The sequence below is a fragment of the Sphaerodactylus townsendi genome, linkage group LG02, assembly GCF_021028975.2.
Source record: "Sphaerodactylus townsendi isolate TG3544 linkage group LG02, MPM_Stown_v2.3, whole genome shotgun sequence".
Lineage (NCBI taxonomy): Eukaryota > Metazoa > Chordata > Lepidosauria > Squamata > Sphaerodactylidae > Sphaerodactylus > Sphaerodactylus townsendi.
This window is the reverse complement of record NC_059426.1, coordinates 138888477-138960565: the sequence shown is the minus strand read 5'-3', so window position 1 is coordinate 138960565 and position 72089 is coordinate 138888477. Positions and strand designations below refer to the sequence as shown.

The following is a 72089-nucleotide window of genomic DNA, read 5'->3' as shown; positions in this document are numbered from 1 at the left end:
GTCATGGGTGGAGTAATTCTGCATGCTTGAAAATATTTTAAATTAATTTTAGTATAGACCTGTTACAAACATTTCTATAGAATCCCAATTACATTTTATTCATGTGTTAGATTTTTTTGTTACATGAATACTTTAATGTAGAATCAAAATTGCATGTACAAATGCAGCCATGGATATTCATAACCCTGATGGCTAGGTCACTATGTCATACGTATGCAAACTGCAGCACAGAGCTGAATGGGGGCTAGAAACATTTCATTTCAATCAAATTTTTACACTTCCTGAATCTTGTACCCAGCTTTTGACACTCGGAAGCACCTCAAAAAGGAACAGGAATGCTCTCATCCTTTCTCTTTCCAACCCACTTCATTTTGAGCACAGGTGGAAACACTCTCACACTGTCATCCCGAGAACACTTTCCAAGCTTCGTAAGATAAAATTGGTTTTACTTCTGAGAAGACTTCTTTGGGATTGCTCCCTAAAGCAAGTCTCTTGGGATGCAATTGGCCACTGAGTCAATTCCTCTAAAATTCCCCACAGTGCAGTAATGGCTAATCACATAGTTTGCAGGTTCAGAAAGATTATTTAAAAGGAGAAAGTGTGCTGATTCAGCAGTTGATTAAAGCTAAGAACAAGCAGAAACGTGTTTTAATGGGTTGCTTCTATCCTGAAGATTGTTATATATATATTGTATATATATATATGCGCGTGCACACACACACACACACACACACATTATTGTATCACTTTTGCTTTGTGAGCTACCTCAAGCAGATTTGTAGAAATATGGCAAAGAGTTTTCTAAATAAATACATTCTCAGTAGAACAGTGATACTTTAAATTGGCTTGTGCTTCAAGGAAGGTTTATCTGATTCAGCCTATTTCTAAAGTTTAGACAGACAATATTTGGAAAATAGCAATTAGATGTCCTGGTTTAACCAAAATGTCAATTAGGATATCTTTGTTTAACCAAAATATCAAATAGATTGATCCCTATGTTTGAAGGTGACTTTTCTATTTTTTTAGTTTGGAATTACAATACTTAATAGCAAACAATACAGTATAAACTCAGAGATACACATGCAGATGCTTCAGAAGGGTAAGTCTATCATAGCAAAACAAAACAGAAGTCCAGCAATGAGTTAAAGAGGAACGTTTATCCCAGCTTGAGCTTTTGTAAGTCAGCACTCACTTCAGAAGAAGAGAGCTCTGGCTCATCAAAGCTTACACTGGAATAAATGTTTTTTGTCTCTATGTTGCCACTGGACCTCTGATTTATATTGAACAAGTAGTGACCCATCATAGTCACAAGGGAGAAATATTTCTCCCCATCTTAATTTCAACCATTGCAGGAAAATCTTAGTATCACTGTGGCCCCAATTCACACATTTAGATCTCCACAGATGGGGATCACATTGCTGGCAATACGTTCTTAAGCAGATTTGTACCTTTCTAAACTAACTAACCTTCAGTCGACTTAGAAGGGTGTCCTTATACTTAGGAATTTTCTGTAACATACATGCATTCCATGTGCGAACAGTTTATGATTAACACCATTTTTCCTCTGGTGACGATTAACTTTTAAAGAACTGCACCAGAACTAACCATGGGTTCTGTCTGATGGGGTGGGGGAGGGGTGACAGAAACCTTGAAGGTTCATTCCACAATCAAACGTTATCTCATTAAAGTTGATATAAATGTTCCTCCCATTCAGTGGTGGTTATTTACATTTGTAAATAAAGGATTATGGTCCCTTCTGGAACCTTCCTTTGCCTGCTTTCAATAAGTTCCACCATTATTTAAGTAGCAGATGCCAAGTGAGAGCAAATATCTTTCAGACAGGAAGGGGTTTTTTTGCAAGCAAATGTTTATCATATCTCTTATGCTGAAAACGTTTGAATAGTTTCCCTCTTGGGTTCAGGGCACAAATACTTTCAACGTAACATTAATAACTTTCCTGTTTAAGTTTTTTTTTCAAAGCAACATTAAAGTATATTCTGGCATGCATTTCTTAGATTTTGAAAGCGTGTGTGGGGCAAATAGTAGGAATTATAATCCTTAGCCCAATTCCCAACACATTCATAGTGCTAACAGAGGGAAAGCTACAAAGCAGCTCTGTCCTCTTAGGATTCTAAGATATGCAAATACTTTCCCCTCTTAAGATCTCTGCATAGCCTCAGTTAGGACAAATTAGTACATCATGCTGCATGCTTTGGAGGCACAATGAGACAGCTAAACTGATGAAAGGTTTGCACCACTATCTGGAGGTATGCATTCAGAGTATTTTCTTTGTTTTATACATGATTGTTTGTTGTTTCCTATGTGTGATTATTGAACTTTCCTGGATTTTGTTGATGAATATGTTTGGATTTTTAAATTTTAAATATTATTATTTATTGTTTTTCATGGCCTGTACCAACAGAAATGCACAGAGTGAATTAGCATCTCATTACCATTTTTTTGCCTTTCTGCTAAAACAAATGCATTGAAGTTTGAATTTGAATTTATTTGCATCGTTATTGAAAGACTTGTAAATATGTTACATGTATTTTTTTCTGAAAGCTTCAAAAAGAAAAATGCTATATAATTTTCTGTTTTGTAATGGTAAAGTTGAGTGAATTTTGAGTTCTCTCTGAAGGAGAATTCTTCCTGGAGTTTGTTATCAAAACATTAATGTGGTTAATCTCTTGTGACAAGAAAGTTAACATCCAAATAAACCAATACATATGATATTTTTACTTTAAAAAATCGTTAATAGCCTATCAAAAGACATAATGTAGATAAGAGGACCCCATGCAAACCATGAAGATCTAGCATCATTTTAAACTAGAAAATGTGCTGCACTTTAATCAACTCATAAAACTCCTTTCTAGTAGCACAGGTTTCTCTTCTTGGTTGTATAGTACTGTGAGTTGCAATGTAATGTTGCAAAATGTTTTTGTACTACCTTTACATAATACAAAAATGTTTGAAATGATCCATAAAGGAGTGATTTCCATTAAATGTGTTTTAATTAGGCCATTTTTAAAAGGAAAAATGTAGTATGATCACATACTAGGTACCTCAACAAGTTGGTTTCTGTCTGCAAACAAGCAATAAGTGTGAGGCACCACATTTCTATCATGCACATCCTTACCATTTAGTTTTGTCTTCACTCTTTCACAGCAAAATATCCCCATTACGTGTTTGTAGTTTATGTATGCGTGAAAAAACGTACTCCTGAAACATTTGTCAGGAACACACTCAACTCCTTTGTACCAATCTAGCCACACAGTCACTGATTTCAACTGAAGACTTTAGAGGGAGTACTGATAATAAAATCAATATTTGGGCTTCCTGAGATGATAGGTCAAAGGAAAACTAATACATATTTCCCAGTTGGCCAGATTTTGCCCAGTGATCTCATACCACAAAGGCTGGTGGCAGGTTTGCTGTGTGCGGGATCATGCTTCTCACTTTTTGAAAATCACAGCAGATCAGCTCTTCAGCTCAGGAGAAAAAGACCATCCTCATCGTTAATTTGCTGACCCAGTGCAACCAAATAGGATTGTAAAATTGGTTAAAACTGGTTTTTAAAGAACAAGTAATGGGGCTAAAATTTACGCATGTAGTTCTCTGAAATAAGTCCTCCTCAGCCATTCTCAAATTGGCATATAATGCAATTAGGCCTCAGCATTCCATTTACCATGATCTCAAACTATATTAGCATCACTGCTTACATATATAAGAGCAAGCACTGAAGTATAGTAGCACCTTAAAGACTGATCAGATTTCCACCTATGGCACTCCAGATGTTCATGAACTACAATTCCCATCAGCCCCTGACAGGGTTTTTGTGTCACCCAAGCTCTTGAGCTGCTTTCAAGACTCTGAAATCTCCCTATCTCACTCCCCACTGTCTTTCTGATAGGGTTTTTTTCTGTTTTTATATCAACAAGCTCACCTTATCTGTGGCTCCTGGCTACTGCATTACAGCCAGCCAATCAGGTGGTGCTCTGGTTAACACTTTGATGCTCCTGCTCTGGCTAACTGCACCTTTTCAAATTAACCATATAAAAGCCTAATCCATCACAATCTGTCTTTCAGTTCTCCCTCGAAATTAGGTCTTCTGTTTCCAATTTCCATCTGGAAGCACCTTTCCCCCATCAAGTGCCCCAACAATCTAGTTTTATATTTTGGTTTTCCCACTAGGATTGTGCTTTCCGCTATTCATTGTTCTCAAGAGCTATTTTTACTGCCAACCTCATTTCTCTTTTTGCAGGCATCACAATCATTTTCCCTTCTACAGCATATTTTTCTGCAGTGGAAAGATGTCACCAAAGAAATCTATACATTATTCCCTCTTTCCCCAGTAGCAATTATCTATTTACAGCAGCAGATGTCTGCAGATAGAATGTACCAGTCTTCTACACACAGGGGTACCAAAGAAGGGGAGCTAGTGTTACTAAATTTCAAGAGAAATGGTCATTATGTACAGCATTTGGATTAGATCTGGGGCTCTAGCCAATGGGATGAGAGCTGCCTATGTTTGCTCCTGGCAGTCTTCACTGCCCAGGGGAAAACCTTGCATGAAGCAACATCCTGTAATGTACCTGATTAGTTTACTGATTAGTAAACTAATCAGTGGTAAACTAAACTGTAATGTACCTGATGGTTTTAGATTCACAGAAGCATAAAAAGGTAAAGCCACTAGAAGATTTCCCTGGCAAAATTTCCCTGAGAAAGCCAAATCTTAGGTGGATTCCGCATGAGCCAAAAACAGCAGTGTGACAATGGTGTGAAATGGTGTGAAATGGTGTAAACTGTTTTCACACCTGTTTTTGGCCCATGCAGAATCCGCCTTAGAGTGTTCATGGAGCTGATATAATAAGGCAGGCATACAGCACCAGCTCCCAGATGCTGTCCAACAGACTCCCCACTAAGGTTGCTTCCCACTTGTACATGCTGATACATAACCTTCTCCCTCTTACCCCTGGAGTATGAAGCAAAAGCTTGGTCTATTGCTGTACTGTAATCCCTGTCAGAGCCATTAGGGCTAAAAGGAATGTTAAATAATTGTGCTCCTTGCCTCCTACAGGTTCCTCTTCTAGCAGGAAAACTGTAGGGAGTGCTACACATGTTTAAAGACTATTATCAGGACTGGATTTAGATGAAGAGAGGCCTAGGCTATTCTACTTGTGAGACCCACCCTCATGACTGGAGGAAGTTGGAAGAATATTTTAAAGCTGAGTAAAGCCAAGGATGATGACGAGTGTTTAAAAGTCCACACTACACAACTTTAAAGGATGGACATGAGATGTTGTTAAATACCGTAGTGATTAGGGGAAAAAATAAATAAATGTTAAAATTAACACTGCGAAAGCTTTTGCCATAACCAAATTTTGTAAACATTTGTGGAAATGAAATTCTAAGTTTACTGTTGAAATCTTTAGAAAAAATCTTTGGGCTTACAAATTTTATTTCCTAGGAAGTGTTAATAAGATGATCATGACTACCTGACAAAGACCGTGTGACACTTTTGGATCTTACTTTATGTTGTAAACAGTCAGTTTTAAATTATATATTAAGAAATAAAGAAACTACAATCATCAAATACACTAAAAGTAAAAAAAGTTTTTTTCTAGCCTTCCTCATAGCAAAATCATCTAAAAATTCATCAAAATTTGTTTGTCTAACTGTCACTTCCAATGCACAGAATGCTCAGTGCAGACAACCTCTCTTGTGGCCCTCAAGTCATTTTAATTGTTTTGAGTTTTGAAAAAGATTTCTGGTTTTTTACCATTAAGCTGAGAAATAGGCACAAGATTGCTTCCATGTTAGGAAAAGCCATCTGGATTTTTTCCTTTTATATAATTTGATAAAGGTCTGTATGAGACAGAGAGTGCTCATCTGTAGGTCTATGGTTTTGACTCACATACAAGTGAAAGTGCAAAAATTCATCAGTAAGTTTCAGGTCAACCTCTTCTGGGTTTGCTTTAATCAACAGTTCAACACCTTGCTGAATTTCTTGCTTAATTGCCATCAGATTACCAAGAAAGGAAAACATTTGTGCAATAGCACTGTACACAGTAGCTCTTCTTCTTAAACTGACTTCGAGTGCGTCTAGTAAAGGAATAAAGGATTTAATCCTACCTTATCTCTTAAAGAAAATTAATCTAAAGCAGCAATTCCCAACCAGGGTTCCGCGGTACCCTAGGGTGCCATGAGCATGTCCTAGGAGTACCGTGACAACCTTACTGGCCCTTTCCTTTGCAGAATCGCCCCACACACAGTACCGATCAAGCTGGCAGTGGCAGCAGCAACTGCGGCCTCCCCGGCCTCCCTTTCAGTCTATCAACCTGAAAATCTCCCCGCGCACATCATGGGAGTTGCAAGGCGGGGTAAGGGCATTTGCAAGCCAGCCGACTGGGCCCCATGAGCCACAGGCCCTCTGGAGCCGATACCGGCATGCCGACTCTGTGTCTTCCAGCCTGCCCAGTGGTAGACCTGGTACCCTTCCGGCCTGCCCAGCAGTAGACCTGGGCGCACTTCTGTGAGATCAGCAGATGGCTTTGATCTCCCCCCCCCCCCCAATAACAAGGGAAAATGGAGCCCATGGGCAGTGTGTGGAAAACTCAGATTTTTGCCTCGGGGTCCATTTTTCCTGGATACGCCTCGGGGGAATGGCAAGCAGGGGCACTGGGAGAGGAAGGTGGGGGTGGCAGGGCTGTATAACCCACAAGATACCATAAGATATGAAGAGCCAGGTTAAGGGTACCGCAATGTTGAAAAGGTTGGGAAACACTGATCTAAAGCATCAGAAACAGGTGCACATCCATCATTTTCTTGCCATTTCCTTACTGTTTGTCTCCTTGTAACAGTTTTGTAGTTAACACTTGGCAAGGTAACTTTTGCTGTTGCTCAAGCTCATCAAAATCTTGTCCAATTTTGCTTTAAAAATCCTGAACTGTACAAACTTTCACAAGTACTCAATAACAGTTCTGATTTCTGAATGGATTTGCTGACACTGTGAAAATGATCTGGCACGCAGGTCCAAAAATGCAGCATAAACATAAATTCCAGTTCTTCCATTTTCTGCAAAAGATTGTTAGCTTGAAGCCTGGCTCCTCCCTTCCCATTAATATCAGAGTAAAAATGACTGAGGGCATCTGTGATAGCACTGTAACTTTCCAAAACAGCTAATGTCGCTTTTGCATGTGCCTCCCACTTAGCGTCTGACAAATATTTAGACACTTTTGACTGAGGTTGCAAAACTGATTTTAGAACTGCCTATCTCTTTGTGGAGGATGTAAAGAAGGTATACATTTCACTGATAATGCCAAAACATCGAGGCAGAAGTCCAGCCGAATGGCCCACCAAATTTAAAGAGTGACCAGTGCATGGAATAAAGCATGGAATAAAGCATGGAATAAAAAAATACAGGCTAATAGCCAATGAATATAAATGCCATCTCCCCCTTCCAGCAATCAGTATAAGAAATTCTCATACCTAGAATATTAATATGTAGCTTATAACAAGGATGAAGGTCTTCTGAGGTGAACTACCTGCAGTTTCAGGCCCTCCAATCAGGCCCCTTTTGCACATGCAGAATAATGCACTTTTAGTCCACTTTCACAATTGTTTGCAAGTGGATTTTGCTATTCTGCACAGCTTCAAAGTGCATTGAAAGTGGATTGAAAGTGCATTATTCTGCATGTGCGAAAGGGGCATCACTCTGAGAAGATTGAACCTTTTCTTCCTTATATGGAATATCCTAACAACTTTTTAGTTCCCCTAGTGGACTCAGGGTTACACAAGGAAAATTCTGAAGGGTTGTTTAGAGGCTACAGTGCATTATGACAGCAAGTGTGAGAAAGGCCTATGACAGTGCTGTTGAGATAAGTGCTCCTGGTAGTTGGAGATTATCCCTATTCGTAGTTAGCAGAGTGGCACTGGTGGCTAGAACACAGCAGAAGCCTTACCTCGTGTGCGTGCGTGTGATGGATCCCAATGTGCCGCAAGCTTACACAAAAGAAAGTCAGAGTCAGTTGTAGTTTCTAATCTAACAAAAGGAGTATTTATTAGTGAACTCCATTCTGGATAGAAAGGTAGGTAGATAGGTTCACTATGCTATCCTAATCTATCTGGATAGGGATGGATGCACAGGAGGCACATCCTCTCCTTAGGCATGGTAGGAATAAAATGGAGAGGGGTCGAGGAAGGAGCCGGAAGGAAGTTCCTGAGAGTATCAGTCTAACATCAAAGGGATAGCGCCAGCATGATAGAGTAAAGGTGACAAATTCCTAGGTCCCTATCTAGCCACTGGCTATCTATAGTAAAAAACCCTCTGTAGGATGAGGCAGGAAACAGCGTAACAGCATAAAGTCCTTCTCTTCCAACAAGTGTCAAAAATATTATACCCTTTGGCCAACAATATTATACCCTTTGGCCCTAGATTTTGAGGCCCTAGGCACCAGTCAGCCAAGGCTATAGATAAATTCAGCCCTGATTTTTAATATTACTAGAATCAGCAGGACATAATGGAGCATGAAAGAGTTGTGATCCACTGCCTCCATAGGCACCTCTCAACCAGAGACCCTTGCAATGTTACAGACTGGCCAACCATCTCGGATTGGAACTGGGTCATCTTCAGAGTTGTATCACAGAGGGAAGTCTGTTACACAGTGTGTCCAGAGAGAAGGAAATGTTTGGGGTATATATTGTTCATGCTCCAAGGTGGGGAACCAATCAGTAAGTGTTTGGGTGGAACTTGTTATGCAAATATGTGGTTGATAGTATTGTATTGCGGGTGGGGCTTATCAATCCAGGGAGTGATTCACCTTTTCATGCCCTGTAGCAGCAGCAGTATTGGTGAATGCAAATCCTGTGTTTGGGTGGAGTCTGGGACATGGGACATGAACAATATATACCCCAAACATTTTCTTCTCTCTGGTCACAGCGTGTAACAGACTTCCCTCTGTGATACACCTCTGAAGATTCCAGCCACAGATGCAGGCAAAACGTTAGGAACAAGATCCACCAGACCACAGCCACACAGCCTGGAAAACCCACCAGAACCAGTAATCAGGGTCTGTTTGGATCTCTCACAAAACCTACTTGTACTGTTGAGGTTTTTAGCATTTCTTTCATCTCTAATTTTTATATTTAAAAATTTTTATTCTTTGGGTTGTTCTGGTTATTTATTGCTTGATAAGCCTCAGTTTCTCCTCAATTGCCATATTTTCAAGGTTTTCTCTTATCACTGCTCTAGATCTTTTTTGTTATAAATGGCAATGTCTATCATGCAAAGGAACTAAGGTGGATTCTGCACAGCATATGTATAACAGGTTGCAGTTGTTATAAAGGAACCCATTTTCCTTTTTCCTATTCACATGTGTGTCCTTCACCTGTTCAGGCAGCAATTGGAGCCCATTGAAAAATATGGGTTGCTTTCCCTTCGCACAAAGACACTTCTTTTTTAATTTCCTGCAACACATGGAGGACAGCAGTGGGCCAGAAAGGGCTGAGGAGCTTGACAGAGGGCTTTTCTCAAAGCCACATCTTTTAAACAGTGTATTTTAAACAGGGGGTTTCTCTTTTTTTCTCCTTGTCCTAGGGCTGCTGATTGGTGGAAGCTGCTGAAGGGTGGGGCTTCTCACATTTGTAAATCTTTTCAGTTAGTGCTGAAGGGGTGGGGCTTTTTCAGTTAGTCTCTGGAACCAGCAGAGAAGAGGAGCAGTGGAGGACAGCAGTGGGCCAGAAAGGGCTGAGGAGCTTGACAGAGGGCTTTTCTCAAAGCCACATCTTTTAAACAGTGTTTTTTAAACAGGGGGTTTCTCTTTTTTTCTCCTTGTCCTAGGGCTGCTGATTGGTGGAAGCTGCTGAAGGGTGGGGCTTCTCACATTTGTAAATCTTTTCAGTTAGTGCTGAAGGGGTGGGGCTTCTCACATTTTTAAATCTTTTCAGTTAGTCTCTGGAACCAGCAGAGAAGAGGAGCAGTGGAGGACAGCAGTGGGCCAGAAAGGGCTGAGGAGCTTGACAGAGGGCTTCTCTCAAAGCCACATCTTTTAAACAGTGTGTTTTCTACAGGGGGGTTCTACTCGTTGCTCCTTGTCCTAGGGCTGCTGATTGGTGGAAGCTGCTGAAGGGTGGGGCTTCTCACATTTGTAAATCTTTTCAGTTAGTGCTGAAGGGGTGGGGCTTCTCACATTTTTAAATCTTTTCAGTTAGTCTCTGGAACCAGCGGCAGGTGTTTTACTAAATAAAAACATATTTTAAGGGATAGTAGAAGGTATAGAAACCTTAAGAGGGAGGCACTAATTAAAATTAGTATTTGAATATCTAAACAAAATTATATCTAGAATATCTAAACAAAATGAAGACAGGAAGCCAGCAGGGGGATGGGGGCTTTCCAGTGTTTTGCACTGAGTGTCGCATGTATGACTATCTGCCACTAGGGCAGAAGTCGTGGGTGTGCCCTCGCTGCAATGAGTTCCTGGCACTCAAGGAACATGTGCGTTCTCTTGAAGCCAAGGTGGCAGACCTGGAGAAGCTGAGAGAGGCAGAGAGGGCAACAAACGAGGCTTTCGGGGACCTAGCAGCCAGGTCCCACTCCCAAGGTGACATCTCTTCAGATGTCATGGAGAATGAGAGTCTGGGTGACGGAGGGTGCCAGTCTGAGGTGGTGGAAGATGCTCCCTTAGATGGGACCCCTTCCTTAGCTGGTGGTCAGATATCCTCTCAAGACTGAGGGATACACCTCGGGAGGTGGGGGGCTCCCTTGTAGTGGGTGATTCGATCATTAGGAATATAGAGAGTTGGGTTTGTGACAGGCGTGATGACCGCATGGTGACTTGCCTGCCTGGTGCGGCCGTTGCGGATGTCACGCCCCGTCTGGATCGGCTGCTAGACCGGGCTGGGGTGGAGTCAGCAGTTGTGGTCCACATTGGTACCAATGACATTGGGAAATGTAGCCGGGAGGTTCTGGAAGCGAAATTTAGGCTGCTAGGAAAAAGGTTAAAATCCAGGACCCCCCCCCCCCAAAGGTGGCATTCTCCGAAATGCTACCTGTTCCACGCCGCAGGGAGAGCTAGTGCAAGCGGAGATACAGGGTCTCAATGCGTGGATGAGAAGGTGGTGTAAGGCAGAGGGTTTCAGCTTTGTCAGGAACTGGGGAACCTTTTGGGATAAGGCAGGCCTGTACAAAAGGGACGGGCTTCATCTTAACCAAAGAGGAACCAGGCTGCTGGTTACGCTCAACGTTAAAAAGGTGGCAGAACAGCTTTTAAACTGATCCTTGGGGGAAAGCCGACAGGAGCTGAGGTGACTTCGGTTCGAATACAGAGTCCATGGGGATGCAGACACAGAGAGAGGTTTTTCTAAATCAACCACGTACAAGCGAGGAGCATAGCAATATGATAAGTGATAGTGTCTACAAAAGGCTAGAGGGCAAAACACATAAATCCCAGGTTAAGGACAGAGACAGAGTATACAAGTGTCTCTATGCTAATAGTAGAAGCATTCGACCTAAAATGGGGGAGTTGGAGTACAGAGTTTTGAAGGAGGACATTGATATAGTGGGCATCACAGAGACATGGTGGAATGAGGAGAACCAGTGGGATGCTGTTATCCCAGGTTACAGGCTCTACAGGAAGGATAGGACAGGGCGTATTGGGGGTGGGGTGGCCCTCTACATCAAAGAGAGCATAGTGTCACATAAAATAGACAATGCAGGGGAGCTGATTCCTCTACAGAAGCACTGTGGATATCAATACCAGGGGTGAAGCAAAGTTTAACATTAGGAATATATTATCGTCCCCCTGACCAAAGTGCACAAGAGGATTCTGAGATGGAAAAGAAATTAGAGAGGCCAACAAAAGCAAAAATGTCGTGGTAATGGGCGATTTTAACTATCCCCACATAAACTGGAAAAATGCATGTTCAGGTCATAGTAAGGAGAGAACATTCCTGGATATGCTAAATGACTGTGGCTTAGAGCAGATGGTTGTAGAACCAACCAGGGGGATGTGATCCTAGATCTAATTCTATGTGGGACCCAGGACCTGGTGCGGGAAGTCAGTGTTGTTGAGCCGATAGGGAACAGCGACCACAATGCTGTCAGATTCAGGATCTCTGCATGCGAACAAGTGACAACTACTAATGTAGTTACATTTGCCTTCAGAAAGGGAAATTTCTCAAAGATGAGGGGGGGTAGTGCGTAGGAAGCTGAAAGGGAAAATCAAGAGAGTCAAAAATGTCCAAGGTGCTTGGAGGTTATTTCAAAACCCAGTCTCAAAAGCCAAGCTGGAATGTGTTCCGTGAGGTTAGGAAAGGCAGCGCCCAGTCCAAAAGAAAGCCACCATGGTTAACAAGGGAGGTTGAGGTAATTATTAGGAAAAAAAAAAGATGTCTTTTAGAAAATGGAAGTCCAACTTAACTGATGAAGAATACCAGAGAGAACACAAATGGTGGCAAAAAGAGAAGCAAGTTAGCTGTAAGGGAGGCAAAAAAGGATTATGAGGAACGCATGGCTGCGAACATCAAGACTAGCAACAAACAGTTCTTCAAGTACATCAAAAGCAGGAAGCCAGCTAGGGAAGCGGTAGGTCCGTTAGACAATGAAGGAACAAAAGGTGTGCTAAAAGGTGACAGGGAGATTGCAGAGAAGCTGAATGAATTCTTTGCATCTGTCTTCACCCAAGAGGAGGTGAGGAAAATTCCTGCACCTGAACCAAGCTTCTTAGGAGGTGAATCCGAGGAACTAGCGAAGTTAGTGGTAGACAAGGAAGAAGTTCTGGCAGCCATTGATAAACTAAATGCTACCAAATCCCCTGGCCCAGATTGCATTCATCCAAGAGTTCTTAAAGAGCTCAAGCATGAAACTGCTGATGTTCTCACATTAATATGCAACTTATCCCTGAAATCTGCCTCCATCCCTGAAGACTGGAAGATGGCCAATGTCACACCAATCTTTAAGAAAGGGTCTAGGGGGGACCCGGGAAATTACAGGCCAGTCAGTTTGACATCTGTTCCTGGTAAATTGGTAGAATCTATCATTAAAGATAAAATTATAAAACATGTAGAAAAGCAAGACCTGCTGAGGAAGAGTCAGCATGGCTTTTGTAGAGGCAAGTCCTGTCTCACAAACTTACTAGAGTTCTTTGAGGGTGTAAACAGACATGTGGATAAGGGGGAACCAGTGGACATTGTCTACTTGGATTTCCAAAAGGCTTTTGACAAAGTTCCTCACCAGGAGACTGTTGGAGAAAACTCAGCAATGAAGGAATAAGAGGGGAAGTCCCTCCCATGGATTAAAACTGGTTGAGGAACAGGAAACAAAGGGTGGGTATAAATGGGAAGTTCTCACAATGGAGAGATATAGGGAGTGGTGTCCCCAAGGATCCGTTTTGGGACCAGTGCTCTTTAACTTATTCATAAAATGACCTGGAAGTAGGGTGGGTAGTGTGGTGGGCCAAGTTTGCAGATGATACCAAATTATGTAGGGTGGTAAGAACCACAAAGGATTGCGAAGAGCTCCAAGCGGACCTTGAGAAATTAGGTGATTGGTCTAATAAATGGCAATGTAGTTCAATGTAGCGAAATGTAAAGTGATGCACGTAAGTGCAAAAAATCCAAACTTCACATAATATCGCCACAGGGGTCAGTGCTATCAGTCACAGACCAGGAAAGGGATTTAGGCGTCTTAGTTGATAGTTCCATGGGAATGTCAACTCAATGCATGGCAGCGGTGAAAAAAGGCAAACTCTATGCTGGGGATAATTAGGAAAGGAATTGAGAATAAAACTGCAAAGATTGTCATGCCCTTATATAAAGCCAAGTGCGACCGCACTTGGAGTACTGTAGTTCAGTTCTGGTCGCCACATCTCAAAAAGGATATCGAAGAGATAGAAAAAGTGCAGAGAAGGGCAACGAGGATGATTGAAGGATTGGAGCACCTTCCTTATGAGGGAGAGGCTGCAGCGTTTGGGACTCTTTAGTTTGGAGAGGAGACGCCTGAGGGGATAATGATTGAAGTCTATAAAATTATGCATGGGGTAGAAAATGTTGACAGAGAGAAATTTTTCTCTCTTTCTCACAATACTAGAACCAGGGGGCATTCATTGAAAATGCTGGGGGGAAGAATTAGGACTAATAAAAGGAAACACTTCTTCACGCAACGTGTGATTGGTGTTTGGAATATGCTGCCACAGGAGGTGGTGATGGCCACTAACCTGGATAGCTTTAAAAAGGGCTTGGACAGATTTATGGAGAAGAAGTCAATCTATAGCTACCAATCTTGATCCTCCTTGATCTCAGATTGCTAATGCCTTAGCAGACCAGGTGCTCAGGAGCAGCAGCAGCAGAAGGCCATTGCTTTCACATCCTGCATGTGAGCTCCCAAAGGCACCTGGTGGGCCACTGCGAGTAGCAGAATGCTGGACTAGATGGACTCTGGTCTGATCCAGCAGGCTAGTTCTTATGTTCTTATGTTCTTATGCGTAGCTACACAGGCATACAGAAATGAACCCGCACAGCCATGCTGATCATCCCACAATACAATTGGTTACACCTGCATAGCTGTGCAAGTGCAATACACAAAAGAAAAGAAAAAGGGACCTTCCTGCAATGGCCACGCAATAATGAATGTATTGCCATGGATCACTACCGTAGGGGAAAAACTCTCTGCCGTGAAGAAGAAACATGCTTTGGGGACTTTGTACTCTGTTGGGCACGCAGAGAATCTGATCCCAACCTGCTGGGTGACCCACACAGAATGGCTGGTGGGCAGATACTCCCTGACATGATGGACAGCCTGAAACTTAAAGTGAATGGGAGGAAGGGAGGGAAATAAAATGTCTCCTGCCTGTTGAGTTCGCATGGGAGTACCTCCAACCCATGATTGTGCAAAAGGATTGCTCGTTTAGTGATCTTCAAAAATCCTGCATTGAGCGAAATAAAACAGGCCAAACTCATTTTGGGAATGGGACCTGTGCAAAGACCTCCCCCACAACCCCCACACACACACACACACACACATACACACTCAGTTTATATACCTCCCTACACCTGTTCTATTTGATCTGTGCAGAATCCACCTAAGAAAAAGACCCAACAGGGGGTAGGCACATAGTCAGCTAGATAGAGCTGCAAGGTTAGTGTCCTTTCCATCCTTTCATTCATCCTTTTGTATTGCTTCTTGTCCTTAGACTGATGCTCTCAGGTCTAATTTCCTCCTCCTCAGAAGTTTCCTCTCCCTCTTTCCCTAGTATGCAAGGTAGCTGGAGGCTATTTGTATCTCTCAACTTTCCTGTCTAACATGTATTTCCCAAATAAACATTAGACTTTTACCTTTAATCAGTGAGTCTGCCCCTTCTCTGCCTAACTAAGCACTCTATAAACACTTTTAACCATTGATCTATTATGTGAAACCTTTCATTTATCAGCTCTCTTATGTCTAATTGTTTTTAGTCTTCACATTTTCAGTTGCTTGTTCTGATTCTAGTTTTATGTCAGTTTAAAGCCTATTGGCCAGCCCTGTTTCTTTTATGTATTCTCCACAGTACCTTGTTTTTAGGGACTCACAAATAATACAGGATCCATGAGGACTCATCCGGGAGGGGAAATCACCTTTCCCCTCCTAAACAGCCCCACTCTCCCCAACTGTTTCCACATCCTCATCTCCTCCTCCTTTCTCCATTTCCCATCCTCATCCCACTACAACTGTTTTCTCTCATCCAGACACCCTGCTGCCAGTTGGCTTGTTTCTAATTTCTGCTGCCTAATGCAGCTGTCTCTTTTTCTCCCATCTCCCAACTGCCTTTGGGCTGCTGCCTTAGCTCCCGTCTCTGCTGTTTCTGTATCTATGGCTCTCAAAGTGGCATTGTTATCCGTCATTAGATTTTATTATTATTATTATTGTGTGCCATTTGGGGTTACTGTATTCCCATAAGGAAAGACTACGTGTTCCTCATCAATAAAAGTGGAGCCTTATGGTACCTCATCATTAGGTACCTCATCAAAGGGGCATATAGTACCTCATCATTAGGAAAATGTTTCAGGTTAGAAAAATCATAAGCATTCTCTCCCTATGTTCCATGATCACTCAATGCTGGCAAGCCCCCAGAAGGCTCACAGCCCAGAATAGCATGGGGATGGGGGGAGGGGGGCAATAACAAATCTGATCTGCTTGTGGTAGTCTCAAAAACTTTGTAATGCACCATTAAACAACTTCAGGCAGGACTCAAACTTTGTTGGTTGGTCCATGGCCATTTTCACATGGTCCAAATGTCCCAGGTTGAGCAAGAGAAATATCCCTGTTTGGCCACAATGTTCGCACGCCTCCCAATCTTAAAGTGGGTTTGTCTGACAATATTTCCCTCATCCCAGATTTTTGAAAAACCGCTAAAATGTTGATCATTTTTCAAAATCCTGCATTGAATCACCTTTGTGCAAAGGCCACGGAAGCAAAACTGCCTTATTTTCCCCACCCCACTGCCTGATCTCCCTGCCTTACATCGTGCTCACCCTGTTCCAACTCGCTCTTGCCTAGCGCCACTTGCTAGCCAAGCCACAACCAGGCCAGTCCTGCAGCTCTCAGCTCACGTTCCCCATGGAATCCTGGGAAGGGAGGGGTGGGAAAGCACCTGCCTGGCAGGATGCTCTCATTCCCTGACAGCCTCAAAGACCAGTCAAATGTTATTTGGTATATGGGAGAGGAGGGGAGTGTTTCATGCTGTGGCTTCCTGCACACCTTTAAATATGGATGGAACATAGTGCTCTGCCCAGTATTGGTCAAAATTTATATCCCCCCTTTCACTCCTGTAAGGAGACTCAAAGGGGCTGACAATCTCCTTTCCCTTCCCCCCCCCACAACAAAACCCTGTGAGGTAGGTAGGGCTGAGAGAGTTCAGAAGAACTGTGACTAGCCCAAGTTCACCCAGCTGGCTTGTGTTGGAGTACACAGGCTAATCCGAATTCCCCAGATAAGCCTCCAGTGTTCAAGTGGCAGAGCAGGGAATCAAACCCGGTTCCTCCAGATTAGAGTTCACCTGTTCAGAACCACTACGCCACTGCTGCTCTCTTAACTGGCTGGGACAGCTGGCATTTAAAGCTAGAGCTGTATATCTGCCATAAAATCTGGTATCCACTTCTTGATTCTTGATACTGTCTGTTAACAAGAGTCAGATTGAACGAAACCGGATGGAGATGCAATTCTCCAATTAATGGTGGGCTACATTCAAATATACCTAGTTTGAACTTTGCTATCGTTCTACCAAATGGTGGGGGGGAGGATCAAATTAGGACCAAATTGATTGCTTGTTATTTAAGTCATTTATACCTTCTAAATTTCAGATTCTCTCCTTCACACTTACCCCCTACCATGAAGCCATAACAAAACAACCAACAAAGTAAGATAGTTTGTTTTTCAGATATGACTTCAGCAGGAGATCCTACATGTTTTATCTACATTTAACTCATTTTAATAGCACCATCTTTTGAATTTAACTAAAATTTCAGTGTAATATTGTATTTGGCTTATTCCAAAATTAGGTTATTGTTTTTTTTAAAGTACCCTAGTTACATTATGCTGGAAACAAATAAATTCATTCATTTGAGCATCTGTGAAACCTCATCTTTGGGAGCCAATCATTCTGAAATGTATGAAGAGCTTTTATAATGATGGTGATTATGATGAGGGGCAGAATAGGTAAGGACCAATGCACAATGGCCTTCAAGCAAAGAAAGAGTGTCATAGTAGAGAGCCTTTTAATGTAGGTGGGAAGTACTGCGGGTGTATATTAACTGTAAGTGATAGCATTACATCCCAGCTTTAGACACAGGCAGACATTTATCAAAACCCAAACAAACAGATTGTTCACCACTGTACAGTCTTTTTAATAAGAATCACTGACAAACTGGGGTGTCCTATAGGGTATAGTAAATTATCCAGACGAATCATATAAATAAAACAGGCAACATTAATTATAAATATGGACATAAAAGCAGGGCTGTCAACCAGTTACAGAACTCCCAGTTGATTAATTCTATTAGTCCTTTAGTCAGTTCAGTAATTGAATTTGTGTGAGTTTGCATGAACTCACATGAGCATAAAACTATGCTTTCTTAATAATGTGGCCTTTCTAAAACGGAGTCATACTTCCCTTTGCAAAATGGCTGATGGAGGAGGCAAGAGAATTTCAGCCACTCAGAGGGCTGGTTAACCTCCAACTCAGAAGCAATGTGTAGACCTGGTCTTTGTGTACCCATTACTTTTAATTGTGAATGGGCTAACTCTCCAGACAGCTAGTTTAGCTGCTATTTCTGTGGGAGGTAGGTCTACTTGCTGCTTCTTAACTGGAGGTAGACCAGCCCTCTGAGTGGCTGTGATTCTCATATTGACACTGTAAAGTTTTGAATATTTCTCATTTTAAAAAGGGGGGGGGGGAAGTTATTCATCTACTGTTTATACTGAAATAGCCATTGAATGAGCTGCCAGCAGAGGATACTCCTGAGAACATTAGGCAAATGGCAGCATAAGACTTCTGAAGCTTGCAGAAATTAACAGGCACTAGAAAAAAGAAAGAGCTCCTAGGCAGGTGTGGGGAGAGGTGGGAAAAATAAAATGTAACTGTGTGCCTCTCCCTGGCCTATTCCTCAATCACCTACAAAGTTGTTATGGAGGGCAGGCGGGCTGGCGGGCTGGCTGTTTAGCATTCAAACGAGGGGAGACAGAGCTAGGTAGGTACTAGGACCCAAGCTGTGCATTCTAAAGCAAACAAGGTCCAGCACCTGGTGGATGAATTTTCAATTCTACTTTAATCTTTACATGGAAAAGAGTATAGGTTTCTACATTTCTTTAAATTGTAGACAGTGTGGCATTAAGGACATTGAGATAAGTGTCGATAGAAAAATAAGAACCTCAAGAGAATGAATTAGTCAATTTGCTCACTATTGAGAATCAGGAGTACAGAGGTGCAAATATTGTTGTCGTACGGGGCAAATATTGCCACATGAGGATCTGATAATGCAACAGATTCAATTCTATGTGCTCTTTCACATAATTAGATACTCACCTCCTACAGCTGGTGCAAGCCACCAATCCTTCCTCAGCTCTACATACTGTTTGCTGGATTGGGGCTGACATATATAAACAGAAAAAACGAAAATAAAATGGAACAGATGTCCCAGTCTGAATATGAAAGATCTGAATTGATGTTGGAAAGTTCCCAGGGAAATTATCTAGAAAATCCTAACCAGGATCAGAAACCCTGAATAAAAAGTTTCATTGTTCTTTTTCCCCCCAAGAATCATTTTCATTAAGAATTTATAAAAGACAAAGAAAAACAACAACCAAAAACACACACAAAAACCACATTACAAAAGCAGAAAAAAGGGCTCCTGATTTCCTTTGTACCAAATATGAAATCAATTAAAATTTTACCACTAGCTCCCTAAATACAATTATAGAATTATTTTATTTATTATTATTACTAAAAACATTTACGCTTTCCTCTATTATGTCTATTTTCTGGTTCTTCCAATCCTCAAATCTACAAATCATCAGTTCATTTTTTTCTGTTTTGTGCAACAACTGTATCAGGGGTTCCAATGAATTTAGATACATTTTTTTCTGTAATCAGAGGTAAGCTTAGCCAACTCAGCCAATTCCAGTATCTTCACAAACCATTCTTCTGTTGTAGGTACAAATGTTTCACCATTCCTTTTCCAGGTTAAGGACAAAGCAACAAAAAAATTCCATGAACCCTGTGCAAATTTGAGATCCACACCATATAAATACATAATTCTGACAAAGTTTAATGCTTCCAATTCCCATTGTTTTTTTCAAGGGTAGAGAATAACACATATAAATAGGCCCCTTCCGCACATGCAGAATAATGCACTTTCAATCTGCTTTCACAATTGTTTGCAAGTGGATTTTGCTATTCCGCACAGCTTCAAAGTGCATTGAAAGTAGATTGAAAGTGCATTATTCTGCATGTGCGGAAGGGGCCATATTTAATCTTACCTCTGAAATCAGCAGAACTAAAAGTGCCTTAATTCATGCTGGATCATAACAAAGATGGTGCAGCCACCACACTTTCTTATTCTCTCTGGATCCTGCTGCCAACACCTGCCACTGCCTACAAACCCTTGTAAGCATCTCCAAATTGCTGTCACAGGTCAGCTTGTGTTAAAGGCGATGAAACAATATAGGGAACAATATAGACCTCTCCTGATAGGAATTCAAGCACATTTCTTGTGTCCAGTAGGCAGGTAAGCCACTGTCTGCTTCTTTCCAAATGTATAGCCCTAGTAGGCTTAACACTATGGATGATATTTTCTCTCAGCAGTCTTTGGTAAACACCAAAGATCTTTAGTAAAATCATATTTAATAACCATAAATCTTACAGCACAATCCAGATTGAGGCGAGGAGGTGCTGTAGTGGCACTGTGCTGCCTCCAAAGGGGCTTTGGGCAGCACAGGAGGGAGAGAAAGCAGAAAAAACCACCTGGTGCCTAAATTGCCCCATAGGTTCAAAATTTTATGCTCAAAATTTTATGTTCAAAATTGCAGCATAAATCTGCATTCCTGGAGGGCGGTGTTCCTAGTCTGTAATCCGACTAATGTTGGCTCCATCTCTGGGAAAACCCGAGCCTGCCCCCCTCCCAACACCAGCATCTGCTCAGATGTCAGCATAGCTCAACTGGTTGCATTCATCACACGTGGCAGGGTGTTCTTTTCTCTACTGCGCAGAAATATCAATGCAGTTAAATCACATGAAGTGGCCTAGTTTTCAGCGTTAGTACAGTGCAAGTATTTAGTGTGGTAAAAGTTGTGAAAAGCACCCTAGTTTCCATCTAAACTTAGAAGACAGACCTTTTACAATTGGGTAATAAGCACCATGCATAAGAAGACAGATGCTACCCAACTGCTGTTTGCTGAAAACTGCTGAACAGTAAGCATTATGCCACTTTCAACAACCTCCAGAATAGACTTTCATCAGTGTTATAATCTATGGAGAGAGAATAACCCCACACCTGCTGGCCCAAATGCTCTGAAAATTTCACAGACACTTACTCATTCCCCTGACTGTGTTCTTACGTACCTCCTGCTGTCAGACAACACACCTGAGCCAGGTAAAACATCTTTTTCCTGGCGCACCAGGCCATGAAGCTGCCTGTGTGTAACTGTCACCCTTACAATGTTCGTGCCCTTAGAATGTTCGCTCAGATGGCCAGATATGAGCAGCGAAAACAGTACATAGGCAGTAACTCGCGTGGAAGTGAAACACATACACAAGTTGCCATGTGAGATGTCAGGTGGGGTTCCCCCCCTCACATGCAGGTACCTTTCACTCTCTGTGCCTCACCCACTGCTACCACACAACACACCTACTCTCATACACATTCAGCAGAGGGAGAGGGAAGGGACGGAGGGGGAGGCATGCAAGGGAAGAGAAGTGAGGGAGTGGACAGAGAGTGAGGGGTGGCATGCAAGGGAGGGGAGGCAGGGGGCCCAGCATCTTGATATGACCCATCCACTCTAGCAAAGGGAAAGGGGAGGTAGGTAGGGGGAGGGGTGCCATGCAAGGGAACAGAAGTGAGGAAAAGGAGAGAGTGAGGGGTGGCATGCAAGGGAGGGGAGGGAGGGCCCAGCCAGCCTAGATTCCCTGAATACTTCACAGCTGTGTCCAGAAAACCAGGTTGCCTCCGAGGCACACGCTACTCAGGAGTAAGCTCGGTAAAGCAACCGTGACATACTTTGAATGGCTGAGTCGCGCCCCTCAGAGGGTTTACTCAGAAGCGACACCCATTGCCACCACTCCAACTTACTCCCAGGTAAAGGATCATGACCAGCCAGCCTAGATGTGTGGGAGGGGTGCCTTTCCATTCCCCCCCAAGGAATGCAGTCACACACATCAATGACATCGCACAGTATCAGCCTGCGCGTTTCCATGAGCACATACTGCTGGCCTCTGCAATTGATTTGCTCCTACTGTTCCTTTCCCATTTCACCACACTAAGCCACAGCAACGCATGGCCGGGCCCCGCTAGTAACAGATAAGATTTAATGCATGCATTACTGATTGTATGAATAGGGAAGTTAAGAGGTCAACATTACAACTAAGCCCATCCATAAACGTGTTACTCAAGGGGAAGAAGGTGTTAGAACAATGAGTCTTGTCTTTCAAGTGAAGGGTTCACAAGACACCTACTGAGGTCAACTACCTTAGAGCAGGGACCTTTGGTGTCTCTGCCACCAAAACCAGGGTGGAATTTGAGGAGGCATACTGGGAAGAAGGTAGAAGATATGTGAAGACGGCAGGTGGCGGCAAAGGGGTTATCAGCAAGGTGTTCAGTGTGGTACATCTTCCACAGCAGGTAGAGGAAAATGAGGCAGTGCATCAGGCTGAGGAAAAAGGTAGGGCTGCTGAAGAAACAGCACCAAGACAGAGTGCATGTTTGCACACACCTCCTTCTCTCCTTCCCTAGCGTACTCATGTCCTGCTGAAAAGCTGTCTCTATCTCTCCAGTCTTTGTTTTCTTCTCCCAGTTACTACAGAAAGTTACTAGTTGCCAATGTTTTTTTTCTCCTTGTTATTGTCACAAAGGATGGAGGAGGCAAGAGTGCTAAAGGTTGACAAGGAGAGAAAGGAGAGAAAGGGCTTTTAGGCGTGCAGTGCTTACTTCACAGCTGTGTGCTTCACAGTAGGTTTTTCCCATGGCTTTCAGTTTGAACAGGTTTCTCCTGCTGTGGAATGTCCACAGCCAAGCCAAGCCACCATTTGGCCTGCCCCCCACTTCCTTGTTCAATCTGTGTGGGATGAACTGTTGCTGTGTGCACAGGGAATGCTTAGCCAAACAAGGACAGCCGAAGAAAGCAAAATGCATGTCGATTCCCTTTGCTTTTCCTAAAAAGTCACACTTTGAGGATTTTTGGAAACTGTGGACCTTCTCGGATCTAAGAGTGCAGTGAATTCCAGAGAGGGGAAAACATGCAAAACTGAAAATCTGATCCGAAGGGTTGGATTACTGCGAAGGAGACCAAATCCTCTTTTAGGTCTTGATCCACAGGTTGGGAAAGCAACAATTAAGGAGGACTGGCCTGTGAACTGCTTTCAGAGGTTTGTAACCCCCTTTTGGGTCCTGACCCACAGATTGGGAAATACTGCTTTAGAGGATGCCAACATTAACAATACTTGCACCAAGTGGAGACTCTTGCTCACATTATACTTGACTGTCCGAGATATGTGGGTGTTAGGAATTTCTCTCCTGGGCTGGTCTTAGACAAATCTGAAAGAGACTCTGACAACTCTGTTGTGGAGCTTTTGTTAAATAATACAGAGGGCATGCTCTTGGGAAAAGTAGCAAAATTTCTTTTACAAGTGACAGAACTTTCTAAGTAATGTCCAATACAGTTTATCTGTCTATGTTGTGAATGTACTTTTGATTTGTACTTCAGAAATGTCTGTAACGCTCTGGAGCCTATTTTAATATGCCTAATAAAGGTTGTTGTATTGCTGCAGGAAGGAGAGAGCAACAATACTTGCTGCAGGAAGGAGAGAGCAAATTTTCTAGAGACTTTGTGACAGCCAAAGTTTGTGAGAGTTTGGAGTTGTGGGCTCTGCTGCCCACAAACTAAGCATCTCAAATCGAAACAAAAGGAAAATTGCTTTTCATTGCTTAGATTCTGAGCTACAAATGTAGCAGATCTGACATACTCCATATTCATTTCAAATATTTACTTTGAAATGCTCTCTCAAATGCTAAATGTTGACATAAAGTTGAATTGTACTGAATTACTAGGATCCAAATACCACCCATAGCTCTAATAGGTTTTGCAACTGTGCTGCAAGAATTCCTCTTAACATCATTTCCAAGGAAACAAAACATACAGTCACAGAAAGGGAGTGCACGACAGAAGAAACCCAACTATTTGGCAATGCTTCTGTTTGCTTCTCACTCAAAGGTATTCCATACTCCAAAGAATTATCAAAAACCATATCAGAAAACACACAGCCTTTGAATGGGAGCATCTCCTCTTTATTGGACTCTAGGTATGTCTGTATTGGAGAGAAGTGCTGTTTGGCCAAACAGAAAAGTGCAGAATAAGAAAAGCCCGGAGTGGATTACAAAACTAGGATTGACAGGATGGGACTTAAATTCTGCATCTTTACAACAACTATGCAACAGTAAGTATGGATGTGGAAATTTACTAATCAAGGTTTGACACAAATAGCACTCACAAATATAGAAAATACTCAAGATCTAAAAGGATTATTTCTGGCATTGGGGAATAAACAGGAACCTTCAGATCCAATACTATTCTGGCAGCTCACTATCTGTCTGTTTCATCCAGTGGGATCTAAGAATGACAGTGAGAAGAGAATGTGGCTCAGCAGGCATGCTTGGTAGGGCACTAGTAAGAACCCCCCAAGTGAATTTGAGAGGGTTTCAGATTCTATACAGTTCTTATTTTTTAGTAATTGGGTTTGTTCTTTCAGACAGCAGAGATGGTGCAGAAACCAATAGGTCCCCTGCCTAGAGGTCAGAGAAAGGGATGGGCAACTGACTGTCAAAAGGGCCAGGAGTCTGGTGTGGCCTTCAGGAGGCAGCAAACCCAAGCAAGAAGTGCCAGGCTGCAGTGCAGTGACGGGCCAGTGCCTTGAGCCCAGGACAGCCTTTGGAGGGGGGGCTTTTGAGTCCAGGACAGCTCTCTTGGAAGGGAGGGGGAAGGTGCAAGCCAGCCAGGCTCACAACAAAGCTCTTTAGTGGAAGCCAGGAGGAAAGGGTAGGAAGACTAGAAATTCCTAGTGTACATAAGAAAGCCAGCTATTCAAGAATGGACACAAAGTAATAATTAATAATATTAACTTATTCCTTTACTTAGTAACAATTGCAAAAATAGAGATCACAAAAATATGGAAATCAAGTGACATTCCTAAAGTGGAAGAATGGGAAAAGAAAATAACATCCATAATGTCTATTGACAGACTGACTTGGAAAATAAGAAACAATCCCGAAAAATTTAATAAAGCTTGCAGCTTGTTAATAAAATATTTAAATAAATAAGGGAATATAATTGGTTTATGAAATGTTGTCGACATTTATAAAGTATATATTTTATGGAATATTGGACTTATTGTATAAAACTTGGTGTTTTTTGTGTTTTTCTGTTTGTTTTTTAAATAGCAAGATAACTCCTTGTTTTGATCTTCGTTTCAAATTTGTTCAAGCTAATGCATTGATAATTTATATATTCATATGCATATTTCATATGAGTATTAACTTTACACATTGTACATTATGATATGCTGATTTGATTGTATAGAATTTAATGAGTTTATTGTAATGATTGAAATGGTTAATAAACATATATTTTTTTTTAAAAAAAAAGAATGGACACCTCTCTAGAGTCTTTATTTACCAGCAGTAAAGCCCGTTTTATGGACAAAGAAAATAGACTACAAAAGGTAGTTTAGATGAAGAGTGCAAAGGAGAGAAGAAAACAGGGGAAATTGGGGATATAGATTCTGCCAGGAGGAGAGGAAATGGAAATTATGAAGGCGGTTTCAGAGGCAGTGTGCCTGTTCATATCAATTGCTGGGGACAATTCGCAGTGGGAGGATGTGGCAGTCATTCTGCTTGTGGGCTTCCTCAAGCCAGCTGTTTGGCCACTATGTGAAGAAAATGAGAGACCTGGGCCGTTTCCGCACGAAGGCGGAAACGGCCGGGTCGGCGTTTCCTACGCCGACCCAACGACGCTGGGACCGTCCACACGGACGGTCCTGGGAACAGCCGGGCAGCCGGCACCACAGAGCGCCGGCGCTTCAGCCGACCTCAGTAATGTCGGCCTCCGGCGCTGCGCCCGAGGAGGCTGGGGACACGTACCCTGGCCCCAAGCGCAACGCGGGGCAGAAGCGTCCCCAGGCACCGGCGGCAGGCCTGGGGACAAGGTATACCGGGTGGAGGGGCGTCGATAAACGCTGCCGGTAAACCGGCAGCGGCGGTGTTTACAAAAAAGAGCGCTTCCCAGTGCTCTGGGGAAACGCCAGCTTCAGGCCGGGCGGGCGGCGCGAGGGCGGTGTGGCTGCGTTGCAGCTGCGCCCCCCGTGCGAATGGCGGCCTGGAGACGGCGTTTTTGCCGTCTCCAGGTCGCCATTTAATGCCCGTGCGGAAACGGCCCTGGTGTGCCTTTGGTCTGATCCAGCATGGCTCTTCTTGTTCTTATATTGTTATATCCTTATCCACCATGGGTGTAGATTTTGCTAGAAAGATTAGACTTCACAGTTTATATTCAAAGTTTCAGTACTGAGTTACTGTTGTACAATCAAAAAAGGTTTAACTGCGGCAGTTTAATCGTACAAAGCATCCAAATGGCTAACTGACCAAGATTCCAGGCTACTCCAAAACTGAAGTTTATATTCAGCTGAATTTTTGCTAGCCTGATTTCACATCCACTATGCACAAAACCTTCATAACAATATGATTCTTCTCTGTAAGGCTCTTCCATTTCAGTTTACTTTCCTGTTCAGGTTCCCTTCTGCCACTTCTAATCCTCATTTTTATTCCTGCTAGTTGGTCATCTGATCTCTTTGATCCTTTGGAGCAGGCCTTGCATTCTGTTTTTATTCAGATTGGAATCCAAGAAGTGATGTTTTCTTTCCCCTGTGGTTTTATAGTCTTTCGTACTTTTGAGCATATACCTCTTTTTCTTTTCCAAGTCATCTCTGGCTTTATTTATATCTTCTGAGGATTGTGTCTTTCTCATTGTAAGGCAAACCTATCATCCACCAGACCATGGCCACACAGCCTGGAAAACCCACAACAGTCAAACCTATCAACACCTGGAAGGTGTGGTAAAATCAACAATAGTAAGACAACAGCATTGACAGTTTATTTTATGCTTCCTATTTAAAAAAAACAAATAAATAATGTGATGCTAAAAATATGTCATTGTTTTCACTGAGGTGGCAAACTTAGATCTAGATAAGGTAAAACTAAGTAAGCTCACAAGTAAAAATTCTTCCATACAACTTCCATACAAAAATTCTTCCATACAATTCATTTACACAGAAATCTAGCTTGTTAAAGTGAAGGCTAGTCAGATCCCTTTCCAACACCTGTTTTTCAATGGCTAGAATATTTTTAGTATGTTAACCCCAAATGTGGTCTGAAGTGAAACAATCCAGACAGATCAAGACAGTGTGGTATAATGGTTAAAAAAATACACCAACAGTGGGAAGGCCCAGATTCAAATGTTCACACAACCATGAAGGCTGGTGATCTTATGACCTTTCCAGCCTACCTCAGAATCTTGTTGTGAGGATAAATTGGAAGCAGGGCAAGTATCCTATCCCAATCTCCTCAAAGGAAGAATAAGATAAAGATGTGACAGAATCCTGCCAGAATTGTGTCCTTTTCCCACAGAAAATAACCTCTGTGAATATCTCTCATGACCTTCTTGTCTTTTTCTGTCATCTTTCAGTAACTCTCATGCCACCTGAGTTCTGTTTCTTTTGTTGTGGTTGTTCAAATGGGTATTCTATCCTTATAAATGTGCAGACATCTCACAGATGCACATACACACACAAGCAAAAGTCAGAACTCAGCAACATTCAGGATTGGTGTAGTAACCCCAAAATCATGCACACATGTTAGTGACAGTGAATAAAAGGAAGTGAGGATTGGCAAAATGATCCAGTGGCAGCAAAAGGAGAAGAGGGGATTTTGTGGAAAACCCCAGAAGGGAAGAGAGACGATGAGAACCCATATGAGAGGTAAGACTATGTGGAGGAGCACAGAAGAAAATGCTAAGGGGGAGAAGGAAGCTGTCGGGGGAGGCCGGTGAGGGGAAGGAAGAAAGAAAAAGAGAGCCAATAAAGTATAAATCTGCAAGGGGCCATACATGTAACCTGTTTGTTTTCACAACATATAACCTTTAACATTGTGAGGCTTTAATATCAAACTGAAATTCCAGAAAGCAGCTCCATGAGAAAGAAGTAGTTGTTTGGATTCAACTTTTTTTTAAAAGAGAGAAATGCAACAGTGAACCAGCTAGTGTCTGCATGGTCCTTGGAATGTTAGGCAATATGATTGCCATGTTTTCTCTGGCGTCTAATTGTCAGTCTCAGTCTAGTGATGTTTTATAAAAGCCACTGCTGCAGCATCGTTGTCACCTTCATTCCTTCAAGTTAACATTGTTGGGAATAAGAGAATGGCTTGCAGCATCATATGTGAGACCCTTTCCAAGGGTTATACACATGAAAAATAAAGGAACAATTCAGCTTGCATTCTTTGCATAAAGTGTCTGCTCCATCAGCTCCCACACAAGTAGTCTAATAGTGCAAGGAAAGGGCAAGGAACAAACATTTTCACATCCTCCAAATGTTAAGGATGCTCCAGAATACATATTTCCTGCCAGGTGCTGAAGGCATGCAGCCATGCCCTTTGATATGTCTCTTTGTGATTTTTCTACAAAAAGACTTGGACTTGTATCTTTTTCTCTTTCTCACTGAATCACCAACTCTTCCTTAGGAAGCCCCCGCAAACCTTCACTAGTCATATTCCATACTAGAAAAAAAGAAATGCAGAAAACAAAGGACTACTAGCCTATAAAGTTGTTGGTTAACAGCTCAAGTCTTAGACCTTACATGGGTACAACACCTACTCCAGTGTAGCAAGGGCACCACTCAGCAAGGGGAGGAAGGGGAGAAGGAGGGGGCCTGTCATCTGGTCATGGTCAACTGACCCTGGAGAAAGGGAGGAAGGGGGAGAAATGGGGAAGGGAAAGCACCCATCATCTGGTCAAGGCTCACCTCATCCTACCCCCTACCCCTCTTTCTCCCTCCCTTCCCCCCAGAGGTGGGATCCAGCAGGTTCTCACAGGTTCCCGAGAGTAGGTTACTAATTATTTGTGTGTGCCGAGAGGGGGTTACTAATTGGTGATTTTGCTATGTGATTTTTGCCTTAGTTACGCCCCTCCTCTCAGCAGTAGCGCGCAGAACTTGAAGCAGTCTAGCAGGAGGTGCCCCGGCGTGCGTGGCAGCCTGTGCCTGCGTGCATTCGTTTCCCGCCCAAGGACTGGCACAGTGGCTGCGTCCTTGCCACAGCCCCTCCCAGGAATGCCCCACCCCCCGGAATGCCCGGCCACACCCCTGTCGTGCCCCGCCCAGCCCCATTGGCACTACGCCACAGTTTGAATCCCACCACCATGGGAACCTGTTACTAAAATTTTTGGATCCCACCACTGCTTCCCCCCAGAGTGGGTGGGCAATGACCAGATGACAGGCCCACCCTCCCCCTATGGTGGGTAGGCTTCAACCCAATGATGGGGAAGTAGGGGAGAATGGGGGAGGATTAGAAAAGGGGAGGGGGAAAGGGCCCACCATCTGGTCAAGGCCCACCCCCTCCCCACTTCCTACCCAAGGTGGGTAGGCCACGACCAGATGACCTGCACTCTGCTCACATTAAATTAAATATGTGAATGACACAATTTGCACATAGAATAGTGATTGCATCAGAGTCCCTAGCAACCATGCTGCTATCACAGAAATGTGTGCTGCTGACACCCCTCTGACCCACACCTGCTAATGTGGCCATGCCCCCCCCCACCCACCCCCGGTTGTCAGGCTGGCTTACAGAACATACCAAGAGAGAAAATAAAGGAAACACAGCATTCTCCAATAGACTAAACACTATGGCATGACCCAAAGAAGAGAATAGACTCCAGGAGTTCTGCAGATGTGTGCTTGAATTCTTTGCTTCAACAAAGTTCTCTTTTGCCAGCTGAAAAGTCAGAGAAGGAAACGTGGCCAGTTGGGCCCCAATACCCACATGCTTCTGCAGCATATGTGACAGAGGCAGCACTGACACAACAGCCAAGACCTTTACTGCACCTTTAGTCATCATGTCTTGGGGTGGGTGGAGCTAGAGGCTACCAGTCTTCTACTAGGCAAGTACACTCTTCTAGTGGGTAACTAATCCTGAGAAGAGGTGCCTGTAAGAGTCTTGAGCAGAGCACTGTGAGGCACAGATTTCAGTGATACATCAGCGGCCTAGCATTGCGCTAATGTATGGGGGTCCAGAGCTGGAGAGGATGAAGGAGCTGACTATATACTTCTCAGCCCACAGTATGCCCCCTGTGCTACCCAGTTTTGTATCAGTACTGGCAGGGCTTCTAGCATAGAGCTTAATCACTGCCCTAACCAATCAGGGACCTGGTTTAGGATTGGGCTTTTAAAAAAATCTTGCTGGTGTAGAGCAGGAAATATTGTTGCTGACTGGCAAAGGCCTTTTTCAAAACTTGGGTGCTTCTACAGACAAGGAACTGCTGTTGGTCACCAATCATCAAGTCTTAGAGGCAGCAGTGCAAAGGGCAGACCTCCAAAGGTGACTTCAAGCAACAGGCAGGACCCTATTGAGTGGACAACTCTTGAGATAGCCTGATGCCAAACTAATTAAAGCTTATAGGTCAAAACCAGCACTTTGATTTGTGCCCAAAACCAGGCAAAAACTCTTTTAATACTTGTCACTCTTGATTTGCTGCTATTTGAAATACAAGGGTAGAGATAGCAAAACTATCACGAGAAACAATTGTCATTGAAGACAATGAATATTTGGTGACAATGAATATTAGGAGCCAGCTTGTTCAGCCCTGCCTGAGACAGAGTCTCCTTGTTGGTTTGTCTGCCAGCCAGCCAAGCAGAAGTCGACCAGGTGAGCTGCCGCCTGCTGCCCATGGGAAGGAGTGAGAGTCCTTCCCAACCCACACCATTGGAAACACCTGCAGGGGGTGGGGTCTGGCAGCTACAACAGGAGTTGCACCAGCAGCATAAGGCATCTGCTTTGGGCAGTGGCCGAAAGGTGCCTCCCATTGTGGGCCCGTTTGGTGACTGTTTGGGAGGGTTATGCTGTAGGTGGAGCAGGCTCTATTTTAGTTAATTGTATTTTAGTTTTTGTAGTTGTGGGATATGTGACTTGGGAGTTAGCTGATATATTTAATTAACTGTTTCATGTTTTATTGTTTGCTGCATTGGACATTGTGATGACCTACAATTTCAGGGGACCCTCTTACTGATGTCAACCCCAGGGAGGTGGGGTGGGGATTTTTAATATGATTCTTAACAGACTTTATGTATTGCTTGAACTATATTTTTATTCTGATTTTTACTTTGTATGTTTCAACAGGGTTTCATCCCCATTTGTTAGCTGCCCTGAGACTATGATATAGGGTGTGGTATAAATTGTAGAAATAAATGTTATAGATCTATTTCACATTCCTGACAATCAGTGCACTTTGCCCACAGTGTTGAGAATGATTCACAGCTACAGTCAGACAAGGGCTATTTTCAAGGAGATACTTTCTATATGCAGAAATGCTGAGCATCCTTTAACTCTGGCATCCTGCCTTCAGTAAGTCTGAAAGGTTTCTACTTTCTACACAATTCAGGCTCTGAGCTATACTTCACCAGACTACATTCACTGTAGTTCTATGGGCTGAAGCACAGGCTAAGTACCTTTCAGACTTCATGACAGGTGCATGGAATGTAATCCAGACTGCGGGCTTTTTGTCAATGCCTGATGCAGGTGTCTCATCTCAACTGGCTCCAGCAGAGGAAGATGTCTAGATGTCAGCTTAATGGGAATTCCCTGTCATGATTTTAGATTTCCCCCCAAAGGAACTGAGGGACTGACCAGCTGTTGTTTAGTGAAAAAACTGGCAGATGGATTTGGCACTGAACTTCAAAGAAAACGTCCTTGGTGAATTATTTATTTATTTGAGTATTGTTTCATATGCTTCATCCCGATAAATGTTTGCAAGATAGCTTGCATTAAAATGAAATTCAATTCAGACTCATAAGAATAATAAAAACAAGTAGTGGCAGGAGGAGCTGTAGCCCTCTGGTAGAGCATCTGTTTTGCATGCAGAAGGTCCCAGGTTCAGTTCCTGGCATCTCTATTTAAAAGATTAGGGAGTAGGTGATGATTAGGTACTTGAGACCCCAGAGAACTTCTGACAGTCAGAGGAGACAATAAAAATGATTAGAGATCAAAGCTCTGACTTAGTATAAAGCAGTTCCATGTGTAGCAATGAAACAAAGATATAATAATCTCAGTAGAATAGATATCAGACAACCAGATGTGGGGAGGAAATATGCAGTTTGATATTATGGGCAAGGTCTAATCTTGAACAGTTGCTTATCTTACTTAGGTGCTCTCCACTGAAGATCATAATAGTTTAACAACTTCATACCGCTAACTACTTCCCACTTCTTATGTTACTGAATCAATTCTGTTGCCCGTAGCCTCCCACTCTTGCATATCTTTAGATCTTTAGATTTAAAAAAAATTAAATAACTATATTGATAGATCGATAAATCAATACTAATGCTAAAAAATGTAAAAATAATGAGGCTAGTCAGGCAGTCCAAACACCTATTTGCCCCTGAATTTGATCAACACACCGGAATGTCTCTATCCTCATAGTTTTATACACAAGCAATCAGTGATTCCAGACTACGCTGGGGAAAGCCTATCAATTTTGATGTTTGAGTTTACAGTACATCTGGAGACAGAAGCTTAGCAAACGGCAGCTCATGTTGTCCTTCTGCGGTTTGCCAATTTGCACACCACCATTACTCTCCCCTCACTTCCCAAAAACAACAGAAAATCAGTGTTTGGGAAAAGTGTACAAATGCTGTATTCAAGACTTTTCTTTAATAGTTTGTCTTTTTTATGTCAATATATCAATCTATTGATAAATTGAAAGGTTGATATATCGATCTATTGATAAAAGATAACAATGAAAGATTATATAAAAATTAAAACACACATGCACGATGAAGAACCTGTGGAACATCCCTCTCCCCTTCCTAGACACAAGTTAAAAGTCAGTTGGTGGGTAATGCCTGTGTAACCTCAGCTTGTGGGTTCTGTGGGGCAGTACTTGGAATGAATTGCAACAACAATTTTTAAACAACAAAATGGTTTACTTTTATTTACAAATAACACTTTTAAAACATCAACATTTAACGTTACAATTCAAGGTCCTGTTCAGGTTGCATTTCAAGTCCTTCTATTTACAGTCTACTGATATTGCCAAGTCCAAATTCTTCTTTGCAAGATGGCTGGCTCCTGAAGACTCCAAGGGCTTGATGAACAGGTTGCAACATGATGAAGGTCTCCAGGAGAACTCTCACCCATTACAACCACAAAAGAAAACCCTGAAACAATAAACTCCAACATTTACAACATAGCAAAAACAACAACTACCTTCCCAGTAGTTCCCAACAATATTTCAGTTACCTTAACAAGGTGTTAAGGGCTTATAGAAATCAAGGTCCGAGTCTGGTACCCTTGTCTTCTGCAAAGAGCTCTTGCAGCCTTTCTGCTGCTCTGAGTCTCCACCCCCTTACTGGGTCAACCCATTCTGGGCCAACCCATTCTGGGCATGGGGGTTACACCTGCCTCACTGCAAACAGAGTGGTGGGTAATAATGCCAAATATGTCCCAAAACAAAGACTCCCAGGCCAATTCTCTTTGAAGTCACGGAAACACCACTGTGCATACTCAGCTACAATGTAATCAATAGGAGAAGACAGCCAATAAACAATATAATAGGATTTGGATTGCGGGAATTAAAAACAAATAAAACTATGGAGCAAAACTGAAACAAATCTTAAGTATTAACATGCCATATTAAACAGTGAAGAAATTACATAATAGGATAATACATAGGAACAGATAGTACAAACCATATACAATAGCATAGTCTCCAAACTCTCTCAGCCCCACCTACTGCACAAGGTGCCTGTTGGGGGAGAGCGGGGATTGTAAGCCACTTTGAGACTTCTTATAGCAGAAAAAAGCAGGGTATGGAAACCAATTATACTTTTTATAATCAGGTAGCAAGATCATGATATAAGGTCACAGCCCCTATCCCTTTGCCAGGGCAACTTTCTGACTATTTCATTACAGTGCAGTTTGATTCATCTGTATAAAAATCCCTCTTGAATAACAGGAAAGTAGGAGCCTTTCTGATATTGAAATGTTTCCCCAGCCTCACAGGGGATGTGACCTTTAAACTGTTTGAGAGGCAACTTCGCCGGGTTCTAATAACTGATCCATTTTGGGCTATGTAGATATTGCCATTGATATTGGTTTGAATGTTGGGGTTGCTGAGACGATTCTTCTGGCTTTCTGGAGCACTGTCTTCTCCAGTAGAGCTGGTCTCATATTCTGGATCAACTACTAACTTGATTCTTTTCTTTCTGGCCCACTCAGCTTCTGGTCCTTGTGGACTGTAATAGAAACCACCATCGCTCTCCATGACCACTTCACCATATTCATCATCATGTACATCCCAGAAGGAGACAACAATCGGTGACTAACTTCCATATTTAGAGGCAATTATTACACCATGTTCATAACTGTAGTAATCTTGTCCATAGTAACTCCTTGGCCCAGGGTCTACTACCAGATTCCACTGAGAGAGTTCCCTCTGGTCGGAGAGAAGAGCAGGAGTCTTAGCAGTTGCTGTTGCTCTTGCTTGTGCATAGCCTCGCATGAGTACTGTCGCCCGAGAGTTCTTCGTTATACAGATTAGTGGCAGGAGTGCTTGCCGGCTTGCCAGCTGGTAAAAGTGCAACATCTGGATTCGAGCTGTCTGTTGCACATTCAGCTTGCCTCTGCCTGTAGCTGACCATGACTATTCAATAAAATAGCAGGCAAACAACAAAGGATGAAATGATGACAGCCAGAGCCAGCAATGCCCCTTCCGTGTAGCCTACAGCTTGTGCCTGCTTAGCTTCACATTGGCCACCATTACATCTGGAGTCTTGGAGTTTCCAAAATGCGTCCTCCCTTCCTGCCATAGTATGGCTGAAACTCTTTATTTGATATCCAGAAGTTTGCCATCTAAAAAATTTGAAAAGCTTCATTTCTCAGTATAGCACGGTTCGTTAGAGAGGATCAAATGGCATAGACCATAAGATCTGATTTTGAATAATCTTCTTCTGGTAGTAGCCATCTCCATGTAATCTCACTTGGAGGCTACCAATGGATTCTACCACAACTTTTGCACCAGGAATCTGGTCTTGAACATAGCTTTTCCCACCATAGACTTCAATTAGGGGCTTTTCTGTTTGTAATGGCCAGATGGGTCTGTGGTAGAGAGGAGTTTTCAAATGGGAGGCACTGGTGGTGAGGGTCTTTGCTCTGAGTGGGGGGGCACATTTCCTGTAGGGCTGCTGGTGTGCCAAGTCTCCCTGAAAGGAACCAAACCAAATTTGCTAAAATGTGTGTGGAAGAGGGAAAATGCTGTGGGCACCAAGTTGAAGGTGAAGACCTGATTGCCCACAGCATTCGGCCATCCCAAGGCAAACTTTTAGCATAAAGTTGGCTGGTTCCTTTCAGGAAGAACTCACACCAGCAGCCCTGCAGGAAATAAAGTGCCCCCACCCACAGCAAGACCACTACCACATTGCCTCTGATGGCATCTACCACAGTGCCAGCTGGAGGCATAACAGAAAGCCCGACTGAAGTCTATGGTGGGAAAAAGTAATTTTACTCCACCCACCACAGAACTTCTTTGCTGAAAGGAGCTCTGGCAGATTCTGGAGAATTTCTGAGGTGTGTGGCACTGGCTGCACATTTTTGAAGATAGAGGCACCAGACTTTCAAGGTGGTTCCAAGAGGTCTTAGGGTAATAGCATCCAAGCTTGAGTGAGGCTTTGCTTTTTTTGGAGGAGTTGAGAGAGTTCTGAGAGAACCTCAGCCGCGCAGGCTTCATGGGGAGGAGCAGGGAAACACAATAAGCCTTTTGGGGGGCCCATAAAATTAGACCCTCAGAAGCCAAAGACTCTAAGCCTGGGTGCTCTTCCCAGGAGGGCTTCCCTGGAGCACAGCCTTGAGAAAGTCTGGTGGTGCCTCTATCTTCAAAAAATGTTGCAGGACTGCCTACACACTCAGGAAATCCCCATTGGCTACAATGGAGGCAAAGTCACTGCTAAAACAAAGAGATCTTGGGCAATTTCTTGGGGTGCCTGGAAGGGGTGTATTTTTTAAAGCTAGTGACACCAAAATTTCAGGGGATCATCTAGTAGAAGTAACTATTTCTTATGATGCCACCCAAGTTTGGTGAAGTTAGGTTCAGGGGGACCAAAGTTATGGTCCCTCAAATGGGCAGCCCCCATCTCCTGTTAGCTCCCATTGAAAACAATGGGGATGGGGGCATTCCATTTGGGCATCCATAACTTTGCTTCCCCTGAACCAAACATCACCAAACTCGGGTGGTATCATCCAGGTAGTCTCTTGATGATGCCCTGAAATCATGGTGCTGCTAGCTTTAAAAATGCCCTCCCTGTAGGCTGAAAAACACCAAAAATACCCCCCCAAAAGCCCAAATACCTTGCATTCGCATTTGTTCATATTTGGGCAGGACAAAATCGGACACTTTTTGTCCAAATTTGCCCAAATTTGCCCAGATTCTGGCTGAATCTGGTATTTGTTTCATCTGAATCTCCAACCCTCAAAAGTGATGCTGTTTCAGGGTGGGGGAGAATCCACCCCCAAACAGCATCACTTTCAATTTTGTTTTAACCGGGGACCCCAGATTCTCCCTTTAAGGTGGATTTAAAAGAAGAATCTGAGCTCCTTAGTTTAAGCACCATTAAGCACCATGAAAGTGATGTTGTTTGGGGGTGGATTCCACTAGAGGTGTTTTGTGAGAGATGATGCTGATGTTTGGTAAATGTTTTGCTGGGGGTGATTTGTGAGAGATTTACATGCTTAATACCCACTTGCACTGGCTTGGAGTTGTTTCTCAGGCTAACAACCTACCTCATAGGGTTGTTGTGATTAGGAAATTAGGAAAAGAGTTGGTGGGGAGAGACCCATGTATGTTTTGCTGGGAGTGGGAGGTGTTTTGTGAGCTGGTGCAAAAAATCATTGTTTGTTCATGGTGGGGGAGGGTGGCCACCCATTTGCCAGGGACGGGGGGGGGCACCAAACTCACGTTTTGTCCCCGCGCTCCAGCTTGCCTAGGAACGCCCCTGCCATCAAGTCACAGTTGACATATGGTGACCCCACAGGTTTTTCAAGACAACAGAAGGTTTGTAGGTGATTTGCCATTGCCTCATTCCATATCACAATCTTGGTGTTCCTTGGAGGTTGCCCATCCAAATACTAACCAGGACTGACTGCTTAGGTTCTGACAAGATCAGGCTAGCCTGTGGATGTCCAGATCAGGGCAATGGACCACCTACTTCTATATGAATTTATGATATTATGGTCACTTAAGGGGGCCTGCTTCAGATGCCTGCCTTCATCTGAAGCTAGATGGGATGCAACCCAAGAAAGGCATTTATTCTTGACCTTAAAACTGGAGAATTGCCTCCCCAAGAGGATTTGTCAATTACTATCTTCCACCAATGAATAAAGATTTTTTTGTTTTGTTCGACATTCCCTTACTGATTCACTTTCCGGTTTCTTTTAATTGCTGTTTTACATGTATGCATTGTTCTTAACTTTTAACTGTTTGCTGCCTTAAGGGCCCTAATTGGTTGGAAAAGGAGCATAAAATGTTTTAAATTGTCATGATCTTACGTCAGTCAATGGACCAAGCCGAACAAGACAACTAAACCCTCTCTTGCCAGGGGATGCAGGAAGCAAAAACAGTCCAAAGCGTTTTTCCTGAGCATAACTATCTTTCCCCTGTTGATTGCTCAGCCACCCAATGAAATTCTTTTCAACTATCTTTTAAAATGGTTTTCAAAAGGCAAAAATTTTGAAAGGCAGTAGGTTCAGTTGAACAGTAACAGTTCAAAGGAATAGGCATTTCAGTAGAAATGCCCAGCTAACATTACAAAACGTTTGTTTATGATATTGTCTGAATGTTTAGATATAGCTCTGCTTATAAGTGGCTGCTTCCAGCAGGGTAGAAGGTTCAACAGGGCAAAGTAAATACACTGCTGCCTCATACCTCTTCCATTTAAAAGGGAAAAAATGAGCTTCATTTAGCATTCCCAACCTCCAGGTAGGAGCTGGAGATTTCCTGGAATTACAGCTGATCTCAGCTGAGTTCAGTTTCCCTGGAGAAAATATCTGCTTTGGAGGGTGGACTATATACTGCACTAGATCCCCCTCCTTTCCAAACCCCACCTTCTCCAAGATACACTCTGAAACCCCCAGGGACTTCCCAGCTCTAATCCGGCAACCCTAGATTTCATATAAGCAGTAAATTATTTCTTTACTCACACACCCAACCCAACCTTTTCAAAGCAGAACTGCTTTTAAAAAATGATTTTTTTTCCTTTTTTGGGGGGGGGGGGAAGAGGACCAAAAACTGGATAGTTCAATTTGAACAATTAATAATAATCACAACAGCCATTTTGGCCCTTTTCATTTTGAAATTATTTACTATATTCTGACTCAATTTTTAAAATCCTAATCTGCACGTCGGGGTTGTTGTTGTTGTTTTGGAGGACCAAAAACTGGATAGTTCAATTTGAACAATTAATAATAATCACAACAGCCATTTTGGCCCTTTTCATTTTGAAATTATTTACTATATTCTGACTCAATTTTTAAAATCCTAATCTGCACGTCGGGGTTGTTGTTGTTGTTTTGTGGGGGGGGGGTGTGTGCTAGAAATGTACAATTCCTAATTTTTCAATGAAAAATTTGAATTGGGGCTGAAATGATTAAAATGTTATAAGGTTGTGAGGGAGCAAGTTTGTAAATAAACTTTATTGGTGTCACTTTTGAAATATATCAAAATCAGCCTCAGTTTTAAAATGCTGATAATGAATGAACTGTCGAAGGCTTTCATTGCCAGAATCACTAGAGTGTTGTGGGTTTTCCTGGTTGTATGGCCATGTTCCAGTAGCATTTTCTCCTGATGTTTCCACAGATGCAGGCACAGATCAGGAGAAAATGCTACTGGAACATGACCATACAACCCAGAAAACCCACAACACTCTGATGGATGGACTGTTGTAATAGGGTTTTTGGAACAAAAAGGAATTACATAATATTGCAAAAAATGAAGACCACCCCCCCCCCAATCCAATCCCCACTGCCTTAGTGTGAGATTTTGCTCTGCCAGACAAGTTGTTGACATTAACATTTTGAACAGTGCTGATTTTCTGTGAGGGCATCCATACCCAGGAAATGTAACAAGCACTTTTTAAATAATGGTGATAGTTGGTTTACAGGAGTGGAGGCCCTGGGCTGACTAAATCCTACAAAGGCAAGAGTTTGGAAAACACTGAGTCAATTATGCAAGTCTGCCATCTGCTGGTCAAAATGAAGCATGTTTCTGAAAGGATTCTAGATTACACACATTTTAGGTGCACAGGGCTGACTGTACTTTTGGGGGTTCTTTTTTATTTTTGAAAAAAAAGCACTTTTGAGGAGGCATCAAGTTTTCTGCCTAACAAAGTTGACATTCAGTGCAAAACATTTTGTCACGATCAGGCTGGGATCATATGTAAACAGGAGCAAAAATTGTTTGCCCCCTTTAAATGGGTCACTTAAGAACATAAGAACGAGCCTGCTGGATCAGACCAGAGTCCATCTAGTCCAGCACTCTGCTGCTCGCAGTGGCCCACCAGATGCTTAAAAAGAAATAGATCATCTGTAGCTGCCTATTCACATGGCAAGCACTCTGCTTGGGGTTGTGCTGCATATGGATGGTGTGATCTTCCCCAGCTCTCTTGGGGGTGGGACATGCCATTTACAGGAGACTGACATTTTTGCCCTTGTTCACATTCCACCACAACACAGCCCCATTTCTACACATCCTGATTCAATAGAGTCTAGCTGTACAACTTTTCCTGTTCCAAGGTTAATCAACATAATGGGTTTGCACTTCTTTTTAAAGAGGCATTAGGTGTATGTAAAGTGAATATGTTTCTTACCCAGAGTCCTTTGTTCTCAATGACTCCTTTACCTTTAATAAGTATTGAGGTGGCTATTGTTGTGTTTCATTATTGTTCCTTTAATACTAAGCCACACTGTACAGTTGAGTAAACCTATTGTCTACATGAATGTAGGTGTCTCATATTTCAACAACACTACTGTCAAAAGTCAAAGCTGTGAAAGCGTGCAGCCAAAATGTGTTCAGAAAACTTTAAATGTTGCATATATTATGTCTAGGCAACGGACTGATTTATGTCCGCCTGTGGAGACTTATGGATCCAATTGGTTTCCTGAATGCTCTACGGGATTCTGAACCTACCGGCACACTCGATGGGCAGGTGGTGGGCTGGAATTCCTGGCTCTCCGATGCCATCGAGGCTGTTGCTCCCCGGCAGCCTCTGCGTCCCCGTTCTCAATGGACCCCGTGGTATACTACGGAGCTCCGCCATATGAAACGGGCACTCAGACGCCTAGAGCGAGTATGGAGGAAATCTCGTGACAAAGCTGTGCGTACATCTTACAGGACGTTTATGAAAGCCTATGAGATGGCGACGAAAGAAGCGAAGAGGGCTTTCTTCTCTTCTTCTCTCGCGTCTGCTAGTTCTCGCCCAGCACAATTGTTCCGTGTGATTCGGTCTTTGACCTCCATATCGGAGGGTTCAGCAAATCCCCAATTGGCTATTGGCTGTGAGGCATTTATGAGCTTTTTTGAAGATAAAGTCATGTCGCTCCGCCAGGACCTTCCTGCCACTTTGTCTATGATTAGCAAACTGGAGGCTCCCTTGCCGTCTTCAGGCCCTTCTTTGGCCCAGTTTTCCCTGCTCTCCGATGCCGCAGTTGACAGGGCCCTGGCTGCTGTTAGACCTACTACCTGTCCTTTGGATCCGTGCCCCTCCTGGCTTATTAAAACTTGCCGGGAGTAGTTACGACCCAACCTGTTGAATATCATCAATGGCTCCCTTGAGCAAGGAAATCTCTTGAGCAAGGAAATCCCTTGAGCAAGGAAATCTTCCAGGTGGATTGAAGGAGGCAGTGGTCCGCCCACTCTTAAAAAGACCATTGTTAGATCCAGGAGATCTGGCCAATTACCGCCCCGTTTCGAATCTTTCGTTTCTGGGGAAGGTAATTGAGAGAGTGGTGTTGGAGCAGCTTCAGGGTTTCCTGGATGACACATTGGCTTTCGATCCCTTCCAGTCCGGCTTCCGTGCTGGGCATGGGACGGAGACGGTTCTCGTTGCTGTTACAGACATGCTCCATATGCAGCTTGACTGAGGCGGATCTGCGCTGCTGGTTTTGTTAGATCTGACCGCAGTGTTTGATATGGTCAACCACGACCTTTTGGCCCACTGCCTGGCCGCTTCCGGAGTGTGGGGCACTGTCCTTCAATGGATTGTCTCGTTTCTCCGGGACCGGAGTCAGCAAGTGTGGTGCAGGGATCAAACCTCCCAGAAGTGCCCGCTTTATTGCGGAGTACCCCAGGGAGTGTTACTATCCCCGCTGTTGTTTAACATCTATATGCAACCCCTTGCTCAGCTGGTATGGAGCTTTGGGCTGATCTGCCATCGGTATGCTGATGACACACAGCTCATTCTGTTGATGGAGGGGGGAGCCGTCGCCGCCCCTGCAGCTCTACAGCATTGTTTGGAGGCGGTTGCTGGTTGGTTGCAACAGAGCAGGTTAAAACTGAGTCCATTGAAGACGGAGATCCTTTGGCTTGACCGTGGGGGGGGAGGTTGGGAATTTCCAGCCGCCGGTGTGGGAGGGGATCTCATTGGCGCCGACCTCCTCCATTCGCAGCCTAGGGGTCCACCTGGATTCGTCTCTTTCAATGGAGACCCAGGTGGCCCATATAACCAGGGTTGCGTTTTTCCATCTTCATCAGGCCCGGCGGCTGGCTCCCTTCCTCTCCCACGCAGATCTGGCCACTGTGATCCATGCAACGGTCATCTCCAGGTTAGACTATTGTAACTCGCTCTACGCGGGCCTTCCCTTGCGTTTGATTCGGAAGTTGAAGCTGGTCCAGCATGCGGCAGCTCACTTGCTCACAGGGGGCGCCTACCGCACTCACATCCAACCTGTGTTGCATAGCCTACACTGGCTTCCAGTTGAGTTCCGAATCATCTTCAAGGTGTGGGTACTGACCTTTAAGGCCTTACGCAGCCTTGGACCCTCGTATCTTCGGGACCGCATTACCCCATATGTCCCCACTTGGCCTCTGCGTTTAGCAGAGGCCAATTTACTGGTGGTTCCTGGCCCCTCAATGATGCGGCTGGCCTCCACTCGGGCCAGGGCCTTTTCAGCCTTGGCCCCTGCCTGGTGGAACACTCTTCCTCCAGCTGTCCGGGCCCTGAGGGATCTTGGTGAATTCCGCAGGGCCTGTAAGACTGAGTTGTTCCACCGGGCTTTTGGAGTGTCCAGCCGCTGATCAAGGTGCCCCTTCTATTCCTCTGGTTTAGAGTCTCCCTGTCATCTAGGGGACTTACTCTTGTCCTGTTTCCCCCTCTTTGGGAGGGTTTAATTGGGGTTATTGCTGATGCCATTTTTATTGAATCTACCGCTGTGTTTTAAAATTTTAAATTTAAATCTAAATTTTAATTTAATGGGGTTTTTGTATGTGGAATCTGTGTTGTGCACCACCCAGAGCCCTTCGGGGGTTGGGCGGTATAAAAATCCCATAAATAAATAAATAAATAAAAATATTATTAGCCACAACTTTTCAGTCATTAGTGTGCAAAGCAGTATGCAGGTGAAATCCTCAAAATCCTCCTCTACAACAATGAATCTTAAATATTTCCCCAATATTTTGATAGTTGGAAATCTGTTATTTGTAGTAGTGGAAGCATTTTGTTCCTGCCATCATAGAACTGTTCATTTTTTTAATGTTTGTGCTTGATGATGATGCTGGTGGCATTTTGACATCTTGATAGTCAAAAGTATTTGATATTTGACTTTTGCTTTGCTGGGGATGGTCCAGTCTTTCTTGATGCCCATTCCCTGAAACACAGAGAACGATGCATGTAGGTGACTCCTGCACCTCACCACCCCTTCCCTGACAGCATCTTTCTATGTATCAGGAGCACTGTACTTGTATGCAGATGGCTGTGAGCAAACTGTTATGCAGGGGGGGAACTAGCACCCAGGGCAAAATGGCGGCCACGCCCCCCCCCCACACCTGCTTAAAAGAGCAGCCTGCTCCAGGCCGCGGAGGTTGCTCTGGGCCACTGAGACTGCTCTGGGCCACATGGGCAGTCTGAGGGGAAGGGTGAGGGAGCGATTCTCTGGGGTGGCATTTGTACCCCTCCCGCCCTATGGTAGCTCCGCCTATGCTGTTACATGAGTGTTTGGGACTAGATTGTTCCTGCAATTTGCCACTTAATCAGTTTTTGAATACCTGCTGGTAAGTGAATACTTGTTTCCTGAGTTTAACAATAAACATTCACTACATCAACAGCTTGATTACTGCCCAGTAGAACCCAGGGCCAATGTGGCAAATGCAAGGCCAGCAGAATTAATGTCAAATCAAAGAACCCCAGCAGGGTTTTTTTAATGAATAAGAATTGACAGAAGCCCAGCACAACAATCTTAAGAATGGGGGGGGGGGGGCACTACACAAGCCCTATAGAACCAAGGACAATTCACAGAAATCTGGCAGGACCATCTCAAGCACTGTGTGTTACTTTTGCCAGCCCAACAGAACCAAAGGCAATCCACTGACAAACATACATGCCATCACTAACCTAAGGAAGGCCACAGAAAGTGACAGAAAGTGGGAGTTGTGTGTCCCCTAATCCTCCTCTCTCAGCATCCTGTCTATCCTCACTTAGGTGTTGCAGCTATCTGTCCTCGTTGGCTCTTCTTTTCCAACATCCCAACCTTGCAAAGAAAAATGTTGTACACAGGCACGTTCTCTTCATTATTTATGGGGCTCCTGTGGGCTCTGCTGATTTCTGTTAGGAATCTATCCTACTCTAATCCCTTTCTCTGTAACAAGATGAACAGTTATGGTGCAGCTGTACTATTTCAGCATGCAATTTTAGTTGGATCTGGCTGGTGACTGAGTGAGCATGGCCTCCAACATCCCCCTGGGCCACACAGCTACTAGGGTTCAGTTGAGTCATTTTGGTGCAGATGGTTTGGGAATTGTATTAAGGATGGGGGGGGGGTGTCTGCCAACCAAATTGGAGAACTGCCCTGCTACTTCTTTATTTTATGTATTTATTTATTTATTGACTTCTATCCCGCCCTATCTCTACAGGGCTCAGGGCAGGTGACAACATAATTCTAAAATACAGCCATTAAACTTTAAAATTAAAATATAATAATAATACAAAAATATACTATGGCATTAAACCAACACAAGAACAAGTATTAAAAGCAGATGGCGATAAAAACTATTCTTTACTCGCTCACTCACTCACTTCCCCTCCCCCTCCTTTACTCCCTCCCTTCCCCTTTCTAGTGACATTTTAGTTTTGGGAAGGAAGAGTGTTTTGCCTTGACTTCCCAACACAGACTGAGAAAGGATGCAGGCACAAATACATGCTCACTTCGCTCACTCTCAAAGTTGAACAGTGAGAAGTTGACTTTCAGGAAAACCAACTGCTCAACAGTCCAGGGAAGCAGGCTTGAGATGACACACAGGCGTAGCTACCATGGGGACATCCGGGGACAAGTGCCCCGGGCGCCACCTTGTGGTGGGCGCAAAAAATTGCAGGTTCGTTTGTGGCTTTCTGTATTTTTTACTGTTTTTTTTAATTTTGGCCTGCAGGGGGCGTAGATTTTAGGCTAGTGGCACCAAAATTTCAGGCCATCTTCAGGTGACTCTCCTGATGATACCAGCCAAGTTTGGTGAAGTTTGGTTCAGGGGGTCCAACGTTATGGACCCCCCAAGGGGGTGACCCCATCCTCCATTGTTTCCAATGGGAGCTAATAGTAGATGGGGCTATCATTTTGAGGGTCCATAACTTTGGACTCTCTGAATCTAACTTCACTAAACCTAGGTGGTATCATCAGGATAGTCTCCTGCTGATACCACCCAGGTTTGGTGAAGGTTGGTTCAGGGGGTCCAAAGTTATGGACCCCCAAAAGGGGTGCTCCATTCCCCATTGTTTCCAATGGGAGCTAATGGTAGATGGGGCTACCCTTTTGAAGGTACATAACTTTGGACCCCCTGAACCAAGCTTCACTAAAACTGGGTGGTATAATAAGGACAGTCTCCTAAAGATAGCCTAAAATTTTGGCAATGTTAGCTTAAACATTGCTCTCCTGACAGGCACCCTCAAATTTTCCCCGGGTTCTCTCTTTAAATCCACCCCCTTTGGAGAGGATTTAGAGGGAGAATCTGGGCTCCCTAGATTAAAAAAAACACTGAAAGTATTATTGAAGGCTTTCACAACCAGATTCAACTGGTTGTTGTGGGTTTTACAGGCTGTGTGGCCGTGGTCTGGTAGATCTTGTTCCTAACGTTTCACCTGCATCTGTGGCTGGCATCTTCAGAGGTGTATCACAGAGAGAAGTCTGTTATAAGAGAAGTCTGGACACAGCTCTCTGTGATACACCTCTGAAGATACCAGCCACAGATGCAGGTGAAACATTAGAAACAAGATCTACCAGACCACAGCCACACAGCCCAGAAAACCCACAACAACCAACATTGACAATGATGCTGTTTGGGGTGGATGGGTGGGAAATCTACCCTGAAACAACATCACTTTCAATGTTGTTTAAACTAGAGAGCCCAGAGTCTCTCTTTAAGGTGGACTTAAAAGGAGAATCTGGGCTCTCTAGTTTAAACAACATTAAAAGTGATGCTGTTTCAGGGTGGATTCCCCCCCTTCAAAAAATAGCATCACTTTCAATGTTGTTTAAACTAGGGAGCCCTGTGTGTGTTCAGATTTGTGTGTTGGGGCATGTTCTATAATGTGATGGTGACTTTGAGATGACCTGGTGCAAAAAAATGTTGTTTGGTCGTGGTGGGGGAGGGATGCTGCCCATATGGGGGGTGGGGGCGCAAAACTCAGATTTTTGTCCCGGGCTCCATTTTTCCTAGCTACGCCACTGAGATGACAATACCCACTTGGGAGAAAACAGGCTCACTCTGCATGTTTGTTGGAAAGCATGAGAGGAGCCTCTTGGTCTCAGCAGATTGTCTCTTCCATGGTCAGGTAGCTCAATGGACTGGTGATCTGCAACTCAGTAAGGAACTCCCTCACCATTGCAGCCATTGTATTCTATCTTATATACCTTGCACTCCTAGATGGTGAGCTCCGTCTCCAAGGTCATCTTGGTGGTTGCTGGGGGGGCACTACCTAGCAGGGGGGGTGGAGAGTGATCTGCTTTTGTCCCCTGCCACTTCTGCTCAAGCCAAAGTGCCCCTCTTGCAGTACATGCATTAAACGTCCTGGGAGAGATTGTCTCTCCAGCAAATGAGCTGCTCAGTCTGCTCCACAGGTTTCCACAGGGCTTCCCAGACTGATAGGAGTATGTACCAGGGGTAGGAGCAGCCTGCAAAGGCCAACATTTTCAAATATAGAAAAGAGATGTCCATCTATTCTAGAGTGATTATCTTATCAGTGAGGTGAGCAACCCCCTTCCCACCCCAGGCATCTTTTCCTACAAGAGGCTGTAAGACTTTCGCATACAAATGCAACAGCAAATGAACTCCACCCATGCAAATGCACTTCATCCCTCTCCCACCTCAGAGGTGGACAAAACAAATACCCAGTTACACAAAACACTCCACATTGTGCTGCAGAGAGAAACGCATCTTACCATGACATTTCTCTGAAGATGCTTGCCATAGATGTGAGCAAAAAGTTAGGAGCTAAAACTACCATAGCTGCACAGCCTGGAAAACCCACAACAGCCATTTTTTATCAACGCTCCCCCCCCCCCAAAAAAAACCACTTTTTGTTTTGTAAAAATGCACCTATCCTAACCTTGCTTCAGCGGTTTTATTAAGAATGAGGGACTTTCTATTCTAAAACCTAAGGTTTAATTGAAACTATTCTTGAGATGAAATTAGAAAACTTTTTTGAAAGCACAAATGAACCATGGCTGATTTTGCACACCGCAATTGCCCCTCTGTTGGCACGGGGAATGCCCCGATGCAATCGGGAGTTTTGCACAGGCTCTGGTGCTGCTATGTGGCTGCCATGTTTCTGCCCCGGAGCCACCCCACAGCAATGGCTTTGCTCCACAAATTTCTTGAACCTGAAGGTTGAGGTCCTTTTGAAATGCCCCTTTGTTGCTCCGGAGGCTTCCACCGCCATGCAAAACTCCTCCATAGCAGAAACGGGGCCAGTTTTCCCACCTCGCCACACTGGCCCGCTCTGGTGCTCTCCCCCTCCCTTGCAGTGAAAAAAAACCGGAGGGAGAAACCTTGTTTTTTAGAAAGGAGGGAGAAACCTTGGTCAGAAAAGCAGCGTGTGCAGGCTCTTTTATGGCTGTCCTTCCCAGCCTCAATCTCCTTGTGATTTCTTGGTTGCACTGTCTTTTGGTTGTTGATGGAACTAAGGAATAGAAAAACTTTTAATAATCTTGATGTCTTCATCTTCAGCCTTAAAGTTGTGTAATTCCTCAGTAATCATTACTGTTGTCTTCTTGATGTTCAGATGTAATCCAGTTTTGGCACTCTGTCCTTTAACCTTAACCGGGAGTCCTTTCAAGTCAATATTTTCTGCCAGTAATGTGGTATCATCTACACATCTCTAACTGTTAATGTTACTTCCCCCAGTTTTCACTCTACCTTCATCTAAATCTAGTCCATCTTTCCTTATGATATGTTCTGATACATTTAATTATGGTAGATTGAATAAAGAGAAAATAGTAATCTGACCACTTGCCAACTGGAAACCATTCTTTTTCTTTATATTCTGCCCTACCAATAGCCTCTTGTCCAGAGTACAATGTTATGACACACCCATTTCTTTTAAAACTCACTATACATTTTCTTGATCCATACACTCAAAAGCTTTGCTGTAACGTATGAGACATATGATCTTATTCTAAAATTATTTTATATGCTTCATATAGCAGCTACCACAAATTTGCAATAGTAACCACCACAAATATGATAACTGGTACCTCTTCTTTTTCTGTATCCAGCTTGAACACCTGGCATTTCTCGTTACATATATGGTAACAGTATTTGTTGAAAGATTTGGGCATCACTTTATTTGAGCAAGAAGTCAATGCAGTGGTTTGATAGTTGATGCAGTCTGACAATGTTATGCTAAGCAAAATTACATCCTATATTAAATGCAGAGAACTTGGAAGGGTGTAACTCTGCTTAGGATGGGACGGTTACTCCCATAAATGTATTGAATTACCTATTTTTAGCCAGCCTGCATCATAGTTTCATAATGGAGGACATCTTCAACATCATTCTTATCTATGGAATTGAGGCAAAATGAACATCTCTGAGCTACACTTAAAGAAGAGATATGTTGTTTTTGTATGTCAAGATTATCTCCATGTATGAAGCAGCCAAAGTACTGCAACACAAGCCATGACCTACATTACTCTAAAATGTTGTTTAGTGACTGATAATCACTGTCTTTTCTTGTAGCATCTGACTCTGATGGATTCCTTCAGTAACAAATGAAGCATAATAATAAAAAAAATGAATAAAGTCCCCAAGGGTGAAAATACTTCACAGTCTTGAAAATCATACCTACTTTTGTTTGTAATGTGCGAAATTATTACAAGTATGTTCACTAGGAAGACTATTGATAGATGACTCACCATTTAGCTAAATTCAATAAGCCACACACTGCGTACATCCCAGTGGGTGAGCCGTGCATTTTGTATTTCAAGTATTGAGTGTTTGCCAAAAACAGTATTTTAAAAAGTAGGAAAGGAGCTCATGAATAGGGTAAAACTTCCCACTGGCAGCTCCTACTTGTCCTCTGACTACTTACATGGGATTTCATGGGACTACTGGAGTAGTCAAGGAGAAAAGAGTGCTTACCACAGCAGCCCTGCCTCATGAAGTACACAAGCTGTTTCCCAGGCATTGTGCTGCCTTTAAATATATATACACCTCAGTCCTTAATGGAAACCTTTAAAAGACTTCTTCTTTAAGGACAGAATGAACAACAAACATTTTCTCCCAACAGGGTCACTCTTTAATCGTTCTTAAAGATAGTCTCCATGCCATCACCATGCGTGAACTGCACTTTTCTAAGATGGCATTAAAGTCTACAAAAATAGCATAATGTAAAAAGTGGAAGAGAAGGCAGGATTTATGATGGGATGAATGATGGGACCAGAGGTAATTCCAGTATACAAGGGCCCTAGATTATCACAGATGCTGGATTACCAGGGGTTCAGTTCCCAGGTAGTGGTCACTGGCGTTGAATGTCTGACATGCTTTTCAGCTGTCCAGCTCGGAGAAAAGACAATTATGAAACATGATTGCATCCTGCTTTGTTGTTTCTCCTCTAGGTGATGGTGTTGAAAAAGAAAAAGGTTTAAGGAAGTGGGGGAGAAACAGTGTTTTATCATTTTGTGATGAGACTTACCACTTAGGGCTGTGTGCCACATGGCACTGTGGTTCAGTGTATATCAAAGGATATTTAAATCTGTATCAATCCACTCATTGTTGCCTTGAGTTTGAGAAGATGAGTTGGGATGTGCATTAATTAGTTAATTAATTAATACACAATTTTAACCCTCATGTGGAAAATATAGGTCCTTTCTGCACAACTTTTTAAAGAGATAACTTGTTTAGTGTTCTCAAAAAATGACAGGTTGAGCTGAAATAACCTGTCCTGAAGGTGTCTTTGGAAAAAAGCATAACACATTTGTAAATGAGGAGCTTGTTCAGTTGGAAGTCTACTGCATTCACATCAACATTCTACCTATAAATAATTAGGATGCTTGAGCACCAGTCAGTTCAGCTCTTGTCCTGCTTGTCAGTTGTGAACAAAGAGTCAAATTTTCACTGAGCAGTTCAATTATTTATGAGCAACTCAAGACTTTTTGGCAGGTAATTTTCCATATATGTAAAAATACAGTGCAATCATCAGCATTTCTCACATGAACATTCTCCCACAGCCCCAAGAGAGTGCTGGTTGCTACACACACACATCACAGATTTATGTAGCTAATTGTTTAAATGGTGGTGGAAGGTAGTAAGTTACAACTAACTTACGGTGACCTTGGAGGGTTTTCAAGGCAAGAGATAATCAGAGGCAGTTTTACCATTACCTCCCTCTGTGCAGTGACCTTAAACTTCCTTTATGGTCTCTCATTCAAGTATTAACCACAGCCAGCCTGCTTAGCTTACAAGATCTGCAAATATCAGGCTAGCCTGAGCCATCCAGGTTAGGATAATGGTTTAAGTAGTAATAAATAAGTTGTCATGAAGTCAGAGAAGAACAGTGTATTATTTTTATTTATTAAGAATACTGTGAACTTTACAGAAAACATGATCAGCAGGTTAACATTTCATTTTTGACAGCCATCATCTATCTCACTGTTGTCTGACTTCAACAGCAGCATATAGAATAGACTTGTGGTTGCACCATGACTGTGGTGGTGGAATTTCACTTCCTTCTTGCAGTCACTTTTACATTTAAGAAGCAGGTGAAATTGATTCTTCCCAGTGTTGTGGAAGGTTGGGCCATGGTAGCTAAATAATATGAGTGAGGTGGAAGAAACAATTCATATGTGAAATAATGTTGACAACTGTTGTAAATGAACACCAAACTGTAAGAATTAAACAAGTCCCACATAGTTCACGGTAAATAGGGCTTTATGGCTCCAAGAAATTCTAATGACTGGTTTCTGAGTATGTCAGCCAATTAACTCTGTCCCATTCTTTGGGAATCTCAGCCTTTTACCACTGCAACAAAAACCTTCCCAGTTTATTGTCTAGAAAGTACAGTGGCTCACGATCAATCCATGGACTAGAATAGCAAATTAATGGACTTGATTTGATTGATTGTATACTCTATGTTCCTGCACATTCAGCTAGAATAAACGAGAACACATTTAACTCATGCAATCAGACTTATAGATTGCTATTGTAATATGCATCCTCTAAAATAATCAAAACAGTAAATATATATGTGCACAATAATTTTTTGAGGAGTATGCATATGAATTTGGCCTTGCGCCTTAGACATAAAATGGATTGTCCTGATGTTAATATTATTTGTGAAGGACTACACTGCCTTGTTGCCGGTGTATCATGGCACAAATGGTTTATCATCACAGTTCAATATTTGTCAAGGGTGTTTGATTTAATAATATCCAACATAACAGCTCTCCAAGGTCTCCATTAGTTTGATTGAATGCTAGATTTGTGTAGGCAAACCAGGTATTCAGTGCTTTGAGTAAAGTCATTTGTCACAGAGAGACGCATAATGCATGAATATTTCATTAGTTTGTGAATATCCACTAAAACTTTATTGGTACTGCTTGCAAATACTCACCAAACATGTTGTATGCTATTTCCTAAAACCAAGAGGGGCAAAAGGTGCTGTCTAGCTGGGCTGAGGGATCTATTAGTTAGATCATTTAACATACTAAAACAATTATGGGATAATTATAAGGAACATAATTACATGTTCTCATTGCCCTTAATTGTGCCATCCTCATCAATTAACACTAAAAACTCAATAAAAACAAATTAAGCACAGAAGTTTAAGGCAGACATTAATGATAAAGATTGCTTTTTTTCAAAATGAAATAATTAGTACTCTAAATTCCACCTGTTAACCAACAAACTATTAATGTGAATGTTCAGACAGTGAGAGACAGGCTCGTATTATATATTAACAATCACAGCATGTGATTGTTAGCATACTGGTATATGCCTCAAATGGGGTGACATATATTTCTATTTACATACATTTACCACTGAGATCTGGAAATGTCAATATTAACAGATGAACGTTGATATTCAGCAAACCTAGGATGTGCACTGTAACACAGAGAAAAGTACTGTTGATCTCAAAGTAGAGCAGTTAAGACTTCCAATAATTCACACAACACTTTAAATATCATAGTTGTGTAGGGATGTATAATTTACAAAGTTTATTTGTTTTTATTATTTGTTTAGAACATGTTTATATCAACTTAGCAGGAAATCTGCTCAAGACAGCAGTGGCAGAGGGGTTCATTTTTCTTTCTCCCCACACTGCCAGAAAGTCATCTGGAGGTATCAGAGAGGTGTGGTAGCAGTGTTGTCCCCAGTTGTCTGGGGCCGTGGATTGGGCTGCCTGATACATAATGTTTCCTGCCAGTGTACTGTGCCCCCAGAAGAAATTTTCTCTTACAGACAATCTGCTAATATTTAAATATGCTACATATTTACTGAAATGCTGACATTAGCTAAATATTCCAACTGTGAAGGTTAACAGAAACAGATTGTTTTAATGAGAGTTGAACCAGGAACATTCCTGATTCATCTGTGTCACTCATGTCCGATTTACTTATGTCAATCATGTTCATGCCTTTTTAATTTGATTTTCTCCACATCCCTCTATTAGTTGTTCTCATTTTCTGCTAAGCAGGAGCAAAGGCTTCATTTGTACTTGTCAGAGGCTCCAGTGCATGTCTCTGCAATCCTAAGGAGAGTATTCTAGTCCATTCATTATTATCCTCAGTAATAATGAGCATCAGGGACAAGTGGAGGCAAGGGTAAATAAAAGACTTGCAGCTAAGCAGATGATAGGCCACAGCTAAAGGAGAGCCCTGCCTGCCCCTCCCTTCCCTGGGCTAAGAGGTGGGTCTGTGGATGAAGGGGCCAGTCAGGGGGCCAGCAGGGCCCGTCTGACAGCCCCCAGAAGGGAGTTTTCTGGGGGGGTTGCAAAATTCTGCTGCAAAAACAGGGAGAGTTGAGAGGTGCAGCAGCCACAAGCTCAGCCTCACCTCTGGTGATATACTGGTGATGTAGCTGAAAAGAGTGCTCTTAGCCTTTCAGTGAGTATTGGAAAACTTAAATATGAGAACCTTATATGCTTCATGCAGTCTGATGCTGTCAAGCAACCATGACTATACGTTTTGATACTGATTGGAGTCATAGCTATAAATTCCTCAACTCGCACCCTTCCCTATCGACATATAATACTGAGAGCGCATGCATTGCTGTTTTGAAGTGTGCTTATATTTAGTGTGTTTAGAGGGGAGGGGGAACTCAGTGCCTCCCCAGCCATTGACCTCACCAAACGTCATTGATGAGCATGCCTATTACGGCAGAGGATAGAAGTACAGTCTTTCGGTATACTCTGGCAGGCAGACAAGACTGCAGAGATAAGACTGGGATACACCCAGAGGTCTTGGTTTTGTCACACACACCTGAAATATGCAGTTTGCTTGCTCTACAAACTAGGAAGATAGAAAGAGAAGCTTATGAATTTCACTCCCACCCTAATAAACAGCAAACACCCTTAGAAAATACAACAGAGATCTGTGATCACAAAGGTTCTGATGTGATTATCTCTCCTTGTGAAAGTAAGCCACAAATTCAGTGTTTGAGGTATTTCAGATGGTTTTTTTACTGTAAATAAAAGGCTTGCAGCTGAGAAGACATGATAGGCATGAGCCATTTATGCATAAAGCAGGAGTTTACTAACAAAACTGGGGCCTGCTGGTAACAACAGCTAATTCTGCTTCCTCTAGTGTGCACTGCTTTTGAAGCATATTTTCTCACAGCCAAACTGGGCAAAGAATGCTGAAAGAAACAGAAGCAATGAAGTAAGGAACAGGAAGGGGCTTAGGCCCCCTTATCCATATTTTTGTGAAAGTCCAAGCTCCTCCTTTTGAGCATCCCTGGGAAAGGAGAGAAAAGTTCACTCATACAATTCATGCCTCCCTAAGCCCACTCTACAAGTGAGAATTCTAATTACTTATAGAAAAGAAGCACTGCCTGAAATTCTGTAGGGAAAATCCCTAAGGTGAGAGGTAAACTTTTTCGAATTGAAGCCCAATTTGTGTGTGAAGAAAACTATGCTTGGAAATCTGTTTCCTGTTGAAACCAATGAGTCTGAATGCCATACTGATGTCCTAATACTTCATACAAATCTTACAGATCAGGTCTGCTGTGGTGACCGAAGGGAACTAACCGAGCCTTTTGACTTGGTCGGGGGTGGGGGCAGGTTTAGAAAGGTTGCCTTCCAGCTCCTTTATTGATTAATTTACATTTGAATGATTTAACAGTAAATTTTCAAAAGTATTCCAATCCTGTTTTATGTTGACAATACAGTTATTTTGTTCCATGCAAGAGTTGGTGTGCAAAGATCATTACAATTTTTTTCTATTTTTTTAGGGAAGTTGCTCCAATAAATCATGGTAAAAGAAAGATTATTATCTCCTCTAAGAAGAGAAAACTGCCCTCTTTTCATTGGGTACCAGATGACATTGATGTTGATCAGATGAAGGAGTTTTCTTTTTTTTCTATCTTAATATTAATCTAATTAACATTTCAACTGGATAATTATACATTCCAGTGGATCCACAACTATATTTTGTTTCCATTCTCTTAAGTCTACCTTTTGTTTCTATACTCTTGAAATATTTTCACTTATCCCACTGAAATGTTGCACACCAGCCAAAAACATTTACATAAAACCAAAAGTGTCCCAGCTGGTAAAATATTATATAAAACAGTGGGGTGCTGTGTGGTTTCTGGGCTGTATGTGTTCTAGCAGCATTCTCTCCTGACGTGTCACCTGCATCTGTGGCTGGCATCTTCAGAGGATCTGATATTATATAAAACAAACACCTTGTTAACAGAGCTGCCTGCTGGAATACATCACATAAAATTATTTAAAAGATACCTCGTGCGCCATACAAACTGAAATTTGCTTTTCTTGATACCCTCTTCTTTGATATAATATGAGCTGGAACTCCCATCAAAAGGCTGTGTCTAATAAACTCAAACCTGATACTGGGGCAATTGTTAATTATTGTTATACCAAAGGCAGAAAATATATCCCTAAACTATTCAGGTTTCCAATCTAAAAAATATTCCAGTCATTCTTTTTGGTGCTGTTATTTGCATAAATGCTGTTAATGAGCCTATAGCTTGTCCTATGCTCCAGTGTTTACAGAGTCTGTTAAATGCCCCTTGATGCATTGCTGAGTTTGGCCAAATGTCTCTTGTAGCTAGAGCATAGTTGTTTGTCTTTATGGTACAATTTAGGTCATTTTTTTAGCACTAAGTGATACCTGTTTTTCCTGAAACATGACTCATATAGATCCTCATGGTAAAATATGTTTGATGAGAAATTGCCAATGTTGGGACTATTGTGGGATACAATTAGAGATCTTGGGAAATAAGAGGTTTTCTCTAAATTAAAAAGGCATATTAAAGAGATTGATTATGTTAGCATGTTGATTCATGCTCTTCTCATTTGCTCATCACAGTTCTTTGGAATTCCTCTCCCACATTGTTTGCCTGCTTATGCCTATTTCTTAACCCCTTTTTTAAAGAGCTTTTTTCTTGCTAGACTAAATGTTAACCTTCCATGGCTATGCAAGGTATATATAAGATCAATATCTTGCTCTTATGTCAGCGTTTGGTCCCTGTGCCATTATGGAACCTCTTAGCAGAAGGAAGGGTCCAGTTATGTTCCTGGAATGTCTTTTTAAAAAAATTAGGATCTAAGATCAAGTTATAATTTTCCTCTAACAGACTGTACTAGTATCTCTGTGTCTGCATTAATACCCAATTCATTGAGTGACAGAGGTCCTAAGGTTATGTTGGCACTGGCAAAATTTATCTCAGTTTTTATAGCCTTTGAACAATTATGCTGCTCAAGGTTTTTGAAACAAGGAACTTCTAAGGAGGGAAGGAAAGGATTACTTCTGATAATAAACCAGTTAACTTAAAGGCTTTCAGGGCAATAATCAACCGGCTGTTGTGAGTTTCCTAGGCTGTGTGGCCATGGTCTGGTATGTTTAGCTCCACACTGTGCCACAGAGAGAAACATATCTTTCTGAGGCATGCCTCTGAAAATGCCAACCACAGAGGCAGATGAAAGATTAGAAGCTAGGACCACCAAACTATGGCATTTTATCCCAGAAAACCCACAACAGCCAACTAACTAAAGTTTTTAAATTGACTATCCAGATATAACTACAACTCCTTTTTCAAAAACAGTTCCACATCCTCAGCATGAAAGCTTCATTCAAACTTTCACATTCCACAGAACATTTTCTAACAGGAAATTCTCCTCAGACACAGCTAGCAGTCTTCCTTTACTAATGTAGATGGTCAAATAAAAAGTATTACTTCCAAAACCAATGTGGATAATAAATGATACAGGTCACGGTCCAAAAGAAAGTTCATGTGTGCAAATTCTGTGGTAATTAACAGGAGTAGTTCAGTTCAGTAATCTTAATTAGACATTTACAAAAGGGAAAAGGAAAAAATGTCAAAACATAATACAAGGTTAAGCTTAGCAAAACCTTAGGTATTTTTCTAACCACAGAAGATTTTCAAAATAAATTTAGCTACAACTTCAGATATCTCGACTTCAGTATTGTTAACCAAATTAATCATTTTAACATTGTCAGATAATGTCTCAAACCCAACCAGGAACAATGCAGCAAAATCAGGTGTAAAGTTATATCTAGGACAAAAAAGTAAGGTATATTCAAGGGAATCAATTACAGAATTTTAGAAAATCAGCCTTGTAGTAATGAAGAAGGAAAGGTGTTGCATCTAGTTCGTGTCAAGACCCATCTTTGATTATAAACAAAAAATTGATCCAAATAGACAGCAATAAAAAAATTTTGAGGAATAATACCAAAATGTAAAGGAGAGCAGGAACTCTGTGCCTTGCTCATAAGGAATTGGTTTTCCTGCTCCAACAATTTGCCTTTTAGTTGTTGAAATATTTCTGAGGCAGGGAGTATGAGTAAAGAATCCCATGCAATACCCAGAGGCAAGATCCTGGCTTCAATGCATGACCACCAATCAGAGGTCTGAAGGTCACGCATTGCAAGTGAGATCAAACTGTGTGGATTTGAGTGGAAGCAAAGATGCAGCCAGAATTTGAAAGTTGTGACCCAGGTTCTAGTTTCTAAAAGATGCTGTCCCACTTCCAAACAAAAGACAGCATAAGGGACACAATGGGGGACTCCAAAAATTTTATAAAGAAAACCAGACTGGATAAGTTCAAGAGAGGGCTTCCATGCATGAATCCATATAGGGACCCCATATAGTAGGTGTTGGACCACCTTCATGTTGAATGATTTCAATGCTGCTGGGATAAATTTACCACCACTGTGGGGGGGGGGGGGACTTTTGAACAGCAGCTGACAGATTTTTACTTCCCTTCATGACTTTATCCCTGTGTTTAGACCAGCCTGATTTATGGTGGAAAACAATCCCTAATTATTTAAAAAGTCTGACTTGCTCAAAGTCGGTTCCCTGGATAGACCATTTTGTAGGCCTGTATATTTTAGGAAAAAACTAATACCTTAGATTTTGTTGGGTTGATAGCCTATTAACTGTGCAGTAATTATTGCATTTACGTAATAGCTTTTTTTGGCCACACCTTGAACGAGATAAAAGGACCGCATTGTGACCTCTTGTTCATAAGGTCCAGCTACTCAGAACTAGATCAGCAAGCAATGATAGACGACTGTTTCTTGATCAGCAAGGTTATTTATTCAAGCCAAAAAGCAAGAATACATGTGATCACATGCGGTGTCTGAAGATTTGGGTTCAGAGATACCTGATCAGAGCTTGCATACACTTTTTATACTTGGATATTGAAGATGTATTTTTGCAGTTTCATTTTATCCTCTGCTCCTCCCACCTCTACCTTATTTGGCAAGCAGTTTCTGAGTATACAGAAGCCAAACAGCATAGTAACTTATTGGAAGTAAAACAAACAACATGTGCTCATTAAAGCTTTGCAGCAGAAATAACAGAAGGGAGGATACCTTGACAGGCCACTTGGAACATGAGGCCAGCTGCTTATCAAATCTTGGAAGATTGTCAGGAAACTTAACAAAGATCCTTGGCTTCTCTCCTGAGAAGGCTGGCACATGTAGCTGAGATTAAGGCCGCTTCTATATGTATCTGGGGGATCAGGATTGCCAGGGGATCCTAGAAGGCTATTCAGGCTGCTTTTACCAGGAGATCCAGAGAACCCAAAAGGGGACCCTTGGGACCAGTAAGACTGGCAGCCCCGGAGGGACCTTGTGTACTAGAAGAGCCAAGGACTTCATATCAGAAAGCATATTGTAGCCAAGACTATTCTCAGACAGGATAGGAGTAACTATACTCCCTTCTGTAAGCCTGTCCAACATAGCAGCTGCAACATGAAGTATTCCTTCCTTTAAGCGAGTCAGGATTATCGAGCAAATAATCCTTTTAAGCTAAGAATATATTAGTTCCACAACTTTTCAATTTAACTATTTGAGTCCAAGTTATCAGCATCTTCTGTATAAAGAAGACAAGGCACAGGAATTTTTTTTTTAAGTCGCAGGAACCTCGCTGTGCATGATTGGCTATAGTGTATTGCAAAGACAAGACACATGACACATCTCTCACAAAGGTTTAGCTTCTCAGCTGTATTTTGATTCAGTTAAATATTGAGTTCAATGGTGAAGCTAACCAATCTTTTATACTAACAGTGCTGAGGCATTCCATACTGAAGTACAGAAGGAGATTTACCTCATTCCTCGTCCGTAAATGCAGAAAATATTGCTAATGTTTCTGAAATGAGCATTCTATTTAAAGAACCATCTTGGACCATTTTGTTGTTTTATTAGCATGGAAATTTAGCAGTGTGCCAGAGTATATGTTCTCATTAAGAGATCATAGTTCCATCTCCAGTTAAAAGATCTCAGACAGCAGTTTGATCTAATTTCTTGGAAAACTTAACAGTGATAAAAGACAACTCTGGACAGAGTAGATGGATGATTTTATTCAATATTATATTATTATTAACTGTTGATCAGGCAATACTGACTGATGCTGCAAACCTACCTATACTATGTGAGGGCCATGTAGTAGCCTAGCACTTTGGTACATTCAAAATAAAGATAGAGGCGAATGTGGTATCCTTTTTGGAAACCACTTTGTCTACTCTGACTATTGGAAGCTTTCCACAATCTCAAGTGGAAATCTTTCACCAGATCTGCTACTGAAATGATGGCGGGAATGAATGTGGGATCTTCTGAATATAAAGCATGCACTTTACAGGTGAGCCACAGCATCTTCATATAAGACCAATAAAGACATGATGGCATCCCCAAATCCAACCTGGAGGTGACACAGTCATTCTGAAGCCTAATGCTGGTGATTTAAAAATACTGTGAAGTATGACAGAATTGGGCAAACAGAGCAGTGAGACCAGGTACTCTTGGCGGCCTCTCATGCCTTTTCAAGTTGTGGGCAGTGTGGCCATTTTGGCACTTTAAAAAGTTGCTGGAGGAAGAAGCAAAAGCACCTTGGTCTCTCTATGGCCCCAGTCAGAATGGGGTCTTAGCAGTGATGGGATCCAAAAATTTTAATAACGGGTTCTGATGGTGGTGGGATTCAAACAGTGGCGGCGCCGCACACATGCACCTCCAGTCCCTACTGGGCAGGGAGGTTGCTTTAGTAACCCCTTCTCGGCACTCAAAAAAATTAGTAACCACTTCTAGAGAAGTGGTGAGAACTGGTTGGATCCCACCTCTGGGTCTTAGTGGTATTTTTCAGTCACCCACATTAGGCTTTAAAGTGGCTGTGAAAGTTTGGCTCTCAGAAAAATCATTTTCAGGGACTAGCATCTTTTTCATATCTCAGTGGCAAAAAGTTTTGGATGATGATTAGTATGTTTAGAACATAGTTTTTTCTTCTGATGTTTCAATTATGTTTTTCCAATTAAATGAATTTGTAAGTGCCCAAACAATATTGATGGAAGCATAACATAATTTTGAACTTCATTTCAAAAGCTACCAGACATTGTTAGAATGAAAATCTATATTTAATATTTTTCCTTCTCTAATTCAGCAACAAGCAGAACCAAAATACCTTGGTGAATACATGAACAAGTCCTCTTTGCTTGCAGTCCCACCAATTAAAATTTGTCCATACTAATTAACATTAAAACTGGCTCCCACGTCTTAAACAGCTAATCTTTTGTGGATTAATCTGCTGATTAGCCCAATTAAAGCCTGCAGCACTAAATAATATATTCAGTGCTGTAATTTGGCATTTTATAGGCTTTTGATTATCAGTTTACCTACTTTGTGTTCTTGGAATGAGATGGGCCAGGCCAGTGGTTCTCAAACTGTGCTCTAGGGAACACTTGGTGCTCCATGAAGCATCTCCAAGTGATCCATAAAGAAATTGGAATAAATGCAACAAGACGCCAAAACTGTGAATTTGTGCGGCCATGAACCATGTATAGGTAAGTATTGGGTAGAAATTATTTAGCTCCTGCAGTGTGCTGTGAAGCAGTGTAGATAGCAAGTATTACAGACTGAGGTGTATGTTATGCGTCAGCTCAATCAGTTTCCCCACCTGCACCTTCTTTGCCCACAAGACTTGCAGAAGGCCCTTATGTCCTTTCCTATACATAGTCAATAAAATCTTTTTTGTACTCTGTCTCTCGTTTTGTTGATGCCCAAATGAGCAGCCATCATTGTCTCATGGGCTAGCTGAAGTATCTGCAGCCTGTGCTTTCTGGGAATCATTAGCTGCTTTCTCCCAGAGCACAGTACACTTTCTCCTTCTACCCAGACACTCGGTACAGTCTCTGCTTTATTGTAAAGATGCAGTGATTTCCCCATAGTCACTTCATCCAGAGAATTCTCTGCTTTCTGCCACAGTTCTTTCCGAGAATCACCCTGCCAGAATCTCTGTTGCATGGGTTCCTTGTATCAGCTCCTCTGCATCACTTTCACCTGGCCCAGCTTGTGATGCCTGAAGTTCTGGTAACAGTGTCTGCCCTTCCGAAGACCGAGGCCTACTTCTGATAATTACTGTCTTAATCTGGTTTATCATTTCCCAGTAAAACAGGCACTCCTATGTCATCCTAGACTCCCATATTCCCAAGAAATCTTTGTACTTAACAAGAATTTCTGCCAGTTTCACTTCAGACCCATTAATCCCTAATATGATAGGATCAGCTGGCAAGTACTGGTCTTTCTGTACCGGGTTTAATTTAAAGTGACTTCTGCCCAAGCCTACCAACTCCTCATGAATTACCAACTCCCTCATAATATTACCAACTCCCTCCCTGTTTAGATCTTCTTTAACTTCTGGGGCTGAGTGCTTAATACTAGGTATTACTTATTGGTTGTTGTTTACTCGCCCCTCTTGTTACTTGTATTTTATGATGATCATGTTGTACACCGCCCAGAGCCCTTTGGGGATGGGGCAGTATACCGAAATTGAATGAATGAATGAATGAATGAATGAATGAATGAATGAATGAATGAATGAATGAATGACGACGACGACGACGACGACAACAACAACGACAACAACTTCTTTAACTTTAACTTTCCTGCAAGACTTTGGCAAGTTTCTTAGGTTAGTTGTTCTCAGCTTGAAAAGGGTCATTGTGCTGGTTTGTGACATCTGCCTTTTTAATAAACTTGACAGATTTGGCAGTATTTGGTGTTCTGGCTTTCTCTAATTTTGGACAGTGGAATTTCATATGTCCCTCTTCTTGGCAGTAATAACAAGTGATCCCTCCCTTTCTGTTTTGTGGGGGAGCGTTCCACCTCACAGGGTTGGTTTCAGATGGATCAAACTTCTTTGAGGGTTTCCAAACGTTACTTTTCTTGGTATTAGAATTATCAACCTTCTCATGTCCCCTTCTATTTCATCAAGTAAAGTGGTGGCTTGTTCCACTGTTTTCAGCTTTTTGTCCCTCAGAAACCAACTGAACTGTGAGGGAATATGCTTATAGAACTGTTCCAAGCCTACTAGGTTTTAAGTTCTTCATATGTCTGAACTTTACTTCACACAGTCCACCTATTCAAGGCAGCATTCCAATTGGGCATACATTTCACCAGGCTTTTTGGGCCATAGACATAGTGATTCAGAAAATATCATCAATTTTCTTTCAATGGATGAAGTCTGGATCCTTAAAGAAAACTGTCAGAACCTTTGTCACAGTATCCCCAGTAGTTGGGAAGGCGTCAACAGCTAACAGGTATGTCCAAAAATGATGTTAAATGCAATTTTTATTTGTTTTTCTTATTATTTACCAGACCCTTATTTTTATTATTTAACCAGATTGTATGAATATTATTTTTCAATTGTAGTGTATAAGAAGATGGAGCTGTTGCCAGTGTGAAAATTGCTGGGCGGGATGAAGGGTTTTTGGATGAATCAGTGGCAGCGGGTGCACCAGAACCTCCTTTGGACTGAATATGGAAGGGGAGGGGGGCTCAAGGGAGAGTTTAAATAAATAAACCCATTTCATTGTGAAAAGAATGATTACCAGGCTGCTGATTACAACTATGCAAATGATGTACAGGGGGCAAACTTTTTGTTCAAAGTGAGAGATTGGAGCAGGTTTGCCACTGCCTGCCTCCATGTCACAACCCTGGTTTTCCTTCAAAATCTCCTATCCAAATACTTGCAAGCAGGGATGAGCATCTGGATAAAATTAAGCAGAAAAAAAATTATCAATATTTTTGGGGTTTTTCACTTGAAAAAAAGGTGACAGATTAAAGGGATCTGAAAAGCAGATCTAGAATCATGTAAAAAATTCAGCATGATTCAGGATCTGGATTCATTTGCTGCCAATACTGAAAAATTTTGGGGGGGGAAACCCAAAAAACCAATTCTGAATGTTGATTTTTTTCAGGTTTTCCAAAAAAAATTGGATCTAATAACTATTTTTAAAAAATGTGCCTACTCTACTAGCCAGCATCCAGGCTGAGAGTGTGTGGATGGCCCAAGGCCACCCAGCAAGCTTCCATGGCACAAGTGAAGATCTGAACCTAGTCCAACCACTTAACCACTACACCATGCTTTTCCTCTGGCACAAAGCTAGGGCCCCTTCCGCACACGCAAAATAATGCGTTTTCAAACCACTTTCACAACTGTTTGCAAGTGGATTTTGCCATTCCGCACAGGTTCAAAGAGCACTGAAAGCAGTTTGAAAGTGCATTATTCTGCATGTGCGGAATGAGCCTAGCAGTGTTAATTGTGGGGAATCGGCTATGGTGCTTTGTGGCACTCTTTGAAACAGGAATTACTCATGGAATGACTGGTAGTGGTGTGAAATCTATTGCCTTCTACTATGGAGCAACACTTTCCTGGTTCCCCTCACATACACACACACCCACATACACAGTTTTGTCCTGCCCCCAAAACTTCAAAGCCATTCAGATACATTCACGATTTATTATTTACCTATCAATAGATACATCAAGCAGGTTGAATTTGAAGAAATAGCTGAAAGAATCAATATGCTCTTCAGATTCTATCTATGAAACACACCTCTCCTGAATTTTTTTTAATCGAAAATAGAATTGCTGGTCTCATTCCCTTTTTACATGACATGCATTCAGAAAGAAGGAACGTCCCAATATTCACTCACTATATGCTTTTGGGGGAAAATACAACTGAAAGAAACATTCAACTCTTCACTTAGAATAGGAGCTGAAGGTCATCTGGAACTCTGGATAATTTGATCCAATTCTTATAAAAAGCTTTTAAGATTTTTCTAGCCAGAGCTTCTGTCAATGCTGCTTTTTAAGGAAGAAATTCAGTTGACTGTAGTCTCTAGAAAATATTTTCTTGCTTCATAAAATTAGAAATGCTTGATCGTTCACTGATTTGTCTTGTGTCCTGCTCACAGGTAGCAATCATAAGAGCTGAATATTCAGTATGCTATTCACGGGCATCTGGTCAATCTGAATGTGCCCAGTCAGTAGTACATATGCAATTAAATACTACTTTTTGCAATTGCTACTTTCCCACCACGTCTGCCACTGCCTCAGAACACTGTTAATTGAAAAAAAAACATTTTTAAAGTTGAGACTTACTACTTCAGTGTGTCTCCATGTGTTTTATGATATCTTTAGTTAGTATCCACATGTGCCTTCCCTGGTGATCAAGAAGATTGTTTGACAACTGGGCCAGCAAGCATTACAGCAGTCACAAACTATAACATAAATCACAAATGTAGCTCATTTACCAGAGCAGACTGCAGTCCCTGATGGTTTCAAATAATTGCTGTTCATACAAACTATTGTACATTTTAGAAGCACAGACACATGGAATTTCATGTTTCCACTAGCCTTGAAGATTATACGAGACCGGTATACATCCAGGTTCTGGTTAGTTTAGTGGACTTTTGTCATATTACACAGGATCTATGCTTTGTATTACCCAGGATTTTTATCAGTGTTATTAGGGTCTGTATTTTGGATAACTTGTGGACTGTTGTGTTGTTCATGGATTTGGACACGTATTATACTTGTAACAAAGACTTATCTGAAAGTAGACAGCAATTTCTGCAAGCCTTCTGCAATGTAATTTTTATTGTGTTGCACAGTTAGGGAAGCCAGTCTATGCGGGGCGGGGAGGGGGTGGAATCTGAGAAGGCAGACTCCATTTGCAAAGGAATCTGTAAGTAAGCTTTTTTATTGAATAATTAGGCTAGGTTTTCATTATCCGTGGTAAATTACAGGGCCAAGTGGGGAGGAAAGGCAGGAGGGGTTGGCCTCCTCAGTGGCTACTATTAACCCACTGATAGTTTTCTAGAACTTGTTGTATTTGTTTGTACAATGGGCTTTACTGTTAGTATAATGATAATTTGCATATGATCTGTGAAAATGTTCTCTTTTTAACATACTTTAAATTATTCATAATTACTATAAGTTTATAATTATTTCAGTTACTGTTTTAGCTACATGTCCTTGATGCAGCTCATGCAAAATGTGTAGGAGTGTATAGACAATAAATACATTTCCTTAAGCAGTGCTGCTTTTTGCCTTTACTTTGTTTTGCCTGGTGCAGGCCTCAGCTTTTTTGCCTGATAATGTGATAACGTAAGCAGCTATTGCACATATGTAAAGTTCTTCCCCTAGCATTTGAGATGAATATACAATAATACAACTGTGAGGTAGTCCAAGGCATTTGATTGAGGTAAGTGCAGCTGGCAATCGACATGATCTACTTGTCAGACAAAGCATCACCTGCAGTTCTCCACTTCTTTGTGCCTATTATCGGATGCATTCTTTAAATCAGTGGTTCCCAACCTTTTCATATGGTGACCCACAACTAAAAATGTATTTGGTACTGTGACACATTTCTTAAAAAGGGAGTAAGTATGTACAAATCAATAAAACTGCAAAAGCCTGTGACCTATTTTAGGATCAGGACACACAGGCTGGGAAGTGCTGCTTCAAATGATTTAACACTATGTTTTGTTTGTGTCGGGCGCCCTGGGCGGGGTCCCGGCCGGGACCCCTGTTGCCAACCCGCCTTCCCCTGCCCGGGTGCTGGAATTCCCGGCCTCACTCCCGGTGTCCGGGGAGTGGACTAAGTGGGACAGCCGCTTCAGCCACAGCTTGAGCCGGCTGCCCACAGCTGACCCAGGGTGCGCAGGAAGTTTGGGAGGAGGAGTGGGGAAGTTCCCCTGCCAGCCTCTGGACTGCTGGCTGCTTCTCCCCTCTCAGCTCCTGCTCCCTCTGCCCAACCACCAACTCTTCCTTTCTCTACGTTCTGTTTCCCCAACGACTGGTCCTCTCCTGACCCCGAACTTTCCCCTCGTTGTTTCCCTCGTCCTTTCACGCTTTCCGCTTCTCCTTTCCTTACACCCACACCCACACACCTCCCCTCCTCCTCTGTTCTCTCCCCCATCGCCCGTCCTCTTCCGCCTTTTATTGCCTCCGCAGCCTGCCTGCCGGATAAGGGCCCCACCCCCGCACTCAGCCCAACAGGGCTCAGCTGGCCCGCCGGGCTCAGCTGCGGCTCGGCCCCGTCGGCGCGGCGCTCCCCACCTCCGAGGCTCCCGCCTGCCTCGCCAGCCGGCGAGAGCCTGGGGAAACGCTCCCATCCCCCGTCGCCCAGGCGGTCGGCCCTGGAGCGCGCCCGCATCTTGCCGGCGTCGCGTCGGGGTTCCCCCGCCGACATGCCGTCCTGAGGCGCGGAGGAAGCGCCGGCCGGCTGACGGCAGGGCCGCGATTCCGGGGAGGGGGTGGGGGCTTCCCCCGCACCCGGACAGTTTGTTTGCTGTCAAGTCACCGCTGATTAATGGCCATCTCAAGACAAGGTTTTCAAGGCAAGAGATTTTCAAGGGTGGCTTGCCATTGCCTGCTTTTCCATAGGAGCCTTGGACTTCCTCGTGGTCTCCCACCCAAATACCAACCAGGGCTGATCCTGCTGAGCTTCTGAGATTTGACAAGATAAGGGTAGCCTGGACTATCCATGCATAATCCATCACAAATTTATCAGGTCAGATTTAACAATGGGCTATAGCACAGAGTTCATTCAGCATTTTACAATTACTTAATCTGACCTGGTGAATTGCAGCCTCATCTTCAGTTGTGTATCCAGCTTTGCTGCTTAATTATGTTAGAGAAGTTGATAGTCACAGGCTCATAGCATTTCTCTGATTCTTTCAATAGCTGTGTCTTAGTGGGTTTTTTTTCTTCAAGGAGCCATGATATCTGAATTTCTTCATGTTGTATCCACAATTGTGTGCCAGGTTGAGGAGCCTGTGAGAAGCAGGGCTGGGATGTATTATGCAAGTTTTCTGAATACAATGTCTGTGTTCAGCTACCAGGGCTTTCAGATTTGTTTGCAAGGTATGATCAAAGAGGCATTGTGTTTGTTTTTTTCAGGCACTGTGTCCAAAACAAGCTGTACTTGTTACCACTGTTGTAAAGTCTTCCTTTTTCCATCTGTGTATCAGATGGATTCCCATGGCATACAGCAGCACATATCCAACCAACCAGTTTTTCCAATCTACAGCATTTCTGTTTGTGCAAGAGGGCATAGCGATTTCCACTGATTCCTCCCTCTCACACTTTACCCATTGTGCTGTTCTTGAAATTTTGCTAATCACCAGAAACAACATTTTAGGGGGCTTGTAGGCTGCAGCAAGAGGAGAAAGTGGGAAAACCCCACCCAATGAAGACCACAGATGACTGGAGACACACCAGTGAATTCCTTGAACTCTTGGGCATCTAAATCATTTTTGCCTTTGTATAAAGCTATGTATGGTGTGGCCTCATTTGGAATACAGTTCTGGTTGCCCTGCCTCAAAAAGGATATTGCAGAGTCAGGAAAAGTACAAAGGGGAGCAACCAAGTGAGTTGGAGCACTTGAAGAAGAAAGTCTGGAAAGTCTGGGACTTTTCAGTCTTGAAAAACAATGGCTCACAACAGAGGATTATAAAATTAAGCATGGGGCTGAGAAAAGTAGACAGAAGGAGATTTCTATTCTCACCATACTAGAGCAGTGGTGGTGAACCTTTGGCACTCCAGATGTTGTGGACTACAATTCCCATCAGCCCCTGCCAGCATGGCCAATTGTTTATGCTGGCAGGGGTTGATGGGAATTGTAGTCCATAACATCTGGAATGCCAAAGGTTCACCACCACAGTACTAGAGGGTGCCCAATGAAACTGAGTTCATGACAGGCAAAAAGAAATAGTTACAGTGACTGAACAGAGCTTCCATATATATAGGCAGCAAACCTCTGAATACCAGTGCTAGGAAGAAGCAATAGACAAGGCCTGTTTTGTTTGTTTGTTTGTTTGTTTGTTTGACCAACCCTTTAGGGCAACTGTTTGACTGCTGTGTAAAACAGCTTTCTGAGTTAGATGCAGTGGTGTAGTTACCACGGGGCGGGGTGGGGACAAATGCCCCAGGCAGGACCCCTTTTGGTCACATGGGGAAAGTCACCCCACATACCCCTCCCCCTTCCACCTCAGCTCCACCCCACCAGGCCTGGTGGAGGCTGCAGCCGGGCACCCCTCAGCCCCACCCTGCCAGGCCCCACCAGGCTGCCTGGAACCGCCACCAACTCAGGTAAGTGGGGTGTGGGGGACATAGCTACCATGGGGTGTGGGGGCACCATTTTGTCCTGGGTGCCATTTCCCCCCGCTATGCCTCTGGTTAGAACTATCACTGGCCAAATCCCAGAGGCTCTTCTTCTGTTCTTATCTTTACCCATTTTGCTTTTGAACCATTCTTGTGTGTAATGGATAAATCTGCTGTTACACTTCTAGTATCCTCACAATGCTCACCTAATGCATATTGCTGCATTTCATATGATAAATAAACTGCCATTCCAAAACAGTTTCTACCTTTCTAGTTATGACACAATACCTCCACTAATTTCTGATGACCAAATTATTGGCTGATTGTGCATTATCTGCATTAGCTGACTGAAATTGCTAAGGTCTGAACAAGTATGGGATTCATTGTTTCTCTTTTGTACACTTTCAGAAAACACGTGCATATCTGCAAATCGAAAATAAATAAATAAATAAATAAATAAATAAATAAATTAAATTGTTGCCCAACACACACCATTTGTGTGGGTTGAATGGGGAAAAGAATGGAATCATCTTCTGCAGTGGTAACAGACATCTATCGAAAAGATCATATCATGCTGTGTTCTAAGGGAATTTAATCATATCTCAATCATGTCAGGATATGTATTCCAAAAGATAAGGGTTTTTTTCCTGGACTGCAGTGAGTCCATTAGGGTTTTATATTGTCCAATTAGTATTTGCTTCTGTGCTGCCTTTGAATATCCTCCACAAGTAGCTTACCAAAAACTAAAGGTCACTGTAAATAAAACCATATTAACAAAATCCACAAATTATTCTAAGTGTGAAAATCATCAAACTTAGTGTGTAAAAGAGAAGAAGCAGTCTCCATAAATGTTTTAAAACCCAAATACCAACAGAGCTAACCTAGTCCAAACCAAAAATGGTAGAAGTCATGTACTTTTATTGCACACCTCAAGCCTCTGAAGGGGTAATAATACCATTATCCAAAAGAAGACCCCATCAGACATTGCTATCCACTGAATCTCTGAGAATGTAAGAAGATGGAAATGTCCACAGATGCCCACCATGTGGAGTGTGCCAGTAAGAAAATGGAACAGGGCTTGAGTACTACTAAATGATTTTGTCAAAATGGGAATCCTTGGATTGCCAAAGCTGAGAACAGTTGTCTTTGGGCTTGGCTGCATGCATGTGGTATGTTCTGGATGGTAACAGGAAGCATGTAAGTAAGTCTAGTTATTACTTGGCTTCCATTATTGCACACTGGCATTAAGAAAGTGAACCTGCTGCAAGGAATGGTCCAGGTTTGGGTGGAAGAACCTAGCCCTAAAAGATTTTTCATGGGTTGCCTTCCATTGGATCCAGAGGATAAAGATGTTACCAGTGTATTGAAAGCAGAATTCTCTCTCAGAAATTTGTTTGGAAAAGTAGAATAAAAATGCCTTAAATAAATCATTAATTGTCCCTTTCAAAGTTCCCAGTAGGCAGAGACAGGGTCATTCCCAGCAGAAACAATACTGGATGTGATCTACATACAATTACCCAAAGTTAAAAAACTTAAAAGCAATTTCTTGCTGATGAAATTTATGCCTTTAATGCCCTGATGCTCTCAAGGTTTCCAACCTTTTGTTCCACTGAATAAGTGATGAGTTCTATCACCATAATTATCTATAATTTACAGTTAACATGATTTAAACCACTAATCCCCTAACTGTGTGCTGCAGGAGAACTGATAACATCTAGTGCAAAATTAAACCAAAGGGCCTACGACCTAAAACACCCACCCACATAAAAGGCTGTCAGCTTCATTTCTCCATGATTTGTTACTCTGGCCCAGTCTCCTTTCAGAGTTCTATTGCCATAGGTATGAATTCTGCGGTATCTCTTCATTGAGTAAAAGCTGGACCATTTGATTATTCCTGATAAAGACATGCAGATGCCTCCCCTAGAGACTGATACCCAATGCATTTCTGTGCCGCTCACGGCTCTGGCCTTTTAATAGGTTTTTGTAATAAAAATTAACTTATCCACATAGAAGATTGAGGGACTTGTTCTGAGGTTTACAGAAAACAGTTCCTTTTTATGATGTGCAAAAAGATATTTTGTGATGGCACGCACCCAGATACACATATTATATTTTGTAATCTCTAATGAACAGATGGAGCTGCCTTACACTGAATCAAACCACTGGTTCACCAAAGTTGGTATTATCTACTTAAATTGGTACCAGCTCTCCAGGGACTTTCATAACACCTAATCCTTTTAGCTAAAGATGCCTTTAACCTCCTGCATGCCAAGTAGATGCTTGACTGTTATCTTCTGTGTGAATTAATTAAAACTGGCAAAACTGCTTGTCCTTCCAAAGCTAATGGGAGGAGGTCAGCTTCGAATGGTGAAATATGCAGGGCTAGATGAAAAAGCTCCTTCTCTCACATCCCCAACCAGAGCTAGGGCACTATGCAAATAGACATGTAAAATCCAGAAATTTTGAAGCCATGGGAAAAAACAGAGGGGTGTGGATGTTGTAGATACAGCACCTTCCAGGTGGGACGTAGAGATCCCTTGGAATTATACCTCAACCACAGAGATCAGTTCCCCTGGAACCCCAGTTCCCCTGGTTTATTGGAGGGTGGACCCTATGGCCTTCTACCTCACTGAGGTCCCTATCTTCCCCAAGCTCCATCCCCAAATCTCCAGTTTTCCAGTCTGAATCTGGCATCCCACCCCCATCCCCTGCCGGTGGCCAGGGAAAATCTGGCAACTTTAGAGAGTTGATTGTAAACCAATGGGACTTGGGGGGAAAATAAAACATATATAATGCTAACAGTGCAATCCTACGCAGAGTTACACTTTTTAAAAGTCCATTCAATCCAATGTTATTAGGATGTAGAACTCTGTTCAGCTTTGCACGTACTTTCCTATCAAACCTAAACTTATTTTATTGTAACAATATAAAATAATTTAATCATTTATAAATGAGTTAGGACAGCAAATCATACTATTTTGCATATTTATAGAATTTAAAAGTAGAAATGCCTTTGTTTTCTACAACCAAAATTGTGGAGATACAAAGAAAGAACTGCAAACTGCTGCACCTTACACTTCTTTATATACACATCTAAGTTTATGCCATCTGAAAGGAAGAAGAAGAAGAAGAAGAGGAGGAGGAGGAGGAGGAGGAGGAGGAGGAGGAGGAGTTTGGATTTATATCCCCCCTTTCTCTCCTGCAGGAGACTCAAAGGGGCTTACAAACTCGATTCGATTTCGAATACCTTTAATGGCATATAGATTGTTTAAGATTAGCTTAGCAAGATAATAACAGCCTTTACAACTTTACAATTTCTGACGAGTTAAAATAACACCATTTAAAAATTTAGCCACCGCTTCCAACAGCTCGTAGTTGTGGCTGTTTAAAAGATATATAACCTTCTGTTTATCTGTAATGCCTTCACTTCCATGCAGGAAGGGGATTATGTGCTTCTTCCTACCTATCTCATAAAAGGGACAATCCAACAGCATATGAGATACTGTTTCCACAGAACCCATGCCACACAGGCATTTCCTTTCTTTATGTGGGATTCCAAGGTGGCGTCCAAGGCTAAAGGAAGAAGGCAGGGCATTACACCTAGCTAAGGTGATTGCTCTACGCCACCGGGCCTCAACCAGGAGATAAAGGTACTGGGCTGCAATTAGTCTATCCATAGGTATTCCCAGAGAGATCGGGGAACAGGTTTTATTAGCTTCCTCTAGCATCTGTTGAAACTCTCTGTCAAAAAGTCTCTTCTTGATAGCCCCATAGACCTCCTGCTCTGTTAGCATTAGCAGGTCCTCCAAGGAAATGCCCAACTCATTAAGTTTGGCTTCGATTTTAACCCACCACTGGGTTGTGTGGAGGATGGAGCATCCCTGGGATGTATAGTCCAGTTCATCTCGATTAAAACAAATCCTGGCCCAAAACTTGAATGTACGGCACCAGGCCAGAGTTTCCAGCCGATGCTGGCCTGTTTCTAAGCACAGGGCCGCATAGGGAACAGAATGGGGCAAGCCAAGGATTTTATACAGAAAGTATGACTGGACCCTTTCAACCTCTCTGCTCCATGCCCCTATCCAGATGGGGATCCCATAAAGGATTTGTTGACTCACTTTGGCATTAAATGCTCTCAACGCTGCAGGGATGTATCCTCGGCCTTTCCCATAGAGGAAGCGTATAATGGCTGAGGCACTTAATTTAGCGGC

At 42.5% G+C, this 72089-nt stretch overlaps 1 pseudogene; it reads right to left on the bottom strand.

Moving 5' to 3' along the window:
• Positions 1–33946: 33946 nt before the first annotated feature.
• On the bottom strand, positions 33947–65965 carry LOC125426361 (annotated as a pseudogene).
• Positions 65966–72089: the final 6124 nt, after the last annotated feature.